Source organism: Emys orbicularis, chromosome 4, assembly GCF_028017835.1.
Source record: "Emys orbicularis isolate rEmyOrb1 chromosome 4, rEmyOrb1.hap1, whole genome shotgun sequence".
Lineage (NCBI taxonomy): Eukaryota > Metazoa > Chordata > Testudines > Emydidae > Emys > Emys orbicularis.
The window spans coordinates 36,303,200-36,375,288 of NC_088686.1; positions in this window are offsets into that span (position 1 = coordinate 36,303,200).

Genomic DNA, 72,089 nt, shown 5'->3' on the forward strand with positions numbered 1-72,089 from the left:
ACTAAAAAACAAATAAACCATGAATTTGTTTAAAGACCACATCATGGTTTTTTGGTCTGTTTTTTGACTTTTAACTTCCCCCTGCAGTCCACATCCCCAGATGTGTGTGTGACTCACACACACACACACACACACACACACAATTAGCATTGCCTATTCTTGCAGATTTATTGGGTACGGTAATTTTGGCCCCTGTTGCATGAGCTTTCACCACCACAATGGCCCGTTTCCATCCCCTTCAGTTCAGCCCCCACCCCCATCAGCTCAGCCCTTCAACCTCTCAGTTCAGCCTCCTTAAGTTCACTCCCCTAGCCCCCAATCCCTCTGTTTTGCACCCCATCAGAACCCCCAGCCTCACCTCTGCTCCTCTTAGAGTTCTCCACCCTCTCTCCTTAGCCTGGAGGGGTTTCCCTTTCCCGGGCTGGGGTGGTAGCTCCAGGGCTCTGCATCCCCTGCCCCACCCCACCCCACCCCTCCCTTTGCTAGGCCAGGTGCTGCAGGGTGGAGGAGGGGAAGAGAGATGAGAAAAAGCATCACCCTTTCCTACTTGCTCACAGGAGAGGGGGCACCCAAAGCTTCTGAGCTCTTTAGTTTTCATCCGTGATAACAGCTTTGGGTTAGGAGAGTAAAGGGGAGAAAGCTCTGCCTGCAACTGCTCTAATTGGTTATTCTGACCCAGGAGGTGGGAGAATGGGATGGGAAGCCAATCAGAGGGCTGAAATTCAATAGCAAGTTGGAGCTTCTTGCATCATGGCCAGACTGGTTCTAGCAGCCCGAGCCACAATTGTGCCACTCAGAAAAATGTCATGAGAGTTGGCAACTCTGTTTCCATAGACTTCAATGGGCACTGGATCTGGCCATGGCTAGGGGGAGAAACAAGAAAAGTTTCATGATGTAAGTTGGAGTAAGTCTTCAGTGAGTTTTTAAGTACACTTCTTTGCTAGTCAGCTTTTGATACATTTTAGTTATTATTTAATATTTATAGTGGTTTAATAGCCAGAAGACCCAATCAGAATAAGTGCCCCCTGGTGCTAGGTGCTGAAGAAACTCTCAGAAAGATATGATCATCCCCAGCCCTGAAGAGTTTACAATCTGAGATATGCACTTGCAGTGTTGTGGGGTACTCATAATACAATAGTTATACTTAAAATTAGTATCTGCCAAGAGTAACCCTGAGTTATCTGGGATATCACAACTTTCTCCTTTACTTACAGCAGGAAATAACTATGGTAACTGTGTAGTTTATCCTTTACATTTTATTGGTTAACACTGCACTTCCACCTAGAATGCACCCTAGAATGAGCTGATGAATGTTCCAAGGACAGGACATCCCAGGAGCACATACTTGCTGTGATTCTGAATATTCTTCAGACTTTCAAATTTCAGGTGGCTTCAAAAGGTTTGACTAAGCACACAAACTTCAGTAAGTTATCAGAAATTGCAGAAACCCTCATCATTCCTTCTCCTTCCCTACTGTCTATCACCCTCATTCATGCTGTTATGTCTAAAACTGCTTTGATCCAGCAAATATGTATGCCTATGCTTAACTGTTAATGTGAGTAGTCCATTGAGTTGAATGGGACTACTGTCTACACTACGAGTTTAGGTCGACTTTAGCGGCGTTAAATCGAATTAAGCCTGGACACGTTCACACGACGAAGCCCTTTCTTTCGACTTAAAGGGCCCTTTAAACCGGTTTCTTTACTCCACCTCCGACGAGGGGATTAGCGATAAAATTGGCCTTAGCGGGTCGGAATTGGGGTCGTGTGGACGGAATTCGACGTTATTGGCCTCCGGGAGCTATCCCACAGTGCTTCATTGTGACCGCTCTGGACAGCACTCTCAACTCAGATGCACTGACCAGGTAGACAGGAAAAGGCCCGCGAACGTTTGAATTTCATTTCCTGTTTGCTCAGCGTGGAGAGCACAGGTGACCACGCAGAGCTCATCAGCACAGGTAACCGTGATGGAGTCCCAGGATCGCAAAAGAGCTCCAGCATGGACAGAACGGGAGGTAGGGGATCTGCTCGCCATATGGGGAGATGAATCAGTGCTAGCTGAACTTCGAAGCAGTAAACGAAATGGCAAAATATTAGAAAAGGTCTCCAAGGCCATGAAGGACAGAGGCCATAACAGGGATGCACAGAAGTGCCGCGTGAAAATTAAGGAGCTACGGCAAGCCTACCACAAAGCCAGAGAAGCAAACGGAAGGTCCGGGGCAGAGCCGCAAACATGCCGCTTCTACGCGGAGCTGCATGCCATTCTAGGGGGTGCAGCCACCACTACCCCAACCGTGTACTATGACTCCCTCACTGGAGAAAAACACAGGGAAGCGGGTTCGGGGTACGAGGAAGATGAGGATGGAGATAATGTAGATAGCTCACAGCAGCAAGGAAGCGGAGAAACCGGTTTCCCCAACAGCCAGGTTATGTTTATCACCCTGGACCTGGAACCAGTAACCCCCGAACTCACCCAAGGCGTGCTCCCAGACCCTGAGGGCACACAGGGGACCTCTGGTGAGTGTACCTTTGTAAATATTGCACATGGTTTAAAAGCAAGCGTGTTTAATGATTAATGATTAATTTGCCCTGGCAATCGCGGCCAGTACAGCTACTGGAAAAGTCTGTTAACGTGTATGGGGATGGAGCGGAAATCCTCCAGGGACATCTCCAGAAAGCTCTCCTTCATGTACTCCCAAAGCCTTTGCAAAAGGTTTCTGGGGAGGGCTGCCTTATCCCGTCTGCCATGGTAGGACACTTTACCATGCCAGGCCAGTAGCACGTAGTCTGGAATCATTGCATAACAAAGCATTGTAGCGTATGGTCCCGGTGTTTGCTGGCATGCAGACAACATCCATTCCTTATCGCTCTTTGTTATCCCCAGGAGAGTGATATCATTCACGGTCACCTGGTTGAAATGGGGCGATTTTATTAAGGGGACATTCAGAGGTGCCCGTTCCTGCTCTGCTGAACAGAAATGTTGCCCGCTGTTAGCCACGCGGTGGGGGGAGGGGTGAAGTGATCATCCCAGAGAATTGGGTGGGAGGGGGAGGGGGGTTAGTTGGGTTTGTGCTGCATGTTAACCCGGAAACTGCAGCCCCTCCTTTTACATTGCAAACCCATTTTAAATGGCCAACCCAATGGGTGCTTGATATGGGAAATGAGGGCGCTGCTGTTTGAAACCATTCCCACATGTTAAGAAGGTTAAAAAAGCCAAAAGACTGTGGCTTACCATGGCTGCCTGCAAGCCGAAATCTGTTGCCTGGCACTGCGTGAGTGATCTCTCACACCAAACCGGCAGGCCCTCAATATAAGAGGAAAAATGCGACCTTGTAACAAAAGCACATGTGCTGTGTAATGTGAACAGCAAAATTTAACGTGAAAGAGTGTACCCATTGTTCTCTAAAATGTGTCTTTTTTAACCACCTCTCCCTTCTCCTCCACCACCAGCTGCAAATGTTTCTCCTTCACAGAGGCTAGTGAAGATTAGAAAGAGAAAACGGAGGACGCGGGACGATATGTTCACAGAGCTCCAGATGTCCTCCCACGCTGACAGAGCACAGCAGAATGCGTGCAGGCAGTCAATGTCAGACTACAGAAAAGCACAATATGAACGAGAGGAGAGGTGGCGGGCTGAATCGCGGGATGAACAGAGCAAGTTGCGGGCTGAAGATGATAGGTGGCGTCAGCTTGCAGACAGAAGGCAAGAGTCGATGCTCCGGCTGCTGGAGCATCAAACTGATATTCTCCAGCGTATGGTTGAGCTGCAGGAAAGGCAGCAGGAGCAGAGACCGCCGCTACAGCCCCTGTGTAACCAACAGCCCTCCTCCCCAAGTTCCATAGCCTCCTCACCCAGACGCCCAAGAACACGGTGGGGGGGCCTCCAGCCACCCAGTCAGTCCACCCCAGATGATTGCCCGAGCATCAGAAGGCTGGCCTTCAATAAGAGTTAAAGTTTTAAACTGCAGTGTGTCCTTTTCCTTCCCTCCTCCCCCACCCATCCCGGGCTACCTTGGCAATTATCCCCCTAGTTGTGTGATGAATTCATAAAGAATGCATGAATGTGAAGTAACAATGACTTTATTGCCTCTGCAAGCGGTGCTCGAAGGGGGGAGGGGAGGGTGGGGTGGTTGGTTTACAGGGAAGTAAAGTGAACCGGGTGGGGAGGGGCGGAGGGTTCATCAAGGAGAAACAAACAGAAGTTTCACACCGTAGCCTGGCCAGTCACAAAACTCGTTTTCAAAGCTTCTCTGATGCGCACCGCGCCCTGCTCTGCTCCTCTAACCGCCCTGGTGTCTGGCTGCGCGTAATCAGCGGCCAGGCGATTTGCCTCAACCTCCCACCCCGCCATAAATGTCTCCTCCTTACTCTCACAGATATTGTGGAGCGCACAGCAAGCAGCAATAACAATGGGGATATTCTTTTTGCTGAGGTCTGAGCGAGTCAGTAAGCTGCGCCAGCGCGCTTTTAAACGTCCAAATGCACATTCCACCACCATTCGGCACTTGCTCAGCCTGTAGTTGAACAGGTCCTGACTCCTGTCCAGGCTGCCTGTGTACGGCTTCATGAGCCATGGCATTAAGGGGTAGGCTGGGTCCCCAAGGATCACAATAGGCATTTCAACATCCCCAACGGTTACTTTCTGGTCCGGGAAGAAAGTCCCTTCCTCCAGCTTTCGAAACAAAGCAGAGTTCCTGAAGACGCGAGCATCTTGTACCTTTCCCGGCCATCCCACGTTTATGTTGGTGAAACGTCCCTTGTGATCCACCAGGGTTTGCAGCAGCATTGAAAAGTACCCCTTGCGGTTTATATACTCGGTGGCTTGGTGCTCCGGTGCCAAGATAGGGATATGGGTTCCGTCTATCGCCCCACCACAGTTTGGGAATCCCATTGCAGCAAAGCCATCCACTATGGCCTGCACGTTTCCCAGAGTCACTACCCTTGATATCACCAGGTCTTTCATTGCCCTGGCAACTTGGATCACAGCAGCCCCCACAGTAGATTTGCCCACTCCAAATTGATTCCCGACTGACCGGTAGCTGTCTGGCGTTGCAAGCTTCCACAGGGCTATCGCCACTTGCTTCTCAACTGTGAGGGCTGCTCTCATCCTGGTATTCTGGCGCTTCAGGGCAGGGGAAAGCAAGTCACAAAGTTCCATGAAAGTGCCCTTACGCATGCGAAAGTTTCGCAGCCACTGGGAATCGTCCCAGACCTGCAACACGATGCGGTCCCACCAGTCTGTGCTTGTTTCCCGGGCCCAGAATCGGCGTTCCACGGCATGAACCTGCCCCAGTAACACCATGATTTCCACATTGCTGGGGCCTGTGCCTTGTGAGAGGTCTATGTCCATGTCAATTTCCTCATCACTCTCGTCGCCGCGCTGCAATCACCTCCTCGGCTGGTCCTGGTTTTGCTTTGGCATGTCCTGGCTCTGCATATACTCCAGGACAATGCGCGTGGTGTTCATAGTGCTCATAATTGCCGCGGTGATCTGAGCGGGCTCCATGATCCCAGTGCTAGCTATGGCGCCTGGTCTGAAAAAAGGCGCGAAACTAGTATCTGACGGACCAGGGGAAGGAGGGAGGGAGGGAGGGAGGGGCGAGTGACGACATGGCGTACAGGTACAGGGAATTAAAATCAACAAAGGTGGCTGTGCATCAGGGAGAAACACAAACAACTGTCACACAGAATGGCTCCCCCCAAAGATTGAACTCAAAACCCTGGGTTTAGCAGGCCGTTGATTTCACAGGGGGAGGGGGAAGCTAATGAATACAGAACAAATCTATTTTTTACATCTTAAGCTGGCAGCCGACGGTGCAGCATGACTGATAGCCACTGCAGTATGATGACGATGGATACCAATCATAATATACCATCTTCTACCAAAAGGCAAGGGGCTGCTGCTGTGTAGCAATGCAGCCCCACGTCTGCCAGCCCCACGTCTGCCAGCACCCAGATTGCCCTCGGCCTCTTCTGGGTGCTTAGCAGAAAATACTGGGCGCTTGGCAGAAAATAGCATACTACGACTGATAGCCATCATCGTCAAGACAGTTCAATAGGACTGAGCATGTCTGCCCAAGTGCCTCTGATCGAACCACAATATGACGATGATGGATACCAGTCGTAATATACCATCTACTGCCAAAAGGCAAAAGGCAAGGGGCTGGTGCAATGCAGCCCTACGGCTGCCAGCCCCACGGCTACCAGTTGACATATGGTGATGGTGAGCTGAGCTGAGCGGGCTCCGTGGTATGTTGTCTGCACAGGTAACCCAGGTAAAAAGGCGCGAATCTATTGTCTGCCGTTGCTCTGACGGAGGGGGAGGGGCCTGACGACATGTACCCAGAACCCCCCGCGACACTGTTTTGCATCATTCAGGCATTGGGATCTCAATCCAGAATTCCAATGGGCGGCGGAGACTGCGGGAACTGTGGGATAGCTACCCATAGTGCAATGCTCTGGAAGTCGACGCTAGCCTCGGTACTGTGGACGCGGTCCGCTGACTAGAGCACTTAGAGCATTTTATGTGGGGACACACACAATCGGCTGTATAAAACCGATTTCTATAAAACCGGCTTCTATAAATTCGACCTAATTTCGTAGTGTAGACATACCCTCATAGGTGTAAAGTTAAGTATGTGAATAAGTCTTTATAGGATTTGGGACTTAGATTAGAAGCTCTTTGGGATAGGAATCATGTACTCTGGTGGGTTCATTATTATAAAACAGATGAGTATCTGAGGGTATAAAGTAAGATTTTCAGCTCTGAAAGCATTTTAGTGCAGTGGGGAATGTTACTGGTGTAACCCACAAAGGAGCATGAATACTAAGAAATGTAGAAAAACTGACATATTTAAAGATAAGCATGGGAGACTCTTCATCCAGTATATGCCTCTGCTGTCATTACAGATGCTGATCGACTATGGCTTCTCTGTCACTGAAAGTGATGAGTGGTTTGCAATGTTCAAGACCTACATGATATTAGTGAAAAGAAATCCTCTGAACATAAATCTCTTGGCACCAGTGCAACACTTAATGCCATGCCTGGCTTTTATTCATCTTTGTCTCAGGAAAGGCAGAGCCCTTAATTTATTGCAAAACTCTTGTGAATATTTTAAATGAAAGTTATTAGTTTCTTATGGCTGGGTTCCCCAAAACAGGCTAAGGTTATAGTCCCAAAATCAAATATGATTAGGTTATTACTCTGATGAGGGGATTTAATAACAATCTCTCTATAGCAGATCATCTTATGGGTCAATTATGCATTGAGAATGGAGAAAAGTGTGCAGTTCTGCAGGAATCTAAGGTAAGATGTTCTAATGTACCAATAACATAATACTTTGTGCTTTTATAAAACATCTTTCCTTTGAGGGTCTAGGAGTAATTTAGCAGCATTACTCAAACAAGCTCATACAATCTGGTAAGGCTTTATTTTATCTATTATTCAGATAAGTAAATGGAGACATTGAGAAGTTAAGTGACTTGCTCAAGGTCACAATGGGAGAATTTAACCCCTGTATAGAGAGTAAGCACACGATCTATGTGTAACGGGATCCCCGGGGTACAAACTGGAACTGGGGTAATGCTGTGCCCCCTTAACTCTCCAGCCTAGGCTGTCTCTCACAATGCTTTGCTAGTGACAAATAGCAAACCTCTCCAGGTGCTGTTATCACTCATCACAACAACATGTGGAACCCCACACCCAGCTAAATTGCATCAATGCTCCCTTAGTCACTCACAAATCGCACAGGGAAAAGTACCACCAAATCTTCCAAGCCCCCAGCCTTGCCTCCCCCTCCCCCAGAATATACCATCTTGCCCGGGTCAGAAAATTTACCAGTATCAGTTTATTATCCAGTGTGCCACTCCCTTGATGTGGAGAGGTCACAAACTAGCTTTTGCAAATTGAGCTGAGATTTCCCAAGCACTTCAATCAAAAACACACAGGTAAAATATAAAACAGATTTCTTAACTACAGAAAGATAGATTTTAAGTGATTATAAATGGTAGGCACAAAAAGTCAGAGATAGTTACCAAAGAAAATAAAAGGTAAGTGCACAGTCAGAATCTTAAACTTTATTAGACTAGGCAGTATTTGGATCAAGCAGTTTTTCTCACCCTACTGGATATTGAAGGTAGGTCACTGTTTTTAATACATAGACTTCCCCTTTAAGTCTGGGACCAGTCTCCTTAGTTCAAGTCTTTGTCTTCCCAGCATTCTTGTGTCCAGCATAGGTGGGGGAGTAGAAAGAGAAAAGCATGATGCCACTGTCCACTATTTTATATCCTCAGTCCATGTGCCTGGAAAACGCTAGCCCAGACATGTCCTGGTGGTCTTTGCTGAGTCACAGAGTTGAGGCAGAGTTGAGCAATTCCCCCATTGTGTGATGCTTGTGCAGTCCTCTTTGAGAATTGTAAATCCCTTGTTGCAACTCTGTTGCTGATTCATGGTTGCTTAACACCCTCCTGGGAGTGGATCACCTCCTTTGTTGTCACTGGGGAACTAGCAGTAGAGACTCTCGCACTTGTATATTTGAGTAACAAACATACAGCAAAATCTCATAACTTCCTACAGACTAAGGATATACATATTGGACATAAGAATGGGTTTCAGCAGATCATGACCTTTCATATGATATCTTTGTATGAAATATATCATAATTATATGATGGGGTGAATATGGGGTTCTAAGGTGCTGCTTTGAGGTACAGAGTGGCACACTATGCACCACCTTGGTGCTTAAAGGGTAAATGGGATTTGAGTAGTACCTAGGCCTTCTGTAAAGGGATGCCTTTTAGCTCTTGGGAGTTAGTAACAGAGTCACAAGTAGATCCCATGATTCCTGAGTTACCAACATACATTTTGATATCACAACAGTAGCAGAAAGAGATGGTAAGGTACAGTTTCCAGGTTCTCATCTGAGTTAACCTGGCCTACCCTAGGACTGACTTCAGGTCCCTTCTTGAGTCTCCTGAGCAAGTTCCATATGATTAATTTCCCCCCCCCCCTCAAATTTATTATGTGCTGTTTATTTTCTTCACCTTGTGTGAATTTGCCATTTGCTTTGATTATGCTGTCCTTACACTCATGAGACTGAAAAATGTGTAGAGCTCTACCAGACACCAATTCCTTTAGCCAGCTGGCTATGGCCTGGACAATACTTGAAGTTAAACTTCTTGAATTTAAAACTTCTTGAAGAAATAATTAAATCAGCATTAGTAGTAGCCCATGTGGAGAGCGTCTGCCTTGTAATTCATTACCACCAGCCCAACTCTAATTTACATGTGTGCATGGCACCCCTACTGTAGTGCCAGAGAGGCAACAGATCATTTATATAAATTAAAATCAACAGGAGCCTGAGTACTGAGCCCAGTGGAATACCCTCTATGCAAGTGGAAATTTTAGAGACTGAGGGATTAATTTTAGCTGCTTGGCTTCTTTCATCAAGGTAAGCTTTAAATCAATTAATTATAATTTGTGAAATATTAAAAGCCACAAAGCTTTTGAGTGAAGATATTATGTTTCTGCACTGTCAAAGTGAAAGCTTCTTCAAGTTTTAAAGTACAGCAGCAAGAGGTCCAGTTTTCTCAGCATTAATAAGCTTTTTGTTTTCAGCCTCATTAAAAACAAGTCCCCCCTCCCCAAATGACAAGGATTAAGGGAAACAGCATTTAGGAGAGAGTCAATTTATTGATTAGAAATATCCTCACTAATACCTTTCCAATGCTTAGAACTGTACTTATTGGCCCCCACATGCAGGAGTGTTTACATAGTCTAATTCTGTTATAGTATTTCTTCATCGTCTCCCTTAGGGGGGATATTGAGGAAGCTCATTCCATCCATGTTTAGGTAGATTTGCACAAGAGGCCTGTTTCTCACAGCTATGATTTACTCCAGCTGAGAATCAGGCCTAAAGCCTTCATAGCTATCAGTGGTGGAAATGTTCTGAGAGTCTTAATGCGTATAATTTGATGGAACCTAGTGAATTCCAAAATCAATTATTACAAATGCCCCATTTTGCTAATGGGTTAAACCCAGGTGGACTAAGTGACTTTTGCAAGGTCATTTGGCAAATCAGCAGCAGAATCCCCAAGCCTCTTACTTTAAGAAGTAGATAACACAAATTCATATTAAAATTGAGGAACAATGAAAAATATATTTTTAATGAATGAACATATAACATAGCACTTATTATTGTCTTTGTAGCTATCAGTATACCTGCATTAGCCTCCTAACTGACCACATTATCCTTTCACTTGTCCTCCCCCTCTTTCATCCCCCTCCCCCCCATGTTTTTGTCCCTTCCTGTTCATTCTCATCTTATTTTGGATTGTAAACTCTGGTGCAGAGAATCTGTCTTTATCAACTTTCTGACATTCTGTGCACATCTTTTGCGCTATATGGGTAATATATAATAAATGTCTTTGTAAATCTAAACTAAATGATGTTCTGAGAACCTTGCTTTGCAGACTGAACATTTTCAATCGCCTGAAGCTATCAAGCAGCATTTATTTAGAGAATAATCAAATCGGTGCGATCAACAGACAACTGCTAAATAGCCACTGACATCTCACGGAGAACTCTTTTGTTTCAAAACATTTCTGCCAATGCAGCTTCCATTTTCTGCACTTTCTGATTCTATGGATATCGGCATGAACACAGATTACTTTCCTCAGGAGCTCATCTGTTCCTGCTGATTATTACTCACTTGAAGTCATAATCCTTTGTGACTGTAATCATCTCCACAGAAACTAATTGTGATGTCACAGACAGAGGATTATGACTTCAGGGGCAGAAGAAACAGCTGGAGCAGGTGACCTCTAAAACACAAGCAAGCTCTTTTTGTGAAACTGTTTCTGCAAATATTTTTTTTAAAGATAAAAAATGAGAGGAGCAGAATCTTCTTAGAGAAGAAAATGTTTAATTTTTACATGAGGTATTAGCATGCCCTTTAAGAAGTAAGTTGAAACAATTTTCTGGGTGATTATATCAAGGGGAGAATATATTCAGTATCAGTGAATTATTAAGATTGGTTTCTAATTTCTCATTTGATTAAATCACAAATAAAACTACTGATGCAATCAGCAATTTCTCTATCTTTTCACATAAAACTGGAATCATGTAACAACTCATTTCCTTTGTAGCTGACTTTTCCACTGAACGCAGTTTGCAAAGTGGGTCAGAGATTTATATGTAAAAACTTCTGTCTTTTCCCTTTCTCTCTGCATATATCAAACTGATCACGGGTCTTACATTTGATAGCTTTATTAGGAATGTTTGAGTGAATGTAGTGCTTGTGAAAGACCTTGGTTTGATAGTCCTAAAGAATCATTCAACTTTTCATCCATAGAATAGTCAAGGCTACTACAATGCACGCCTCCTTAGGTTGCCTGGAATTTTTTCCCCCTTCCCAATTCAATCCTGAGGATGCATTAAGCTTAAATGTTCCTCAGGCTTACCCTATAGTGATGACAGTTTATATAACTCACATCTGATTAGTGGTCTAAAATACAGAGGAAGATTTTCAAAGGCACAAAGAGCAGTAAGGTGCACAATTTCCATTTAAAGTCAATAGATTACAATACCATTACTACTGTGCTTGTGGCATTAATGCAGGGTTTGTTTTCAAAGGACAAGTCATTCCAAATTTGTGGTGCATTCATTTCGAGTATCTCTCCTCAGACTGAAGCTACTCTGGTGGTTTTAGTGATGTGATACCAGTCCGCCAGAAAGCTGAGTGAAACCGCACACTCGCTCCATATAGACCATCTGTGATGGAGGTAACTAACAAGAGATGCTATTCTGTTTTTTGTGTACTGCATCTTTAAATGTGGAGAGGTTCCTGTCTTCTTCCCTATTTTTATAAAAATTAAGTACATAATTGATACCCAGATCCCCAACCTGTGTCCCTTTGGCCAGAGGTTGCTAGCACATAGCTAAATTGGAGTCTTATGTTTACCACAGACTTAGTTTGGTCTCCTCCCAAGGCAGACACACCAGGAGTGACTTATCCCTATCACCAAGTTTAGCAAACTCTCTTTCTCTGGAATCTCCTCCCTCCCTGTGGCATTAGTCTCAGGTTGGTTCTCTGCCTGTGTGTGTTAAAAATTCTAACAAGGCGTCTGAACCAGAAGAAACAGCCCTTTGTAGCAGTCTTAGCTGTTTTCACAGCTGATTCTGCCTTGCCATTACTCTGCAAGTACTCTGCAAGGAGTGGTGGTCAAACTCCCATTTGTATGCAAATTCCTTGAATTCTTCGAAGGCAAATTAGAGTCTGTTATCAGTGAATACAGTGTCCAGAATGGCATCTCTCACAAAGTGGGCCTTCAGCTTGCCAATCAGGCAAGGCATCAACCTCCCAAAATATGAATAGTAACCAAGTACTGCTTTTTCTTGACGGTAAATAAGTCCGCTTCCACTTTTTCCCATGGTCGGATGGACAGCTCATGTGATAACAGTCTCTTTCTGCTGGCGGTTATTACATGACCAGCAGGTATCACATCCTTCTACCAAGGAGTGGAGTTGTGTACTTATCCTCAGCCAGCGAACAGTCTTAAGCCCATCTAAGACAGCTGTCAATACCCAGGTGTAAGGTACATATTTTTCTGAATGACATTCTTATGTAATGAGGCTGGGACAACAGCTCTCTGTCCTCAAAATATGATTCCATTCTGCACACTCAGTTCATCTTTAATTTGAAAATATGGTTCTGCTCATACCAGTATGTGGCTTCTGTCTTCTGGCCATCCTGCTAGTGTCACTCTGTTGACTGCCTGCAGTTGGATGTCCTTCTTTGTAGCCTTTTTATTTCCATCAGCTTCACTATTGAAACTAAGACTGAATCCATTAATGTGTTGCACTATGCTCTGATCCCCTTCCCCCAGCTCACTGATACTGGATATCTATGCCCTGCTCAGGGTGTCAGCTAGCACCAGTAATCATCGTGGACAATATCTGATCTCTAGCTGGTAGTGCTGAAGGTGCATCATCATCCACTGCAATCTCTTTGGAGCACAAAGAAGAGGTTTTGCCATGATTGTCTCCAGGGGTATGTTGGCTGATGGAGCTATTATTGGGTGGCCATAGGTGTACTGATGTACTTTCTCCACTCCAAATATCACAACCAGAAGCTTTTGTCTATTTGGGCATACTCCTATTGAATCTGACAGGGCTCTGCTGGCATAAGTGACTGGCTGCTCCTGCAAAAGAATAGCTACACCCAGCCCTTTCTCTGATGAATCACACTGGAGTCAGTGCCTCTCCTGGCTGGTAGTACTTCTGGAAAATGGCATCCTTTATCATTTGTTTCAGCATGTCAAATGCTTACAGCTGGGGACCCACCCAGTCCCAATCAATGTCCTGCTTCCTGAGCTGATGTATAGGTTTTGCTACTGCAGCCAGGTGTGGACATTTGTCATTCATATGAAGTGTACCCCTTTCACATCCACTGGAGCCAGCATGCCTGAATGCCTTAATCCTGTTGTGATCCACCTTCAGTTTCTTCGCTGTGATCAGGTGTTTAATGAATGACATCTCATCCTGTCTGACACACATTTTATTCTGGTTTGAGTTTTCTGTTCTCATCCCTGCATTGTTGCAAGCTTTTCCTAGCTTGTAGTTTTCTGTCACGGTCTGGCAGCTTCTATAATATTGCTTCCTTTATCGACAATGAGGATTTCATCTGTAATTATTTGTACCCTAGGCAGTCCTTCCAGCACTTGGCTGAGACTTCTCTGAAATACCTCTGGTGTTGGGTTAATGCCCATTGGCATGTGCAGCCATCTGTAGTAACCAAATGGTGTTGCAAAGATTGTCAGCATGCTGGACTCTTTATCCAGGCTCATGTGCCAAAACCCATTCCTCACATCACAGACCATAAAGATTCTGACTTTGGAAAGTTCTTGCAAGATGTCATCAGTTGCGGTCAGTGAATAGTATCTTTTCAATTCCTGATTCAGTGGTGTTGGGTCTATGTAAATGCATTATTTGCCTGATGAATTCTTTATCACCACCATGCTGCCTACCCAAACAGTACAGGTGCTATGATATATCTGCTCTGCAGACTTTCAGGCATCTTGTGTATTGGTTTACATAGTGCCACTGGAATTTTCCTTCGTGGTAAGCACACAGATTCCACTGTGGGGTCAACTTCCAGTCACAGCTTTTCTTCAGGACACCTTTGAAAACATCTCCATATGCTTTTAAAATTCTCTTCATTGCCCATGGGACTCTTCCCTTTGCTTCTTGCACTTCAGCTTCACCCTGATCAGATCCATGGCTTGTATGGCCAGACGCCCCAAGAGGGGTATGTGGTGCTTACCGCCCACCACCACAAACTTCAGTTGGTGCCATCCATTATTTTTCAGGCTAGTTAATCTGAGGTCAGATTTTCCTACAAGCTGCCTTATGCTCTCATGATACGTTATTAGATGTCACCTGCTCTTTGCAATGGGTGTGTTTGAGTCCAGTTCACACTGAGAAATCACACTATAGGAGGTCCCTCTATCCAGCTGAAATTCCACAGGGCATTTCCCTGTTAACATTGTTACGTGCACAGAGGTTGGTATTGTCCCCTGTTGCTTTCCTGTCCTGAGAGCCTGAACCTGACATGGTCTCAGAGAGTCACGATGCCAGTCTTATGTGCTCTCCTTGTCTTGTACAATTCTGACTTAATCTTTTTGGGAACTTCCTCTGCTCTTAAATTCACTGCTAAACTGTTTCAACTTGCCACATTCCTTGCAATGCTGGCCTCGTATGGAACACCTCTCCTTTATCTGGTCATGCTGTCTTCCACAGTAAATGTATCTCACTGTGGGTTTGAAACCTTGGCCACCTGCTCTCCTTTGCTGTTGTCTCCCTGCATGTACTTCTGTGTGTGTGTGCTGTCCCTCCTAGGGCTTTAATCCTCTCTCAAAGTTTACACTGCATGCCCCATGTCTAAGCACATGTGTAATATGAGATTGCCTTCCCAGAGCAACTACTCCAGCAGGTGGTGATCCCACCAACTATCATCCCAAATCAGGGCATTCATCAAGTCCCCAAAATTTCATGGAGAAACCAGTGTGTGTAAGGCAACAACATAGGGGTCTGTTCCCTTCCCTTCAAACTAATCTCTGGTGAAACACCTGTGTTGCTCCATTTCGTTCTGCTTTGGGGAGCAATAGGACCACAGGGCTTCTAGGACTGCTGAGAAGCTTGAGGCAGTGGTGAGCTTCACAGTGGTGCAGCTCTCTCTGCCTTGCTCCCCTGTATGGTCCAGTAATAGTTTTACTCTCCTGTTGTTGTTGGGATCATGGATGACCCCATTTGTATATAGCTCAAACTCCTCCTTCCACTGGGTCCATTACTGGGCTAGGTTTGTGTCTGCAAAAACTGGTGCTCTGGGGAGGGGGGGCTTCTGACTGAGTTCCATTGCTCACCCTACCAGTTGCTGCACTTCAGAAAACTTACAGCTCAGATGCTGCCATCATGTTTCACTTACAGTGAATGAAGCTGAAGGCAGGGTAGATTGAGCAAGTGAAACTATATTAAACCCTGTGGCTGCTCTGTCCATGTAGCTGAGTTCCTTCCAGCCCAACACCTCACGTGCCACTGGCATCCCACGATCCCTCTGGAGAACATTGGCCCTCTGTCCACAGTTCCATTGATCATGATACACTGAGAACACCTAATTCTGAAGGCATCATTATCCAGTGCATAGGACACTGACCTGCGTGTCAAGAGATCAGGATCCACTCCTGGCTTCTCCACTGACCTACTGTGTGACTTTGGGCAAATCACTTCACTTTTCTGTGTCTCAGTTTCCCCATCGATAATATTGGGATAATGAATGACACTTTCCTTCCTTTGTGAAGAGATTTGAGATCTATGGATGAAAAATGAAATAAAAGATAATGATGAGTGTAAAAAGTTACCCAATTTGCATGTGCTATTGCAGTAACAGCTTTTGCAAATGGAATTTGCCATTCAACTGTGCAACTATATACTTTGTGTATGCAATTGCATCACTACCCTTCCAAATTAGGTGTGTAGTTGTACATGTAATTGTGTACTCCTAATTTTGAAAACTGTGTCTGATCTATACACAGATATATATCTAACAAGATGCATTCAGTGCCCAGCAGTATAGGTCTGAACCTGGACATATTACATATATATAGAGCTATAGCTATAGATATATAGGGAGGGGAGGGGTAGATTTTAAATATACATTTTACAATAGACATTACAATTTGGAGAACCTGTATCGGTTTATCAATGTAAGTTTGTTTTCCCTGACTGCACTATAAAATGTGCTAGAGATCAGATTACATATTGGTTTAAAAGCAATTTAAAACCCTGCTCTGTATCTCACAGGCACTGTAAATGGCAGACGACAGAGTTTTCGTCAACAGTACAATAGACACTCATAAAACTTATGTACCTTAATGGCACAAAAATTAAAAACAGCCCTCATACAGCTTAAATGTGTAAATGTATTTTTTGATAAATGTTTTAATTTTTCCTTTAACAATCCTGCACATTGGTGGATAGTAAAACTCTCCCAGCATTTCTCCTGACCTTTACGAGTTCTAACACTACTGCTAACAAAAAATCTGTTTCCATTTTAATCTCACTAATTATGATTATTCCAGGGCAGAACACAGTAGACATAATGCTCACTGATATAATAGCAGAAGAGTTAAATAAGAATGCATTTAACAACGTTATTTGAAGCAAAACTAAATCTCTTTAAAATCCTCATGATATTTTTCCTTGCATATAAAAATAGGGTGGTAAAGCCACTGTTATGTACATAGTAAACTTTTTATGAGAAAGCTAGTTAAACAAATTGAAGAATGCAAGAAGTGAACAGAAAAAATTACAGTTTAGGTCCCAAACCTGCATATGTTAAAGCACGTGCTTAACTTTTCTGATATGAGTAGTGCCATTCAATTCAATGACACTATTCACAGAGTACTTACACATGTTTACATGTAAAACTGGCCACAATCTGCTGAATTTTGCTTATATTTTTCTTAAAATTTTGACCAAAAAGAAGAAAACTTTTGATGCAAACTTTTCTGAGAAAAACTCATGTTTTTTCAACTAGCTATATAACTGCTAAGAATATTGCAAAATTCCAAGTTACAAAATATATATATATATATAGTCAACATTTCAAATTTGACTTAAAAATGTGATGAATTTTCATGAAAGTTTTCATGAAGTTTTTTACCAGACTTTTGACCAGACATATTTAAATATTTGCAGGGTTGGGGCCTTAGTTAGAGTGTATATAATTCCCTCTGGCTCACTTATTGCAAAAATACTCTAAAGTTACATCATATTTAAATAATTAATCAAATGCTTTTCCAAAATGAATATTAGCAGATGTGATATAAAATGTTGCTTCAAAACACATAGGATTCCATAAACAAACTGCTTTAAGTATCTCTCAGCAGAACCTAGTTGGGGAAGAACCACACAAAAACGTCTGTTGTAATGGTTTTGAGGTCTCCTCTTATTAACACTTTATTATTATTATTAAAATTATACTACATATTTACTAGCACATTATGAATTATCATGAATAATTAAGACAGACTGCACTTGTCAAAGTAAATGAAGAAAACACATTCTGTGATGCATTATCCTTGCTTTTCTGGTTTGTTTGCTTACAGGCTAATTCAAAAATTCAGTAATTGGTCTCATAGCCATTAGTGTGATTCAGGGAGGTTCTGCTGTGTTCAGAAGATGCTAGACTCACTTGTAACAGGCTGTAAACATATCTTCTACGTACTTCTTTTTTTCTTGTTTAATTATTTCTAAACTTATTTAAAGTTGTTGGGGATGCCTGCACATGTATACTTTGCTGATCAATGTGCTATGAGATACTTTTTCTTTTTTCCTTTCTTAAGCCAATTAACTGGAAGCCTTTGCACTGGTGATGTTTTCTTCTCTGTTTAATTTTTAGTTTCTAAGTTCCTAGGTGTGTTTTTTGACACTTAACTACGGCTTATTCTTTTACAGTCCAGTCCCAGGTTCATTGATGTCAATGGGAGTCCTTCCTTTCACTTCAATAGGCTTTGGATCAGGCCCTTAATGATCACTACTTTTTAGTGTGCGTTCTAGGTTTGTTCATCAGGAATAAGAGTTTGCTACAGCTGAAGCTCCTAGGACTTCGAAGACTAGAGCATTAATACAGCCCTGGCAATCACACCCTATAATAATATGCACAATGGTGCAATAATTTAAGTGGTGAACACTGGAATTGAAATGAGTACATTGTATTTTAAGTGTATAAAAAGAGAAAAGCTAACGGTTCTGTACTGTTCATGCTACATGATGGTCTCTGGCATTTAAATAATCATCAATTTCATGTGACTTTCCCATCCAGGCTGAAAGTAAGGAATGCATTAATCTAACCTGTTGCTGTAAATTGTCAGACAATATCAACATACATGTTAATTTGAACAAGGGAACGCAATTTTATATCAATACTAGGGAACAGCAATATTTGTCTCAGAGCTGAATCCAATACTTCAGTATCTCTAGGAAGGGTCCTTAAAATGAAGCTGCTTGCTACTCCAGGGATTTGTTGCAGAGTTTTACTGTGAAATGGAACAGTTTTACAATTTTCATAATGCTATATTTCTGTCAACAATATGCACATTTCTCAAATATCTTGAGTTTCGGTGACTTCTGCAAATTTTTACAATATTTCTATTGAGTTAGTTTTGCTTCTGGCTCTCTTGTCCCCACCATCTCCACTCCAGGGGTTGCACCTGCACTCATTAGTGCAGCTCAACCAAACTTCCTCAGACAATTAAGACTACAATTTTAAATACTATCCCCAGCTTGAGTGAACATGGCATCTGGTGAGGACCCTGAGGCTAATGACTCAACTCTTACAAAATATTCCATACCGTAGGACCTTGAGTGACTATGAGCAGTGAAAAAACCTCCATTTGAATGTGACCATCTGCACCATGAACACATGCTGCTGCATTCGAGTCAATGCATACTGACTCAGAATTCCTTTTTCCATACCAGGACCACCTCTGTGATCCCCCACCCATCTAGCCAGGAACTAGTTGTGACCTCCTTCCTCTACTTTGCAATGTGGGAAGGGCAGGGTGGTCACATTCCCTTACACCTATTCATGACCTTTAGGTTGAAGATCTCTGACCAACACTATATCCTGCAACAACTATCTTTACCTTGGAAGTCTTCCATCCTACTGTTTAGGTCCAACCATTCTTAACATACGCTCTGAGGAGCACACAGCCCAAGGTGATACATCTTTCTCTCGTGGGCTTGGCTTTTAAAGACTGCTGTAGAAATCTCAGCTTTTACATTAAAAAAGATTCTACTTTTGTATGTCATGAACACTTTAATTATAGTAAAAATTGAAAAGAGTCTAAAACTGAACAAAGATTTTTTTCTTTAATCCAAGATGGAGATTTTATTTCTTAGTTTATTACTTAGGTACCAAAGAATACCTGAGCTACACTTTCATTTCTTATCTCAGATATCATGGTATGGTGACTGGATAGATGCTAATATTTTAGTTGCAGCAACTATAGTATAGCTATATTTCCAAACATTCAAAACAAGCCAAAAATTAAAAATAAGATTATTGTAACTTTTAAATTTAGAATCCAATAGATTCTTGTCTTGCTTGTAGCGTTTTCCACTTTCATTATTTTTGCTTCTAAGAACCACTGACAAAAGTTTCCCCTAAGAAAGCCAAGAACATAAGAATGGCCAGATCAGGGTCAGCTCACTGGTCCATCTAGCCCAGTATCCTGTCTTCCGACAGTGGCCAATGCCAGGTGCCCCAGAGGTTCTGAACGAAACAAGTAACCAGCAAGTGATCCATCCCCTACCGCCCATTCCCAGCTTCTGGCAAACAGAGGCTAGGGACACTTCGGAGCATGGTTTTCCATCCCTCCCCATCCTGGCTAATAGCCATTGATGAACCTATCATCCATGAACTTGTCTAGTTCTTTTTTTAACCCTGTTATAGTCTTGACCTTCATAACCTCCTCTGGCAAAGAGTTCCACAGGTTGACTGGGCGTTGTGTGAAGAAATACTTCCTTTTGTTTGTTTTAAATCTGCTGTCTTCATTTGGTGACCCGTATGTCTTGTCCTTATTTATTTTCTCCACTCCAGTCATGATTTTATAGACCTCAATCATATCCCCCTTTTTTGTATCTTTTCCAAGCTGAAAAGTCCCAGTCTTATTAATCTCTCCTCATATGGAAGCTGTTCCATACCTCTAATATTTTTTGTCCTTTTCTGTACATTTTCCAATTCCAATATATATATTTTTGAGACGGGCGACCACATCTGCACGCAGTATTCAAGATGTGGGTGTAGGATGGATTTATATAGAGGCAATAGGATACTTTCTGTCTTATTGTCTATTCCTTTCCTAATGATTCCTAACATTCCGTTAGATTTTTTGACTGCTGCTGCACAATGAGTGGATATTTTCAGAGAACTATCCATGGTCCAAGATCTCTTTCTTGAGTGGTAACAGATAATTTAGATCCCATCATTTTATATGTATAGTTAGGATTATGTTTTCCAATGTGCATTACTTTGAATTTATCAACATTGAATTTCATCTGCCATTTTGTTGCCCAGTTATACAGTTTTGTGAGATTTCTTTGTAACTCTTCACAGTCTGCTTTGGAATCAACTATCTTGAGTAGTTTTGTGTGATCTGCAAATGTTGCCACCTCACTGTTTACCTCTTTTTCCAGATCATTTATGCATATGTTGAACAGCACTAGTCTCGGTACAAACCCTTGGGGGACACCACTATTTACCTCTCTGCATTCTGAAAACTGACCATTTATTCCTACCCTTTGTTTCCTATATTTTAACCAGTTACTGATCCAAGGACATGTTCTGTTTTCATTGTCAAAATGTAGAGTCTAGAGGTTTAATTCCTTATACACCAAAATTTCCACTGATATCTGTGGCAGTTTTGTATGAGAGAGAGGAATGCATTATAAACCCCACAGAGATCATTCTAAATTATTTGCCTTGAAAATTAACCTTTAAATAAGGTTGTGTTAAGATTTCCCCCCCCCCTTTACTTGGAACACAAGCCCATTATTCCTTTGCACAGATGCTTTGTGGCTTATAGATCATTAGTTATATTATTAACACCATTACATTGAATGATTTCTTACACCAATAAAAGTATTAAAAAGTGCATTAGGATAAAATTCTTTTTTCCAAAGTTCTCCTACAATTTTGAAACAGTAATAACCCAATGCCTTCTCATCTGTTATATTTCAGACTCCTTGGCTACATACCCTAATTTATGAGTTTTGTGAACAAGAGCACAGTAAATGGAACTAGTGTACACATTCATTTTTCTCTTTTGACATATGAAATACAACCAGGGTCATACTAATTAATCAAATATTTAAGCATACTGGGCAAGTTCTTTTTTTTTTTCTTTTTCTGAATGTTTTCACTTCCTCCTCCTACTGCCTATGCCTGATGTTTATTGCATTGACAACATGATGTGGAATTTACATTTTCAAAGTCACTTTAACCTGATTAGAAAGTCATATTAGTCAGCGTCCACCCTGCATTACCAGGATAAAAGTCAACAAAGAGACTGACTCAGGAACTCTAAGGTCCCTACAAAGTCCAGTCCAATAAAGCTGATGTCTCATTAGTCAACACCTTAGTGATTTCAAGAAAGGGGAGACAGAGGAATATAGTGCATCTTTGTTATTTGTGCTTATCAGTCTGTCTTGCCAAATAAAGCAAGGTGTTGCATGTTATAGTAGTTTGAATGTTTGAATGGCCTCCACAGTCCATGTAAAATATATCACATTTATCTAACCTGATGGTAACTCTTGGGATAACCTCTGAGACCTTACTCACTCAGGAGTACATTGGCTTCTGAGACTTTATCCACTTGGTTCCCAAGAACTCAGCTCAAATCCAAAACTTGTCACTGAGGTTTCTTTATTGGTATACAGTCAAACTACACTTAAATTGCTCAAGCTCAAATATAGAGGGTGGGTACATCATGAATGTACATAATCATACATCCACTGTACGTAATCATGAATCAGCTTATATACACACTTACACTTAATACTATTGGTTAATACATCATATCATGCACTTTATGACTGGTCTAATTTTTGTAGCCAATCCCCATCTAGATCATAAGCTATTCACTACGTGCTAAACTACAGCTGCTTTTCTATTTCTATTTTCCTTTATAACTTTTCTATTAGTTATGTCTTTTACATGTTTACAAAGCTACAATGCTACTATAAATTCATGCTTTGTTCATTGTTTCAAGTCCTTGCTCAAAATGAACCTACAGTAACATAGTATTTTTTGTCAAACCAAAGAGGGAAGAAGGTGATTCTCACCACTGTTGGTATTTATGTGTCAAGGAACAAGCCTAATAGGACAGTCAAGTTATGTGCTATCTTGATAAATGGAGGGTAGAGTCTTCAATAAAGGATAAGGTCAGCATGCTCAGATTGTTTTTCTCTTTCTGCCAGGATCACCTCTGTCATTCCTAGGCTGAACTTGAGCCATCTGCTTTTCATCCATTTCTCACAGGTCCCGTGACATCTGTGCAACAGTATTAATGGCTAAAAGACAAAGCTACTGTCCTCCTCATATTTGTATCATTGGAGCCCATGTCACGTCTTGTAAAGATACCCTCTGTTCTTGATGAGGAATTTGGTACAACTAAAGCGGAGACATGACCTGGGGAATCCACCCTGTTCTATGCAAAATCAGTGCATGCTGGGGCAGAACACTTTGGGAATTCAGTTAATCTCAGGCAGAACTCCAGCAGAGCCAGATATATTCAGTACAGCTGCTTAATTTTTTACCCACTACTATGGGTTATTCAATTTAAATTCCCAATAAAATGGAACACAGCACCTACCACAGCTAAGAAAAAAAATAGGTATTTAGTAAGCCATTCAATATTGCACATTTTCTTAATGTGTAACAATTACAGGAAGACCCATTCCAAATAACAGTGCTAATGTACTGAACATTTACTGTTCAATAGTCCTAGAAGTTTCTCATTTCTCATTTTTCTCTCTCCTCTAGAGGTAAAACTTACCAAAAAAAAGAAAAAGCCACCCTGCTGCTTCAGCAGGTAGTGACACATTTATTTAATATTTAAATCAGTGGAAACATTTAAAATAACTGATCACATACAATGCTTTTTATTTGTTCCAGTTTTACAAAATTCTTTGCTTTCTTCCATTCCCCCCCCCACCAATCTCATTCAAAAGTACAAACAGCTTCTTAACTCCTGATCAAGTGTACATGCACACATTTTCCACTTTGATTTGCACAAAATCCATGCAGATTTCAGAGTATGATTCTCAAAATGAGCAGTCAGGGTTTTCCCCCCTTGAAGTCTTGATCTCCAGCAAGTTATTCATTGTAGCTCCAATCATAAGATATACAAATGTTTATGCTCCAGAAGCATGTGTTAATCCAGAGAAAACTAAATTGTAGGTTTTCATCCACACTTCAGTGTAGAGTCACACCACCTATGGAAAAGCACCACACAGCAGCTGTCAGAGAGGTGTCATCTCTGATGATGATGATGCTCCTTATCCTTGGGGGTAGGGATGAGCAGTCTGCTCCATTTTAATTAGGTTGCCAGTGCTAAAGCATAGCCATTGCCTGCCTACTCACTGCTTCTCCCCAAAATACCCAATAAATGCCTGATAAACCTGTTACAGAATGCTCTATACCTTTTTATATGTAAACATAGTAGGTGGTGCTCAATAATATATACCATAGGCCCTGGATTTTGGAGGAGCAATAGAACTTACTGTTGTGAACTTTTCATCTGTGAAGCTCCTTGCTTCAGCTCTTAACAAAACCAAAATACCCCTTAATTTTGGGAAGGTGCAGGCCTGGGCCTTATTTCTGAATTGGGCTTAACCCAAACTCCAAATCTTTACTTTAGACTTTGAGACTGTTCCTATCCTGGTCCAAGCTGGACTTCATGGCTCAGGTACACTACCAAACAGTGACCATTGTCACATAAATAGCTGTGGTCAATTCATGGCGATAGACAGGTGTAGCATGGTGAAGCCAACTGACATTGCCAGTGTGTCAAAATCCACTCCTGTAGTGTCAAAAGGAGATCAATTATAATGGCGCAAAAGGAAGTTGCTGTAGCATGAGAAGATGAGAGCTGCTCCAGCTGTGAAAAATTCCCTGTAGCTGGAGATAGTGGTTAGGAGTGGGAGTGAAGAGTGCAAGAGTGAAGGTAGATGAAAAGGAGAAAGATGACTGGAACTAGAGGTAGCAGAGAAAATGATGTTGCTGGAAACAAAAAAACAAAAGCCATGATGATGTGATGAGAAGACTATGATACAGGGTGGTGAGAGCTATTCCAGCAGCAAAAGAAAGGAGGGGAATGTTGGAAGCCCAGCAGATGGAGCTAAAAAAGGATCTGCGAAGAGCTACAAAAGGATCTCTCAAAACTAGGTGAGTGGGCAACAAAATGGCAGATGAAATTCAATGTTGAGAAATGCAAAGTAATGCACATTGGAAAACATAATCCCAACTATACATATAAAACGTTGGGTCAAAATTAGCTGTTACCACTCAAGAAAGAGATCTTGGTGTCATTGTGGATAGTTTTCTGAAAACATCCACTCAATGTGCAGCGGCAGTCAAAAAAGTGAACAGAATGTTGGGCATCATTAAGAAAGGGATAGATAATAAGACAGAAAATATCATATTGACTCTATGTAAATCCATGGTATGCCCACATCTTGAATACTGCGTGCAGATGTGGTCGCCCGTCTCAAAAAAGGGGTTGGACTGAGACTATGATATAGCCCACATTATGTATGTTACATTGACCTTGACAGAAACATTTTAATAAAGGCAATTCTTTAGAAAAATCAACTGCTTTGCTTTGTGTGTGCAGGTTTTTCATATCTCTAAGTGCTACTTAATTAAAAAATGTTCAGGGCTCATTTTATATCAAGTGGTCGAGGGAAAAGCAACTTTTCTAATCCACACTGAATAGACATCTGAATTTAAGTGGTAACTTGCTTTCCATAGAACAATTCCTACCAGGTATTAATAGCTTAAAAGCCAGATTGCTTGGAAGATAGCCAATGTGTGCACATATGAACACACACAGCTATATGAACTAAAGTTAGACCTTTTTAAATGAGCTGGTCCAGATAACATGCATCAAAAGAGTTTTAATAGAACTGGCTGAGGTTCTCACTGGACAATTAATGTTGATTTTCCAATAAATCTTGGAGCACTGGGGAAGTTCCAGTAGACTGGAAGAAAACACATTTTGTGCCAATTTTTTTAAAAGGGTAAATGGGATGGTCCATGTAATTGTAGGTCTGGTCAGCCTGACAAGATAATGAAGCAACTGATACAGGAATCCATTAGGAATTAATGCTAATCAACATTGGTTTATGGAAAATAGATCCTGTCAAACTAAACTGATTTTTTAAAAATGAAATTACAAGTTTGGTTGATAAAAGATAAGTGTTAATATAATTCACTTTGACTTGGTACTACATGGCATTTTGATTAAAATGATAGAACGATGTAGAATTAATGTGGCACACATTAAATGGTTTAAAAAACTGGCTAACTGTTAGGACTCAAAATGTAATTGTAAGCAGGGAATCATCATTCAGTGAGTGTTTCTTGGCCCTACTTGCTAAAGTTTTTATCAGTCATCTGGAAGAAAACAAATAATCATTGATAGAGTTTGCAGATGACACAAAATTGGGGGAGTGGTAAACAATGAGAAGGGCAGGTCACTGATTTTGAGTAATCTGGATCACTTGGTAAATGGCAGAAGCAAACAATCAATATTTTAATATGGCCAAATGCAAATGTATATATCTAACAACACATAGCATAAGTCATACTTAACAGCAGTGTTTCCCATATTTGGGACGCCGCTTCTGTAGGAAAAGCCCCTGACGGGCCGGACGGTTTGTTTACCTGCCCCGTCCGCAGGTTCGGCCGATTGCGGCTCCCACTGGCCGCAGTTCATTGTTCCAGGCCAATGGGAGCTGCTGGAAGCGGTGGCCAGTACATCCCTCGGCCCGCACCGCTTCCAGCAGCTCCCACTGGCCTGGAGCAGCGAACCGCGGCCAGTGGGAGCTGCGATCGGCCGAACCTGTGGACGGGGCAGGTAAACAAATCGGCCTGGCCCGCCAGGGGCTTTCCCTACACAAGCGGTGTCCCAAGTTTGGGAAACACTGCTTTACAGGAAGGTGGACTCTATCCTGGGAAGCAGTAACTCAGAAAGATTTAGGGGTAATGGTAGATAATCAGCTGAACATGAGCTCCCACTATGGTCAAAAGAATTAATGCAATCCTGGATGCATAAATAGGAGAACCTTGAGTAGGAGTAGAACGGCAATTTTAATTCTTTATTTGGCACTGGTGCAAACACCGCTGGAATACTGTGTCCAGTTCTGGTGCTCACAATTCAAAAAGGATGTTGATAAATTTGAGAGGGTTCAGAGAACAACCAGGAGAATGACCGAAGGATTAGAAAACATGTATAGTGATTGAGCTCCTTGAGTCTATCTACTTAATGTAACAAAGACAAGGGTAAGAGGTGACTTGATTACAATCTATAATATCTACATGGGGAACAAATGTTTAATAATGGGCTCTTCAATCTAGCAGATAAAAATATAACATGATTCAATGGCTGGAATTTGAATCTAGACAAATTCAGACTGGAAACAAGGTGTACATTTTTAACTGTGAGATTCATTAACTATTGGAACAATTTACCAAGTATCATGGTGGACTATCCATCAGCAATCTTTAAATCAAGATTGGATACTTTTCTAAGTGATCTTCTCTAGGAATTACTTTGGAGAAGTTCTATGGCCTGCGTTATACAGGAGTTCAGACTAGATGCTCACAGTGTTCCCTCCTGGCCTTGGAATCTATGAAAATTATGAACAAGGTTGAGTCTACCATGTTAGAATGAGGGAGATTGTATAGTAAGAAGAACATCCTGCCTTTCACTGCTAGTTTGAAGTATTTGCCTGTCTATTTTAGAATGAAATTTGCTCTCATTGGAGTGACGCTGCCAAGTCCCCAATGATTTCTTGATAACTTTATTTGATGGTGAAAGTGTTATATAGAAACATACCCAGTAAGCAAAGTGCTGCAGTACTGAAAGAACAAACAAACAAACAACCAGCCATGATGAGATAAAGCATATGTAAAACTGGGAACATGGGATAACTGAAGAGAAGTAGCCAACTTTGCTAGGTGATTGTGCAGGAATAGGAGGAGACGAATCTCCCTTCCAAACTTTCATTGTCTTTTGCTTTCTGATGGTTAGTTGTTAGACTGCTTCTAGAATTTATTTAGCAATATAGTTTTGAGGATGTATTCAAGGTTTGCTTCTTGTCATGTCTCTTTACTACGCTGTGTGAGAATATCTAGCATTTTTCCAGTGTTTATAGAGACAAATAAAATCCTCTTCTCACAGGACAGAACCTGTGGTTCTCTTGGATCATCTTTGTCTGCATGAACTGGTGCACTCTGACACCAGCCCTATCTCCAGCAGGGCACAGTCTAAGATATGACTCTCCACAAAGGAGTCCACCCTTCCCATCAGGACCGGCTCCAGGGTTTTGGCCGCCCCAAGCAGCCAAACAAAACAAAAACAAATAAACAAAAAAGCCGCGATCGTGATCTGCGGCGGCAATTCGGCGGGAGGTCCTTCGCTCCGAGCAGGAGTGAGGGACCGTCCGCTGAATTGCTGCCGAACAGCTGGACGTGCCACCCCTCTCCGAAGTGGCCGCCCCAAGCACCTGCTTGGTAAGCTGGTGCCTGGAGCCGGCCCTGCTTCCCATGCCTTTTCATGTGCAAACGGAAAAGTGTTATTATTATTGAACATACCATATTTGGGCCTGGAAATGGAAAACTATGAAGAGAGTTTCGTGGACAATCATAGAAAGGATGAAGAGCTATTAGACCTGGGTTTCTCACCTCAGCAACTCATTGTGACCTGATTCAAGGCAGCACCTATATTTCAGATAGCACTTAACCCCATTGAAGTCAGGGGACTTAAATTTAGAACATTCACTGAAGTGCTGTCCTGAGCAGGGGCCTGAAGTGACTTGGTTCAACTCACTTCTCTACATCTCAGTCTCTCCATCGTTTGGGGTGAGATTAATATTTACTTGCCTAACATGGGGTTGTGAGGTTTAAATCATTAATGTTTGTAAAAACACTGAGAATCTTGGATGAAAGGTGCTGTGTAATTGCAGAGTATTTATTACTGTTAACAGAGATTTGAGTTTAAAATGGTGGCATAAGTGAAAAGTGAGCTGGAAGGGGGAGAGATACTGATGGAGGAAGTTGTTTTGACATCAGTCATTTTAATCAAGAAATAATCTGATAGCAGCTCTATGTTTTGATTGTCTGAGAGCTCCCACTTTTTGTGTAATTAAGAACAATCAATGTGAGTTCCAGATTGTAAGTGCACATTCCATTTGGATTATGTCAGTCATATTGCTATGTCTATTTCTTTACATTTACAGTAATTTGGCTCTTTCAGCCTAGGATTCTCAGCATTTTGACAGTTAAATGGTTCCCAATGATGGGTCAGTCGGTGCTATTTTGAAGCATATCAGTCTTGATTTAGTGAGTTGTGCAAAGTGAATGCAAAACATTACTGTCCTAAAAAAATTTCAGAGCAGCCATTACACATAAAACAAAATGAAGTACTTACATTTCTGAATAGCATTATCAGGAGCTTTAGGGGTTCATTAATATTCAGTGTGCAGAACGCTAGTGTCGAGACATACATTCCAGTTTTCGTTTTACAAATGTGTAAGGTTTCCTAGTTTCTTGAGACCCTGAATTGCACTTCTGCCTCCCAAATAGGCTAGATCCACAAATGAAACTTAAACATTAGTCATTGCAATGTTGAATCTAGGAGCCTTGCTGCTCAGTGGAATCCAATGACCCGAGTTAGGTGCCCAAGGTCCCTATGCAATGCATGGTGAGAGTTAGGGGTCTAAGAATGGGATCTACAAGAGTCAGCACACTGAGTGTGGAACAATCACACCAATAGGAAATGCTGCGGAGAGGCATGTCACCTAACCCTACCCCTCAGAAGGACTTCAGCCCTTAAATCCAAGGCAGAGATCGACATCTCCCTCTAATTGGGATCTGAGAACCCTCTCCTAGAGTTAGATGCCTAAGTGCTTTCTCACAAAAAACTAAGGAGTTGGTTACATCCCTTTCACCTAGTGGTTAGAGCACTCAGTATGTGGGCCATGCAAGTTCAAATCCTCTCCCTCTCCTGAGGGAGCAAGAATTAGAACTTAGGTCTCCAACATGAGTGCCTTAATCACTGGGCTATGAGATATTCTGTATTGTGTCTTTTTCAATTTCCCATTAAAGCTAGAAATATGAAGTATTTGTATGAAGTATTTTAATCATTGGATCAGAGAGAGAGAGAGTGACTATAGTCCAGTGGCTATAGAGCATACACCCGAGGTGGTAGACCCAAGTTTGAGTCTTCGGTCTTATGACTAGAGTGAAACAGCTTCAACAGATATTGAGACACACATCTCCTAGCCCACTGGCTAGGGCAGTTACATAGAACACCTGGGTTCAAGTCTCTGCTCCACATCAGGCAGAGGGGGTTTTTGAACGTGGGTTTCCCACATCCTGGCTGAGTGCTGTAACTGCTAGGCTAAAGTAGGCATGGTGGGAAGCATAACTGTAACCCACACACCTTCTGGGTGTGGTGTTCTGTCCCATCTAGTGGCACCGAGACCGCTTAGCGAGAGAGATAAAATGAGTCTGCTCTACAGCCTTAGCCAACAGCCCGTTGGCTTTTAGCTCATGTGGTAGAGCAGGGATCGGCAACCTTTGGCACGCGGCCCGCCAGGGTAAGCCCCCTGGCGGGCCGGGCCAGTTTGTTTACCTGCTGCATCCGCAGGTTCGGCCAATCGCAGCTTCCACTGGCCGTGCTTCGCTGCTCCAAGCCAATGGGGGCTGCGGGAAGCGGCGCAGGCCAAGGGATGTGCTGGCTGCTGCTTCCCGCCGCCCCCATTGGCCTGGAGCAGCGAACCGTGGCCAGTGGAAGCTGCGATCGGCCGAACCTGCGGACGCGGCAGGTAAACAAACCGGACCGGCTTGCCAGGGGGCTTACCCTGGCGGGCCACATACTAAAGGTTGCCGATCCCTGAGGTAGACGCTCATGCACTAAGCTCCAGAGGTCCCAGGTTTGATCCCTCCCACTGATGACTGGGGTCTGTCAGTGTTACATAACCACATTCTCCTCTGGCTCTGTTTTGTGCAAGGCCCAACCTATCAGCATGCTTAGTAGATCACTACTCAAATGGGCCCCTCAGGTGAGATAGGTGTAATGATGCCTAGCCTGCTGAGGCTTAGGCGTGAACTGGGCATGTCCAGACTCAGAAATATATGTGCCTAGGGAATTTAGGTCCTTAAATTGTTAGGTGGCAGCTGAGCAGGGATTTTGACAAGCTAAATTATTGCACTTCAGTATCTAAATCCCTTTGTGGCTCTAGCCCAAAAAGCTTTGGATGAGATACCTCCCATCCTGTATGAACACTCTCTGTCACTGGTATGTAGCAAAGGATTTTTATTCTAAGCAGTTCCCCAGCCAGAAATGGTATGTGAGTATAACATTAATATCAGGAATGGTGAGCCAGTTAATTTAAAAAGAAAAAAAAAAGTTCCTGCACAAAACCCTTCCCTATTTGAGATACAGAGAATTCAGGCTGAATGTCAGAAAGAACTTCCAGATTGTGACAGCTATTATGTTATGAGATTATTCCATAATGGAAGTGATGAAAGCTCTACCACTTGAGAGATTTAAAACTACAGTGAACAACACACTAAGGAATATACTGGAAGGAGCAGTCCTATACTGGCAGGTAAATTGATTAAATGACATCTTTTCTATTTCTGACTTCAAAACTTATTTTTTAGAATTGAACACAAACTAAATCTTTTTGAAGATTCTGATATATTCCCCAATATTGTTGTTTTAGTTTAGCAACTTCTGCACTTCCAAGTTCCATGTGATACACTAGAATTTATGGTTCCAGTATCAGGGAAGGCCAATGCTGTGATGTTTCCAGCTTGACTGAAAACACGAAGTAGCAAATAACTTGCAAAGAAGCCTTTTTTCCTCATGAAACTGGCAGCCCAATTTGGTAGGCTGTAAAGGTCAGAATCCTTCATATAAGCATCCAGACTTTCATGGCACAGCAATTAATGATCACTGAATCTAAATATGCTGCTATCTAAGAGAAGCAAAACTTAACTAGGACTTGGATATAGATGTAGAAAAACACTGAACATGGTTGCCATATTCTAGGCTTTGGCAACCAATAACTAATGAGACATGTTCTCATAATGAAAGCTTGTGTCACAGTCTTCAATAACTAAGGCTCCTGGGCAAAGGGTTCCCTGTTATTTGCAAAGAATTCTCATCTCATACCTGAAAAATTCATTACACCAAACACATATTACACTTATTCATAAAGTATCCTGTAACATGTAAGGTTTCTATAGGAAGCTCGTAACTTGTCAAGATTCATAGTCATTGTGAGATGTATGTATGGGTAATATGTAAGGATTAATGAAATTATACTGAAATTATGCTTTATGGACTTGGATAAAAGTTAGTCACCTGGAGGTTATCTGTCTCGGTGATGACCTAATCACGCAAGAGGGAGTTGTCAACTCTCCCTAGTCATCGACAATAGAACCTTGCATTACCTTGCTGGCTAAGAATGTAAGAATGGCCATACTGGGTCAGAACAATGGTCCATCTAGCCCAGTATCCTGTCTCCCGACAGTGGCCAATGCCAGATGCTTTAGAGAGAATAAAGAGAATAGGCAATCATCAAGTGATCCATCCCGTCTTCCACTCTGAGCTCCTGGCAAACAAAGATTAGGGACACTCAGAGCATGATGTTGCATCCCTGACCATACTAGCTAATAGCCATCGATGGACTGATCCTCCATGAATTTACCTAGTTCTTTTTGAATCCTGTAATAGTTTTGGCCTTCAGAACACCCCCATCAATGAGTTCTACCGGTTGTCTGTGCATTGTTTGAAGTACTTCCTTTTGTTATTTTAAACCTGCTGCCTATTAATTTCATTGGGTGATCCCTAAATCTTGTGTTATGTGAAAGAGTAAAGAACACTTCCTTTTTCACTTTCTCTGCATTAGTCAAGATTTTATAGATCTCTATCATATCCCCTCATCTCTTTTCCAAGCTGAAAAGTCCCAGTCTTATTATTCTCTCCTCATACTGAAGCTGTTCCATACCCCTAATCATTTTTGTTGCCCTTCTCTGTACCGTTTCAAATTTTAATCTATCTTTTTTGAGATGGGGTGACGAGATCCGCATGCAGTATTCAAGATGCAGTCGTACCATGGATTTATATAGCGGCATTATAATATTTTCTGACTTATTATCTATCACTTTCCTAATGGTTCCCAATATTGTTAGCTTTTTTGACTGCAGCTGCACAATGAGTGGATGTTTTTAAAGAACTATCTAAAATGACTCCAAGATCTCTTTCATGAGTGGTAATAGCTAATTTAGACCCCATCATTTTGTATGTATAGTTGAGATTATGTTTTCCAGTGTGCATTACTTTCAATTTATCAACATTGAATTTCATCTGTCATTTTGTCACCCAGTTCTGTGAGATCCCTTTGTTACTCTTCATAGTCTGCTTTGGACTTAACTGTCTTGAGTAGTTTTGTATTGTCTGCAAATTTTACCACTTCACTGTTTACCCCTTTTTCCAGATCATTTGTGAATATGTTTAATAGCACTGATCCCAGTACAGACCTCTGGGGGACCCCTCTATTTTACCTCTCTCCATTCTGAAAACTAACCATTTATTCCTATTCTTTGTTTCCTCTCTTTTAACCAATTACTGATCCATGAGAGGACCTTCCCTCTTATCCCATCACTGCTTTTTTTGCTTAAGAGCCTTTGGTGAGGGACCTGGTCAAAGGCTTTCTGAATTCCAAGTACACTATATCCACTGGATCACTATTGCCCACATATTTATTAGAATTATTTGACGGAGTCAACAGATTGGTAAAGCATGATTTACCTTTACAAAAGCCATGTTGACTCTTCCCCAGTAAATATTGTTCATCTACATGTCTGATAATTCTGTTCTTTACTATAGTTTCAACCAATTTGCCTGGTACTGAAGTTAGGCTTACCAGCCCGTAATTACCAGGATACCTCTGGAGCTCATTTTAAAAACTGGCATCATATTAGTTATCCTCCAGTCATCTGGTACAGAAACTGATTTAAATGATACATACCACACTCCTACAAGACAGGGCCAACAAAGAAAATAACAGAACGCCACTAGCCGTCACCTTCAGCCCCCAACTAAAACCTCTCCAGCGCATCATCAGAGATCTACAACCTATCCTGAAAGATGATCCTTTACTCTCACAGATCTTGGGAGACAGACCTGTCCTCGCTTACAGACAACCCCCCAACCTAAAGCAAATACTCACCAGCAACCACACATCACTGAACAAAAACACTGACCCAGGAACCTATCCTTGTAACAAAGCCCGATGCCAACTCTGTCCACATATCTATTCAAGTGACACCATCATAGGGCCTAATCACATCAGCCATACCATCGGTGGCTCGTTCACCTGCACATCTACCAATGTGATATATGCCATCATGTGCCAGCAATGCCCCTCTGCCATGTACATTGGCCAAACTGGACAGTCTCTACGCAAAAGAATTAATGGACACAAATCTGACATCAGGAATCATAATACTCAAAAACCAGTGGGAGAACACTTTAACCTGTCTGGCCATTCTTTGGCAGACCTGCGGGTGGCTATCTTAAAACAGAAAAACTTCAAAAACAGACTCCAACGAGAGACTGCTGAGCTGGAATTGATATGCAAACTAGACACAATCAACTCAGGGCTAAATAGGGATTGGGAATGGCTGAGCCATTACAAACATTGAATCTATCTCCCCTTGTAAGTATTTTCACACTTGCTTCTTATCAAACTGTCTGTACTGAGCCATCTTGATTATCACTTCAAAAGTTTTTTTTCTCTTACTTAATTGGCCTCTCAGAGTTGGTAAGACAACTCCCACCTGTTCATGCTCTCTGTATGTGTGTGTATATATATCTCCTCAATATATGGTTCACTCTATATGCATCCGAAGAAGTGGGTTGTAGCCCACGAAAGCTTATGCTCTAATAAATTTGTTAGTCTCTAAGGTGCCACAAGTACTCCTGTTATTTATACCACACTTAGTAGTTCTGCAATTTCATATCTGAGTTCCTTCAGAACTCTTGGGTAAATACCATTTGGTCCTGGTGACTTATTACTTTTTAATTTATCAATTTGTTCCCAAACCTCCTCTAATGACACCTCAATCTGGGACAGTTCCTCAGATTTGTCACCTAAAAATAACGGCTCATGTGTGGGATCCTACCTCACATCCTCTGCAGTGAAAACTGATGCAAAGAATTCATTTAGTGTCTCCTTAATGGCCTTATCTTCCTTGAGTGCTCCTTTAACACCTCAGTCATCCAGTAGCCCCACTGATTGTTTAGCATGCTTCTTGGTTCTGATGTACTTAATTTTTTTGCTGTTATTTTTTGAATGTTTGGCTAGTTGCTCTTCACATTATTTTTTGAGCTGCCTAATCATACCTCTATACTTGACTTGCAAGAGTTTATGCTCCTTTCTATTTTCCTCAGTAGGATTTAAGTGCCAATTTTTAAAGGGTTCCCTTTTGATTCTAATAACTTCTTTTACTTTGTTTTGCCATGGTGGCACTTTTTTGGTCCTCTTACCATGTTTTTTTTAATTTGGGGTATACATTTAATTTGAGCCTCTATTATGGTGTTTTTAAAAAGTTTCCATGCAGCTTGCCTTTCTTCTACCCCTGCCACAACCCAGAACAGTAAATGGAAACCATCGAAGACAGTTGCAAACAATTAAAGTCACTTGGAGGTGAAAAAGAACATTGTAGCCGGCAAGAGATTGCCCTGGCAGTGAATACAGACAAAAAAGACAATTTCAGTATAACAGAGTAGGGAAAAGCACTCTGCATCCAGTCACTGAGGAAACCTGTGAAGGAGCAGGGGAATTTTCATGAAACTTTGTTGTAGAGATGGCTGGTTTTCCAGGAATCAGAATCCAGACTTAATGTTGTGTGCGTGGAGGGGAAACCTATTTTATTATATAGGAAAGGTAACTATTAATAAGTTTAGACCTCGGTCAGTTTGTGTTGTAACCATTTGTTTCCACCACTTTCACTTCTAGTTAGGTCTTCATTATTTCTTAAATAACCCCACTTTTATTGTAAATGCTCACACGTGCTGCGTGGTTTACAGGAACAGTAGTTTAAGGTAAAATTAGGGTATGCTGCACATCTGGAGGTGTAGAAATTCCTGATGCTCTGAGTAGCCAGGGTCTAGGGCTGGGGATCACTGGGCAATGTTTCAAGGGACTTGGTGACTGGGGTTCACCTACTGTTCACCTGCAAGGTGAAGTTAGGGCTGGCATAGCCCTGAGGAGAGCGCTGGAGTGGCTGAAAGGCTAGTGGTGACAGGGAGATGGCATCCAGCTACCACAAGAAGTCCTCTGTGCTCTGTGAACTGTCAGGGACATACTACAGAAATACACGGACAGATTCTGCCCCCTCTCTCCCCACCACACAAACACACTCACACACTTTATTCATGTGGAATAGTACCTTACAATGGGAGCAGCCCCTTTTGTTTCAATGCACTGAAAAAAAATTGAATGCTCCCAGAAGGTGGTATACAATTATCACTTCCCTCCCCACAACCCCCAGGGATTCTATCACTAGAAGAAAGCATTAAAATCCACTGGAGATCTGACAATAGAGTCTGCTTAGCAGAGGATCTGAATCACAGAAATGTAGGCATGGAAGGTACCTCAAGAGGTCATCTAGCCAAGCCCCCTGCACTGAGGCAGGACCACATATACCTAGACCATCCCTGACAGGTGTTTGTCCAACCTGTTCTTAAAAACCTCCAATGATGGGGATTCCACAACCTCCCTTGGAAGCCTATTCCCAAGCTTAAACTACCCTTATAGTTAACAGTCTCCCCACCCCCACAGCGTAGCTAACCTAAACCTCCTTTCCTGAAGATGTAGTCAATCCCTGGGCTGCAGGTGGTGTGTGTTAGGGGGGCAGGGTGGGTAGATCCATGGCTGTAGCAGGGGCCAGGGCAGAGAGGAGGCCCTGTGCCTCACTGAGACTGCCCTCCCTGGCTTCCCTACTTTTTCCCTCCCAGCTTCCTGAAGCAGGGAAGAAGGCTGGGGAAGTGGAGAGTGGGGGAAGACAGGCCCAGTGAGGCAAAGCGGGGTCTGGGTACAGTCAGCTACCCATCTACCAGGGGTAGCTTCCCTTTGCTTCTCACGAGAAATTTCAACTGGCTGTGGACCCTGTTTCCCTTTCCCCTGCAATCTTCCTCCTGCACAAATACCTCTAAGCCTGTCCTCCTTCTCCCTCCCTGTGTCCTCAGAGGGCAAGGAATTTAATGGAGATGCATGCACAGAACTTTGTAGCCCATGGAATCAATGCATCTCCTTACTAGCCTGGCTCTGTCCTCTCAGTTCAGTCAAATTTACTGCTATGATGGGCCAGTAATCTACTTTAAACCGGCCCTCAGGCTGTAAGAATGTGTCTAACTCCATGCTTGTGAAAAACAATTTTGTAATTTTCTCTCTCTATTTATCTGGCATCTAAAATATAGTTATTGAGGAAGCCACGATGTGAAGAACTGCCTTACATTTGGTTCAGAAGGTTGCAAGATCCATGGCATTTCCAGTGCCTAATGGGCAGTACTGATGATGCAGTATGACTTAGGGCACGGCTACACTAGAGTTTACAGCAGTGCAGCTGCATTGGTGCAACTGCGCCACTGTAAGCGCTCTAATGTAGCTACTCTAAACTCATGGGCGAGAGGTCTCCTGTCAGCTTCATTACCCCAGCCCTTGTGAGCGGCAGTAGCAGTGATCTTCTCCCACCAACATAGTGCTGTCCACATCGGTGCTTATGTTGGTGTAACTTATGTCGCTCCGGAGGGTGGCTTATTCACCCCCTCCCAAGTGACATAAGCTATGCCGACATAAGCTGTAGTGTAGACATAGCCGTAGAGCATTCACTTTCCTTACTCCCCTCTCTCTGAGGTGCACAAAAGCTGACTGACCACCAAATTAATACTTGGCCTAAAGCCCAGTTTGCCCAAATGTAAAATCCATTCTTTCAAAAAATATTAAACATCATTTTATACCGAAAAGCTGTAGCGATTAATCTTGCTTGTCCAGGAAAAGTTGACTCCTAGGTTTGCATATGTGTTGCAGTTTTGGGGCAATAACTGGTGAACTGTGAAATACCGTTCCTGGTGTTTGGTGATACTTCTGCCTAAATGACATAACTAAGCCTTTCATAAAAATAAGTCTGTTCAACACAACTGATTTATAATAGGAAATATTAACATTTTCAAGGGAAGGGAAACTAGAGGATTATAACATTACCATTATTCTGATCGGATACATCCCAGAGAAGAGAGATGAACCTTTAGTGCAGAGAGCTACGAATGAACAGGATGGTAGGAGAATAGGGGAGGGGTTCCAAAGAAAAAATGGAAATTCTGCCTATAGGAGAGGGAGGATTCTTCCAGACAATAATCAAAGATTTGGGCTAAGAAAGGGCTTGAAAAGAGAGATATCAGGAGATAAGCAAGCAGATTTATTACAGTAATGATGTAAAGGCTGTGGCAATAATATCACACTTGGGTAGTTGCACTTGCCACACAGGACCAGCTACAGGGTTTTGCCGCCCCAAGCGGCGGAAAAAAAAAAAAAAAAAGCCACGATCGCAATTGCGATCGGCGGCACTCCAGCGGCAGCTCCACCGCGCCGCTTTCTTCTTCAGCGGGAATTCGGCAGCAGGTGCTTCCCTCCGAGAGGGACCCGCCGCCAAATTGCTGTGGAACAGCCCCTTCCCCTTGGCCGCCCCAAGCACCTGCTTGCTGGGCTGGTGCCTGGAGCCGGCCCTGTTGCCACACTTTTTAAAAGAATCATTGTTCCCCTATCCAAGTTTTGCTGGCTCTGCACCATCCAGACATTTCCCCTACAGCATTGCTGGACAACATTCCCACCCACATGTTCCCCATTATTCTCCATCCAGATTACAGATATCTCTTGTGAGAGTCCTTTTCAAGATGGGAAGAAATGCCTCCTTTCACCTGTCCTCTGCTTTCCCCACCTGCAGAGGGCCACCCTGTAACAGCAAATATGCAACAGCGTGGATATTGCCAAGAATGCAAGGATCATGTATTTAATGGAGGACCATGGAAAGACTGTGCCCAGGAGAGCACATATTCCACGCACTTCCTTGCTCCAGTACTCTATATTTACACAATGACTTTAGGATCCTAGGATCCCACATTCATGAGGCTTGCAGCCGTGAACTGGCCCTGTAGAAAAGTGTTCCCTTTGTACTCAAACATATTTCCTCTCTTTGTACTAATTTTAACCAGTTGTTATTGCTGTTATCCCTGCAGGCCCAATACAGCTATGGAAGAATGAGCAGGAGACTAGTCTGCCTCATGCATCATTAATTAGATAATGTTTGTACAATACTTTGATTTAAAGTGCTGTATGTGCTAAATATTTTTGCCACTACAATTACCAGCTAGATGTCAACTGAAGAATATTTATGGTTGGTGATGACATAAGAGGCAGAAAGAAAACAGATTTTTCAGATTGCAGGCTGAGATTGTGACACTCACAAAGAGTTTAACTGATCTGGAAATTACTGAAAAAGAAATAAATATAGAAACTCATAACGATATTTTCACAGCCTCTTTTCTGACGATAATTGCAACTTTCAGAGAATCCAAGCAGAGCAGCTAAAATTTAAAATACATTCTCAGATTTCATATTGTGATCATATACAGTGAGTAAATATGCCATGATTTTTGTTATAGCTTCTTCTTGTACTGCAGTGGCTTTCCCCGCATATCTTTCACACCATAGCTATTATTGCTAATTCCACTAGAGCCAAAGGCAAGAGACGTTCAAGCATTAGTTATTGCACAAAGCTGTCTCCTAAGCCTACATATTTTGGCAGATAGCCTTATACAGTCAGGCCCTCATTAAAGGGTCATTTATTTGCCATGGATTTTTAAGCCTTTAAGTAGATGATTCCTTTAGCAAACTTGAATTTGGAACTGTGTCTCAATGGGATGAAGTTATAATGAAATAAGCTAAAAATTCCAACCGTTAAAAAATATATTGGGCTTTGAATTCTGTTGCTAAACACCTGATTTTTAAGGAAAAAACAAAGATTGCTGTGATAATCCAGTTAGTTTTTAGTGCCTAATTATCACTTCAGAATGGAGACTGGGCTAAGCAGTTGAGACTTGTAATGCTTAAAAAGCTCAAAGAGGATTTTTTTTTTGAGGCAGATGAATAATAAGTTTCTTTATCTGGTATATGCTAAACATAGGATATAAGTGGGTGAGGGATTTAGAAAAAAGTTAAAATAGAGGTAACTGTACCTGTAAAATAGCTTTTAGCTATGAGGAACCCCTTTATGCTGGGTAAAAGGGTTGGGGCAGCATAAAAGGGTCCTAAGAATACCCTCTCTTGTTTTGGGGAGAATTTCTTGGCACAGGTATTGTGAAAATCAGCTGTAAGGCTGACTTCAGAAAGCCAGTTAAGGAGCCTTGATGGAAATGGGGTTGGAGGCAGCAGGCAGGCAGTGTATTTTGGGGGTAAGACTTCAGCACTATGGGGTTTCTGGTCAGCCTTGCTGCCCATGGGGCATGTGAAGACAGGCTGCTATGCCTTTCCAGCCCCTATAGTAGCCCAAGATTGTGAGGGCACCAAAGTGACTTTGAGCTACCATAGCCTCTCCTGTTCCTGGGCAGAGGTCTGGGTTGTGCCTCTTAGAGGCATGGCACAGAGTCTCACCCCTAATATTTGGCAATAAGATAATGAACAACGGGCAAAGCTAGAAATGGAACGAGAGTCCTTACCCCTTTTCAAACCAATAGGCAACACTCCCTCCCTAGTTGTTTCACTCACAAGCTAGTTTTAGATATTTTTCATTCCTAAAAGATGTGTATAATTTGGTCAGAAGAAACTGCTTAAAAATATGACCCAGACTAACATAAATCAGACCTGTATAAAACATTCATTGCCAGATTATGTTAGTAATTTGTTTGTTTTAATCCAAAGCACAGTAATAAATAAGGCACTAAAGCAAAAGAGCAGAACTTTGGATCTCTCTCCTATCTGGACAAATTGAAATCAGAACAGAATGCAAAGTTAAAGACAGCAGACAAGAACAAAGCCAGTGGAATTTGAGTAAAGCCATTTTCAAATCCTGCTGATTGCCAGCATGCTCTAATTACTGAAGCAGGACGTCTGAAGAGCAATCAATAGGATCAGAATAATCAAATAATTGCTCAGATATTCATGCTCCCTGCTGCAAAGACAAAATATAAGTAACCGTGTTGCTATGTTTTGCTTTTTGTTGCTTGATCTTTTTGGGATAAATCCTGAGGTCATTATCCAGCTTTTTACTGAGCAGAGTAATTGTTAAATCTTCCATTTATATAATGGTTTTATTCCAAAGCACTTTATATATTATGAATAATGGCACCCGAATTATTCAAAGGTATCTGGGGACACTCAAAAGCACTGGATAATTTGGGAAGTCAGCCCAGCAGGCTTTGAAGGGTGAATATGATCCTTTGCCAATGTTACTGGAGAGTGTATTTGAATCCACTGGCTCAGCAAAGGATGGGAAGGACGAGACACCAGGTTCTTAGGAGTGGAACTTCAGTGAGATTGAGGGGAAATTCAAGGTTAGATTTAGGATAAGAGTAATAATTTCATCTGCTTATCCAATTTTGTGGACACTGTCTCCAGTGGCCGCTTCTGCAGCCTCACATCCCTAAGTATGAGTTCCTAGATAGGTATCAAGTATCAGGGGGTAGCCGTGTTAGTCTGTATCTACAAAAACAACAAGGAGTCTGGTGGCACCTTAAAGACTAACAGATTTATTCAGGTGCTTCTGAAGAAGTGAGGTTTTTACCCATGAAAGCTTATGCCCAAATAAATCTGTTAGTCTTTAAGGTGCCACCAGACTCCTTGTTGTTTTTGTAGATAGGTATGAAGTTCTGGTGGCAATCCTGAACTATAGGCCAGCCCAGAACGCACTGAGAGCAAAAGTGGTCATTGATTTTAGCTGCCTCTGTTTGAGTGTCCAGCTTGAGAAAACTTGGGCAGGACTTTCAGATCAGCCATAGCTCTTACTGACACCAGGGACCCAAACCGTACCTCCACCACTAGACCCCTCACTTGAGGAGTTCCACAAGGATCAAGACTCTCTCTGGACTTTTTCCAACATCTACATGTGACTACTAGGTGAACTGGTCAGCTGACATGGACTCAAGTGCCAGCAATAGCAGATGATACATAGCTCTACCTATCCTTCCACCACATATGAACACACCACTACCACCAGAATGGCCCAATGCTTGGCTGAGATCATCTGTTAGATGAAGAGCAGCTGGCTAAAGCTGGACTCAATCAAGACAAAAGTAATGCTGTTAAGTTGAGGAAAATGTTTTGAAAAAACTTGCAACCCCGGTGTAGTCTCCATTGGCTAAAGATTCACACCCACTATTGGTCAATTCAGTCCTTTGTCTAGGAGTACTCTTGGATTCCTCGCAGATACTGAACTCTCACATAGTAGCGAGCATTACTTGTAGATGCTGCTATCTCTGCTTGCCTAGGAAACTGTCTTATTCTGTCAGGGAAGACCTGGCCTCAATTATTCATGCCTTTTTCACCTCTCAACTGGATTACAGAAGTGCTGAAGGCTTCATGGCCAGGTGCACTTAGTAAGCTCCCACTAGTTCAGAATGCTGCAACATATCTCCTCAACAACACAGGCTACCACAAATATTTCAGACCTTTCCTCCACTATCTACACTGGCTTCCCATAGAATTTCAAGTCAAGTTCAAAGTCTCAGTCCCTATCTCCAAAGAGCTCCATGGCCTGGGACCAGAATTCTAAAAGATAGTCTAAAACTCCAGGAAGACGACCATGGTCGACAACTGTGCTCCTCTGGCACAATGGAAGTTTCAACAATAAGAGTAAAGGACATCTCTGCAGGAGACAGATCTTTCTTTGGGGGTGGTCTGAGACTGTGGAATCAGCTCCCACCAGAATTAAGAACCATCAAAAACTTCACCACTTTCTGCTCCAAGTGCAAGGCACACTTCTTTGACCTTGCCTTCTCTAACAAGCACATAGCAACAGGTATATATAAATAAAAGCGACAGTACCAAGACAAGACACTCCACTGCACACGCTTCTCCCTCTGGGGAGAGGATGAGAGAACAGATGTGTAGTCATGTTGCTTAATGCACCACTGGAAGGCACTCAGATACTATGGTGATGAGTGTGGTATAAAAACCCCTATATAGAATAGAATTTAAATTGTAGGCGCTCAGCATCTTCAAAAGTCAAGTTCTTGGTGTTTCAGGAAACCATAGAGAGTTCATTAGCTTCTATAAAACTAGATTCGCAGAGGGAATCATACCTCTTATCCTAAGCCTAACCTTGACTTTGCCCCATACAGAATTCTACAGGAACCATTTAGACACAGACAGACGGACAGACACACACACCTTCCTCTGAGAAGTGGTGGAAGCCTCATTGTGTGGGGCTCCTAACCACCCCCCTCACCTTCCACACCAACTCACCCAAACAAATCAGCAGCTATATATTTGCAGGGAACAAGCTTCCACTGGCAGGGACCAGACAAGAGGACTCATTAGTTCTTTTCCACCTCTATTTTCTGTGATGGAATGAATGGAAAGACAGTGATTAAAATGGTTAATTTGAGGGGAAGGAGAACAGTTGTCTTTTAAAGCCTCTTCCCTTCAAGTCTGTTTATCACTAGAGCCCTGAAAATCCGCAGGTATCGGCTTTATATCCATTGACCATTTCGGCAGATACCAGCGCAGATGCGGATACAAATTTTGTATCCGCGCAGGGTTCTGACAGTAAGAGCAGGCGGACAACTGTGAGGAACTGCAGCACGGATCCTCCACCTGCCCTGGGCGGAGGGCCTGGGGGGCAGGGACAGGGGATGGGGGCTGCTCAGGTCCCATGCCTAGGGCAGGTGGAGGGTCCACCGCAGTTCCCCATGGCTGTCCTCCTGGCTCTTACCACAGCCGGCCTGCGTCTCCAAGTCACTTCCCTCCCTGGCCAGAGCCCGGTTGGAGAGAGCCGCGCTGGCAGCAGTGGGGAGCCTGGGTCCCTCCACCTGCCCTGGGCGGGGGGCTGGGACATGGCCGGGGGCTGCTTGGGTCCCCCCCAAGGCAGGTGGAGAGACCCCGTGGCTCCCCACAGCTGCCAGCACGGCTCTCCCTGTCCGGGCTCCGGGTGTGGGTGGGAGGGGGGTACCTCAGAGCCTCAGTCCGGCCCCCGGTCTAGAGCCCTGAAAATCCATGGATATCTGTGGAAATCCACATCAGCAGATGCGGCTATCCACAGGTAATTTTTGCGGATCGCGGATCGGATGCAGATACACATTTGCCTATCCGCGCAGAGCTCTTATTATCACCACACGTAACAGACCATAGCTGCATAGGGTATTTTAAAACAAAAATATAACCTGCCCAGCTAAGAGCATTAGCAATTTGTTTCTTTGCAAGATGTCCATAGGCTATTGAAGGTGAAGGTGCCCCTCTCCTCCCTCCCCCCTTCCCCCCCCCCGCCCCGTGTGGGGAGATTTTGGCAAAGCAGTAAAGTGCCTGAAGCCACTTTTGCTTATTGCTGCTAAAAGCAGCCAAGTCAGCAGGCCGTAAAGTGGCCATGCAGCAGGCTTAGCTTAACCAAGGCAGGAGGGGAGGGGGTTTTGGGTGCCACAGAAAGGGCAGCGTGACCCCACATCCTTCCTGATAAGAATTGTGTTGAAGTTTCGGATACATGCATTTTAGGGGCCTCAAGACTGCAGACTCTGGAGAAAACAAACTATACCTGGTTAATCAATAATCAGAAGGAAACTTCTTGCTTGACCGTTGAAACTGCTTGCTAACAAGGTTTCTTTAAGTGACATGTCATTGTATTACTAATGTATAAATAAGGGGGGAAAGATTGGGGACTCTCCCTCTGGATGCATCTTGTGTTCCCCACTGGCAGACAGACAGGCTGCCGCTGTGCCATTCGAGAGCCACACTCAGCTTCAGTAATTATCAAGGGTTGGGGGTGTTTACTAATCTGTTGCGGACGTGTGTAAGTGCTTGAGATTAAGTCAAGTTTAGCTTTAAGTGAAAGCACTCTTGTGATGTCCTGTTTGTGCCAGCCATCTATCGGTTGTGTCTCCCCTGATTTATTTCCTCGCACAGAGTAAAAGTTACCAAGAACTTTGGGTTGAAAGAACCCCGGGTAACACCCCCAACTCTTCACTAGAGGTGCCTATACTATTGGAATAGGCTAGGAAATCGTACAGCACAGTACCTTTTTATATCACTGCTATATCCACTCTGTTTCTGAGACTCAGTATATACTGACAGATGACTACATGATCATCTATGTCAGTGGTTCTCAAACTTTTGTACTGGTGACCCCTTTCACATAGCAAGCCTCTGAGTGTGCCCCTCCCCCCTTATAAATTAAAAACACTTTTTTATATATTTAACACCATTATAAATGCTGGAGGCAAGCGGGGTTCGGGGTGGAGGCTGACAGCTTGCGACCCCCCCATGTAATAACCTTGCGACCCCCTGAGGGGTCACGACCCCCAGTTGGAGAACCCCTGGTCTATGTCCATGTGAAAAGCAGCTTTGAAGTCACTTGTGTCGACAGTATGCAGTGTTCCTGTCTAATGAGTAATCTGGTGCATTCAACATTTTAGTCAGTCAGTTTTGGTGGAAGTTAAAGTAGAAGTTAGTGGAGTATAATATCCTCTTTCTTTTTTAGTGCAGGATATGGTCTAATAATTAGAGCAAGGGGCCAGGAGTCAGAACTTCTAGATGCTATTTCCAGCTCTGATTTACTGTGTAATATCGTGCAAGTCAGTGAATTTCAAAGAGCATTGGTCTTCCTATCTGTAAAGTGATGAGTATAATAGTACAGGGCAGTTCTGAGGATTAATTAATGAGCGGTACTAGAAGGTGTAAAGTATAACCCCTCAAAACAAATTATGCCACGTTATACTTTGTTTTTCAAAGCATGTTCACACTTTGATAGGTTGACATCTTGAGGTATTTCTGGAATGCTCCCTTCTCTGGCATTTCTAAGTATTAATGGTGCCTCATTTTACTTTCTTCATCTCTGGAAGAAGTGAAATTTCAACGTTTAAAAGGTTACAGTCTTTCCCTGATGCTGCTGACAGTTATCCATGCCTTTGAAAGCCCCAGGTTCCTCCTCCACGAGGAACTCCCATGAACAACCACTCAGAAATTCATGCTCGTTTCAAGTCCATTGTCCCAGCTTCTTAATGAAGTAGTCCAGTAGTAACATAATGAATATGTTACATCTGTGATCAATGAACTGTATAATTCTAAGTGTCCTTTCTAATCTACAGTTTCCATCCTCATGTCATTTGTGAGATGGTTACCTTAGGGTATGTCTAAACTGCAATTACACCTCTGATTGCAGCACTGGTAGATATACCTCAGCCTGCCTTCACTCATGCTAACACAAATAAAAATAGCAGCATAGACAAGATAGTACAGCCCGCACAAGCACATCGGGGCTCAAGGCCCGCTAGCATGAGTCTGTCTACCTGGGCTCACTTTAGCAGGGCTTGAGCTAGCATGCTAAAGATAGCAGCGTGGATGTTGTGACACTAGCGGAGGCTCAGGCTAGCCAAGCCACCTGAGGTTGAATCCAGGAGGTTACGTTGGTCCAAGCTTGGGAGGCTAGCTCAAGCCTCCACCCTCTGCCACAACATTCACTCTGCCATTTTTAGCACCCTAACTCAAGCCCCACTGCAGCAAGTCTGCCTATCTGGGCTGGGAGGCTTGCTCCCAGCTGTAGTGTAGACAAGCCCTGAGTATGTACTGGGATTGTTAGCTCATGCTGCCACATCTACACTGCTATTTTTAGCTATGCTGGCTTGTGTATGTCTACACAGATTGCAGTGTAGACTTACGCTTATAGACTGTATCTCTCCCTGTACACCACTACAATGGCAGAAGTAAGACAAAGCCCATTTAATAGCAATCCTTACCAGTTTGATTTTTACAAGCGGTGAGCAATTGCAAACCCTATTTGACTTCAACAGAGCCGAGGGTTCCCGTGACCTGTGAAAAGCAGGACAACAGATATGTGTGTAGGATGTTTTTAATGGATAGTCAAAATCATGGAACTTACTCCCCTACAGTGGCAAGTCACAGCCAGCATTTACTGACTTTCAGAGTGCACAGTGAACACATTTGTTCTGGCACAGCATGTGTGTGAGCATGAGCCATCACTAAGTTATCTTTATGTTTCACAAAGGTAACATGGAGGGTGGGAGAAGAGGCCAGTTTTTACTGTCTATCTTGTGGGAGGTTTAAGCTAAACTCATGTTTATGTCACACTTCAAGATGCCACCGTAAATAATATTTTGGTGGATTTTTGCTTACCAATATTTTGCTGAGACTTACTAAAGAGTTGATGTATGTGGCTTCAGGAGATTCAGGTTTTTCCTTTTATTACTTGGGTTCTAGTAGCACCTCAATGCGCTAACTGAGACCAGGGCCTTGTTGCACTGGGCACACAGACACACAGTAAGAGACAGTTTTGTAGTCTAAACAGACAAAAGAAAAAGGGGGATAAAAACAGAGGGACAGAGAAGTGAGGTGAGTTTTCTAAGGTTGGATAGACACAGGCTAGTTGCAAACCCAGAATAGGACTCAGGTCTCCTAACTCCTCGTCCCAAGCTCTATGCATTAGGCCATGCTGCCTCTCCACAAATTCTACTACAGTGCAGCCTGTGGACTAAAATGTCTTTCAATCATAGTACTGGTGTCAGTGATTAAGTGAGACATAGTGCAGGCAGCTGTAATGCAAGATCACACAGCTTTGCCAATGCCTCTGGAACCCACCCTGCAATATGCTTTTTTATTCCAATACCATGCTTCTTTAAGCAGACTGCAAACAGCAGCTCTGAATTATCTCACAATGATTGGCAGTTTCATCAGGTAGAGAGACATGGCCATTATATGCTGAGATCACTAAACTCATTTCCACTTGTGACCCATAGCCTTTCACCTCCTGAGATCTAGGTATTTTATTAACTCACTGTACCACTGAGCCCCTTTCTTAAGTTGCAGAGCAGGTAAAATTGGCATACAGATACCAGAGCAGCCAGGAATTTAGGAGCAAATGGTAACATTTAGCAACTAGCCTGAGTGGTTGTGAGTGGGGTACCATACAGAATTGCCACAGTATATTCACAATCTCTTCTCAAGTGGCCTGGAACACACAAGGACTGCACAGATTGCATCAGTCTGCCCTCTCCCAATGGGGCATCTGTGGGCTAGTGTGGAGCCAGAGGTACCCCAAGGGAGCAGTCCCTGGAGTTTAGGGATTGCTATTATGATAGGCTGCTGCATGGACTAAAAAGAAGTATTTTATTACACTCTACTCCCTGAACACACACACACACACAAAGGTTGATCATAATCCAGCCCTAAAACTAAGTAGTCAACATTTTCAAACTTAGGTGCCTAAAATTAGACACCAAAATACAATAATAATTATCATCATCCAGATTTTCAAGAGTGGTCCTTAATTCTGGATAGTTACACCAAAGTATGTCATCTTTGCTATAGCTCTCTTTCAAAATGTATGTCACAAGGCCACCCCTCTGAGGCGAAGGCAGTATCTCATTTACCTCAGACATTCTGTAGACAATGGCAGTCCTGTGGTATGGGGTATAGCCCTCCAGCTATACCCCTTAGCATGTTCACTCTCTTCCAGGTGGAAGGGTATAAATGGTATGACACAGGCCAACACAAACAAAATAATTCTACAAGGGACCAGGCCTTTCAGTCTTTCAGACTCCACAGGAAGTCTCAGCTCCCACCCTTCTGCACAGCTAAAGGCCAAGACTTTCAAGAAAAGAAACAAACCAGCCCATCTTCTTTTCTCAGCGTACTCAGGCTAGCAGTGCCCTCAAGCCATTCTTTAGCCCATGACCCACTACCACATTCTACTAATGCTGAATTCTAACTCTGTTTCAGAGCACCACAACTGACCTGAGTTCCTCCCTTTTTAGGGCCTGCCTCAAGCTGATAAGACACAGGTTGAGGCTGATTGTGACCACGGAAGTTCTTTAACCCTTTCTTGACATACGTGTGTGTTTGTAGGATGGAAAGAATGCATGAATATGTGTGTGTGAGTGTGAGTGTGAGAGAGAAGGAAAAAAGGAAGGAATGGGGGGTATCTGCCCCACCATACCCTCAGAAACTGCTCAAACTTCAATGTTAGTTATAAAATAAAGGTAGTTACAAATTATCCATAATAGTTGACTCCAGAGATTGGTACCCTGATGAGCATACAGTTAAAAGAATGGCTTTTTAAAAAACATGTTTTCACCTCACAAGTGTGCAGTGTCCTTTGAAATCCGTGTGGGGTCTTCCCAACAACTGAGTTTAACTTGAGACTCTAATGGTATAACTGTAAACCAAACCTCTTTGTGTTTTCAGCTCTTTACTCGACTGCAAAAATGTTCATGGAAAAAGATGTTAACATTTTTCTTAGGGAGAAGGGTCTGATTTCCAGAGATACTGGATACCCACATTTTCAGGTGAAGTCAATAGGAACTGTAGGGGGGGAACTCTCTCTCTCTCGTCAACACCTCTAGAAATAGAATCTTAGGGGAGAAACCCCCGCTGACTTCAATGGGACCAGGATTTCACCTCAAGTCTCAGAAGATGCGCAGCTAAAAGGTAAAGCACCTAAAATTGCAGACTACTTTTGAAAATCTGGCCACAAATGACTTGCTCGAGTAGAGTATGTCTTACAGAGTATGTCTACATTGCAGGCGGGAGATTGCTTCCAAGCATAGGTAGACAGACACATGCTAGATCTGATGGAGCCAGTGAACTAAAACTATCAGCTGCCTGAATACAAACCTGTCCTACCCCCGGATATGTACTCAGGTGACTAGCCCAAGCCATTGCCAAAGCTGCTGAAGCCACACTGTTATTTTTAGAACACTAGCTCAAACAGAGTTAGCATGTGTTTGTCTACCAATATGGGAAGCAATCTCTGACCTGCAATGTAGTCACACCCACAGTGAGTCATTGGCAGAGCTGAGATGAACTCCTGATTCCTTTGCTCTCATTGATTGATATTACACTGTAGAACTGGTTCACATGACAGTAAAAGCAAATTTCTAATTGCAAATGTTTCTGGTTCCATGGTGGCCTTTATAATGTATGTTCCTTATAGATTAAATTAATGCACTATACATAAAGACGGGTATTCACACTTTATACAGCTGTGCTTACGAGGGGCTTAGGAAGGATGAAATCCGCCCCCAACAGGCTGTGGTGTGGCTGCATCTCAAGGCACTGTGGGTTCCATTCCAGCATAAATGATGGAATAGTAAGTCCTTGTTGCACCTCTATACCACCTATGAAGGTAATGCAAGGTAACTAGATCTGCATAAAGCAACAAAGAGTCCTGTGGCACCTTAAAGACTAACAGATGTATTGGAGCATAAGCTTTCGTGCGTGAATGCCCACTTCATCAGACACATGTAATGGAAATTTCCAGAGGCAGGTATAAATATGCAGGCAAGAATCAGTCTGGGGATAATGAGGTTAGTTCAATCAGGGAGGGCGAGGCCCTCTTCTAGCAGTTGAGGTGTGAACACCAAGGGAGAAGAAACTGCTTTTGTAGTTGGCTAGCCATTCACAGTCTTTGTTTAATCCTGATCTGATGGTGTCAAATTTGCAAATGAACTGAAGCTCAGCAGTTTCTTTTTGAAGTCTGGTCCTGAAGTTTCTTTGCTGTAAGATGGCTACCTTTACATCTGCTATTGTGTGGCCAGGGCGGTTGAAGTGTTCTCCTACAGGTTTTTGTATATTGCCATTCCTAATATCTGACTTGTGTCCAGGGCCGGCTCCAGGGTTTTTGCCGCCCCAAGCGGCGCAAAAAAAAAAAAAAAGCCGCGATCGTGATCTGCGGCGGCAATTCGGCGGGAGGTCCTTCGCTCCGAGCGGGAGTGAGGGACCGTCCGCCGAATTGCCGCCGAATAGTTGGACCTGCCGCCCCTCTCCGGAGTGGCCACCCCAAGCACCTGCTTAGCAAGCTGGTGCCTGGAGCCGGCCCTGCTTGTGTCCATTTATCCTTTTACGTAGGGACTGTCCAGTTTGGTCGACGTACATAGCAGAGGGGCATTGCTGGCACATGATGGAGAACACTTCAACCTCCCTGGCCACACAATAGCAGATGTAAAGGTAGCCATTCACCCATGAAAGCTTATGCTCCAATATATCTGTTAGTCTTTAAGGTGCCACAGGACTCTTTGTTGCTTTTTACAGATCCAGACTAACACGGCTACCCCTCTGAGGCCTGGTCTACACTAGGAGTTTATATCGAATTTAGCGCCGTTACATCGAATTAACCCTGCACCCGTCCACACCACGAAGCTATTTAGTTCGACATAGAGCTCTTTTAAATTCGACTTCTGTACTCCTCGAAAACGAGAGGAGTAGCGCTAAATTTGAAATGGCAATATCGAATTAGGCTAGGTGTGGATGGAAATCGACGGTAATAGCTCCGGGAGCTATCCCACAGTGCACCACTCTGTTGACGCTCTGGACAGCACTTCGAGCTCGGATGCTCTGACCAGCCACACAGGAAAAGCCCCGGGAAAATTTGAATTCCTTTTCCTGTCTGGGCAGTTTGAATCTCATTTTCTGTTTGGACAGCGTGGAGAGCTCAGCAGCACTGGCAACGATGCAGAGCTCTCCAGCAGAGATGGCCGTGCAATCTAATAGAAAGAGGGCCCCAGCATGGACTGATCGGGAAGTCTTGGATCTCATCGCTGTGTGGGGCGATGAGTCCGTGCTTTCAGAGCTGCGCTCCAAAAGAAGGAATGCAAAGATCTACGAGAAGATCTCTAAAGCCATGGCAGAGAGAGGATACAGCCGGGATGCAACGCAGTGCCGTGTGAAAATCAAGGAGCTGAGACAAGGCTACCAAAAAACCAAAGAGGCAAACCGACGCTCTGGATCCCAGCCCCACACATCACGTTTCTACGAGGCACTGCATTCCATCCTAGGTGCGGCCGCCACCACTACCCCACCAGTGACCGTGGACTCCGAGGATGGGATATTGTCCACGGCCGGTTCCTCGTCGGAAATGTTAGCTGACGGGGAAGATGAGGAAGGAGATGAGGAGGACGAGGCAGTCGACAGCGCTTGCACCGCTGATTTCCCCGACAGCCAGGAGCTCTTCATCACCCTTACCGAGATCCCCTACCAACCGTCCACAGCCCTTACCCCGGACACCGAATCAGGGGAAGGATCAAGCAGTGAGTGCTTTAAACATCTAAACATTTAATTTTAACATAACTGGAATATTTATATTGTTAAAAATGGGCTTTTCATTCACTCATTTAAACATAGAAACTTTTATTTATAACAAAACAGGAATATTAACTATATTAGCAATTTGGTGTTCATGATTTAGTTGGCTTAGTCAACTATTTAGTCCTAACTATGTATAAAAAATCAAATAATGTCCGGATATTCATGATTAGGCCACCACAGGACGCTCCACTCTGTAGTCCCTTATGCTGCACTTAAAGGAAAAGACGGTCAATGTGCCCGGGAATGGACAGAGAGTCCTCCTGGGATAGCTCGGCATAGCTCTCCTGGAGGTAGCGCTCAAGCATGCGCATCAGGTTCCGCGGCAGGGTGATCTTGTTTGGTCCACCGTGGTAACACACGTTCCCATGCCATGAGTCCATTAGGTAGTCCGGGATCATGGCACGGCACAGCATGGCGGCATACGGCCCTGGCCTCTGCATGGTCTCCCGAAGCATCCTTCCCCTCTCGGTCTCCGAGATCCTCATCAGAGTAATATCACACATGACGCCCTGCTTTAAATTAGGGAGGGGAATGTTAGTATTGGGACTGCTTTGCAGCCACGCGGTGGAGGCGGCAGAGGGGCAGCATACAGGGAGCTTTCCCGGGGACAGCCGCGAGGTGGTGGGACAGGGGCAGAGCTCATGCTTCCCTGATTGCTGCCAGCAGAGAGTGGCCTTGCATTCAGTGCGAAAGGAGCCCAGTGCTACTATTACATTTTTAAGCTGCCACAAGTCTACGGCTTACCATGTTTTCCTGCAACAGAAGTAGAGGTGTCCTGCCACGCTTCTCTGATCGCAACTGCAGGACCCCAGGCACTGAAGGCGAGGGCCGAAAATTCGACCTTGTCCTGAGAGCGCATGTGAAAGGTCCAGTGCATGGTGTTGTTCACAGAGAAAGACTATGTTCTTTGTTAGCAACTTCATTTATCTGTCTCAGGAATTCACTCCCTTTCTCCCATTCCCACAGACACATCTGCGACTGTCTCCCAACCCAGCCTGGCATCACACTCCCAGAGGCTAGCGCAGATTAGGAGAAGGAAGAGGAAGACGCGTGAAGACATGTTTTATGAACTTATGGACTGCTCACGAGAGCAGGCAGCCCAGACGACACAGTGGAGGGAGAACTTGTCACAAATGCACAGAGCAGTCATGGAACGGGAGGAGAGGTGGCGCCAGGAGGACCAGCAGGCTACTCAAACCCTGTTTGGACTAATGAGGGAGCAAACGGAGACGCTCCGGCGCCTAGTGGATGTTCTGCAAGACCGGAGGCAGGAGGACAGAGCCCTGCTGCTGTCTATCTCTAACCGCCCTCCCCTGCCACCAAGTCCCACACCCCCCTCACCAAAAGTCCAAAGAAGGAGGGGCGGCAAGGGCCGTTAAAACTTTCAGTCGGCCCCTGCACACTGCTGCAGCACTGGAAGGCTCTCGTTCCACACAGTTTGAAAAGTCCTTTCCTACCCATCTCACACTAGCCCACGTCCAAGTTTCCTCCCCCCCCTTTTCATGTGCGGTTCATAATAAAACATCTGTTTCTGTTAAGTACTGTTTCCGAGAGTGTCTTTTAGAGGGGATTCTGTCTGAAGGGGGGGAAGGGGTTTGTTACTTGGACAGGACAGTCACCTGTAGCAGGCTACAGAGGCGGGGGCAGGTCCAGCATCAGGACACATACACAGTGCAGTCACCAGTTACCCTGGTCAGTCTGGGAGGCGGTTTTCATGTTCTGGGGTGCGAGGGGGTTGATCTGTGACTTTGTGGCGGGGGAGGGCAGTTAGAGATCTTATGCCGCGGTCCTTATCCTGGATCACAGAGCCACGCAGCAGGGGGTCTGTTACCCTCCGCCCCCTGCCAGAAAGTCACTTGGCCGACACATACACGCAGTCCTGCCCAGGACTGCTGGCAGGCTGCCTTGAAACAACCAATCCAGCACTGCGGAGCCTGTCATTCCCGGAGTTTAGAAGCATCATTTGCATCAGAACACTAAACCCGCCCCCCGCCACAGTCTGCGTCCCCGGTTTAAAACATTCCCGCGAAAACAGTAAGAAAGAGAACCTTGTTCATTAACAAAACAGAACAGATTTTATTTGTTGGGAAGGTGGGGAAGGGGGTATGTAACTTGGAAGGATAGTCAACAGTAACTGGGTAAAGAAACGGGGGCAGGTTCAGCATCTGTGTCCACAAAGTAAACAGTCACTGGAGACCCTGCTCAGTCAGGAACCTGGCTTTCAAAGCCTCCCTGATGCACAGCGCATCCCGCTGGGATCTTCTAATCGCCCGGCTGTCTGGCTGGGCGTAATCAGAAGCCAGGCTATTTGCCTCAACCTCCCACCCCGCCATAAAGGTCTCCCCCTTGCTCTCACACAAATTGTGGAGCACACAGCAAGCAGCTATCACAATGGGGATATTGGTCTTGCTGAGATCACAGCGAGTGAGTAGGCTTCTCCATCTCCCCTTGAGACGGCCAAAAGCACACTCCACCACCATTCTGCACTTGCTGAGCCGGTAGTTGAATAGTTCTTTCCCTGAGTCCAGTGCGCCAGTGTAGGGCTTCATGAGCCAGGGCATTAGCGGGTATGCAGGGTCCCCGAGGATGACTGTAGGCATCTCCACATCCCCAACAGTTACTTTGTGGTCCGGGAAGTAAAGACCTTCCTGCAGCCGTCTAAACAGACCAGAGTTCCTGAAAACCCGAGCGTCATGAACCTTGCCAGGCCATCCAACGTTGATATTAGTAAAACGTCCCCGATGGTCCACCAGTGCTTGCAGCACCATGGAAAAGTATCCCTTTCGGTTGATGTACTGGCTGGCCTGGTGGTCCGGTCCCAGGATAGGGATGTGAGTCCCATCTATAGCCCCACCGCAGTTTGGGAATCCCATCTCGGCAAAGCCATCTATGATGAGCTCCACGTTTCCCAGGGTCACTACCTTAGATAGCAGTAGCTTGACTATTGCCTTGGCTACTTGCATGACAGCAACCCCCACGGTAGACTTGCCCACACCAAAGTGGTTAGCGACGGACCGGTAGCTGTCTGGCGTTGCGAGCTTCCAGAGGGCTATGGCCACTCGCTTCTGGACAGTCAGGGCTGCCCGCATCCGGGTGTCCTTTCGCTTCAGGGCAGGGGACAGCAACTCACACAGTTCGAGGAAAGTCCCCTTCCGCATGCGAAAGTTGCGCAGCCACTGGGATTCATCCCAGACCTGCAGCACTATGCGGTCCCACCAGTCCGTGCTTGTTTCACGGGCCCAGAATCGCCGTTCAACAGTATCCACAAGACCCAGTGACAGCGAGATGTCCTGGGCGCTGGGTCTCATGTTCTCTGAGAGGTCGGAGATAGTGTCCGACTTCATGCCGTCACGGTGGTGCCGTAGCCTCCTCTCATGATTTATCTGCAGCTGCCTCTGGTACAGGTGGATGAGAAGCTGTGATGCGTTGAGAACTGCCACAACTGCAGCGATGGTCGCAGCGGGATCCATGCTCGCACTGCTGTGGCGTCCGCGCTGTCAGTAATCAGAAAAGCGCGCAAACTGATTTCCCGCCGGCGCTTTCAGGGAGGGAGGAAGGGAGGGCGGGAGTGACGGACGGATGACGACAGGCGCCCAAAAGCACCCTCGACACATATTTTTACCCAGAAGGCATTTGGGGCTCGACCCAGAATTCCAATGGGCAGCGGGGACTGCGGGAACTGTGGGATAGCTGCCCACAGTGCACCGCTTCCAATGTCGACGCTTGCCCCGTTAGTGTGGACTCACAAAGTCTCACAAAGTCGAATTACTGTCCTTAGTGTGGACACACACGTTCGACTTTGTAATATCGATTCCACATAGTCGAATTAACTAAAATCGAAGTACTCTCGTAGTGTAGACAAGGATACTAGATCTGCATAGTCATTTATTCAGTGGCTGTTCTCCTAGTTTATCCCTAGCTGCTTGGCACCAGTCTATTCAGTTCCAGTGTGGGACTCTCTTTCATGGTGTGCAGGAGGTGCAGAGATCCCTATATTCATGACTGCTTTACCTTCAGCTCCTCTCTATGGCCCTGCATAGGGCTTAAATGGGGCAGCAGAGGGCCTGTGCAGGGTCTCTGCATCCCATTTCAGGCCAGGAGAATATTGTCTCTGCCATGTTTTACTTCTTTTGCCCATCCTACAAATCCTCCAGAGACTGAGAATACCGTTTTATATTAAGAAAAGTTGCAGCCTGATGTCCCATGACATACTAACTCCAGCAGTGTTGGAGCTGGACCAGTGCTTATTTGTGTTCTCCATCATCAGTTTCAAAGATATTGTCTTCAAAATACTCCAGTCCCAAATATGAATAAGAGTTGGTGGGTGAGATACAATAGGTGAGAGATATTAGGTAAAGGGGATTGAGAGGTGTAAAGGAGCCATAAAGGCCCAGGTTCCAGCTGAGGGATAATTTTTCTGATGCAGGCATTATGGAAGTCAGCTGCAAGGCTGCTTCTCAAGTACCACCTCACAAGCTTCTGTATAAGGGGGCATGCCAAGGCAAGCCTGGAGGTAGAAGGGGAATGTTGGGGGTGAGCTGCAATACTGCAGAGATTCTGGGAAGCCCTGTGGTCCATAGGGCAGCCCAGGGATGCTGCCATAACTTAGAGAGACTACTCATGTCTGTCCAAGTTGCACTAGGGGGCCTGAGGAGCCCAAGTTTGGGAGAGTGTAATAAAGTCACCATAGCCTGCCCTGTCTCTGGGCTATGAGTTCTGTGCTGAGCATCTAGACTTAGATGTCCACATTGCAGCTGGGAGCAAGCCTTCCAGGTTGGGTAGACAGACGTGTGCTAGCTCTGCTCAAGTTAATGCACTAAAAATAGCAGTGTGGACACTGAGGCACAGCTGATGTTGGCACAGGCCAGCCTCATCAGAACAGGCCCAGGGGATCGAGTGGATTTGTACTTGGGTGGCTAGTCTGTGCTGTCCCCTGTCCCACCATGTCTACAGTGCTAGTTTAGCATGTTATCTTGAGCAGAGCTAGCGCACAGATGTCTATCGGGGCTGGGAAGTTTGCTCCCAGCAGCAGTGTAGACATCCCCTTTGAGTCACAGCACAGATTCTCACTCTCAGTCTTTAACAAAATTGGATTTTTGTATTGTTCATTTATGCCTTTTGCTGAATATGTTAAAGAAAATAAAAAAAGCACCCTTGTGGGCAAAGTGAGAAGAGAAGGGAACTGGAGGGAAATGAGAACTGATACTCCCTTCTCCTTCCCAGAGATGCTCTCCCTCCAGGACAGCATTCAGTCATGCTTGTCATGGAAGTCTTATGGGGGAAAATTGCATCATTGCTGCCCATGCGTACCATTCTGCAGCTCTACTCTATGGAGGTGTAATAAGCCACCTTTCATTAATGCTATATTCACAAACTCAATGCACAAAGATAAACAATAAATCACAATAAAGCTGATTCTCAGTTTTTGCTGTTGCATTTTATTAATTACTATTTATTTGTTGAAACGCTCCAGTTATGCACAAACTACAGAGGAAGATACAAACCTTCTCCTCAGGAATTTGTATTCCAAGGGCCAAATCCTGCAGACTTTACTTCATCAAAACTCCTCCTGAAATCAATAGGTGTTTTGACTGAGAAAGGAGTATGAAAGAACTGCAGAGTTTGGCCTTTAAAGTAAAAGGTAAGGGCAGATTTTTAGTTAGGTGTGCACAGTTAAATGCCCAGTGCAAGCATAAATCATGTATCTGTAATAGTAATCCCAAAGTAGGGCAGTCCTTTTATTTGTGGGTCAAACTCTATTACCCTCATGCACTTTGAGTAGTACCTTTCTCCATAGATTGTAATGGGACTCCTTATGGAGTAAGGTACAGAGGGTGTCAGAATCTGGTCTTTTTTTAAGATTGACATCAAAAAATGTGTTTAAAGGAAAGAGGTGAATAAAAAGAGAGTGGTTGGGTAGTGGACGGAGAGGGAGGTAGTCCCAACTTCAGCTCCAATCAACAGGTATATAACACGTTATGGGTAATTTTCTTAAGAAGGTTTTGTGATTTTACTCTGTGTAAAATGTTTAGCTATTCTCAAGAAGAAAGCAGGCTTAGTCTGTTTCTACAGAGAAGTATGCTACACTTTCTTGTTTTCACACTTGGAAACTTCTCAGGTGGGCGCCTAAAGACATCAAAGTTAATTATAAATATCCTCTCTAAAGCATGTAACATGGCTCCAAAGATGGTACCCTAATGAGGATACAGTTAGAAAAATTGGCTTTAAAAAACACATTTAGAGCTCACAAATAAATAGTTTCTTTTGAAATCCCTGTGGGATTTTCCCACCTACTGGGTTTAACATTAGACTCCAATGGCATTGTTGAAAATAAAAACTGTTTGTGCTTTCATCTATTTTTTATATTGGCAAAAACAAAACAAAAAACCTTCCTCAAAAAAAGAGAAATTGCTAACATTTTCTGAGGAGAATGCATTCTTGCCACACAATGATCACCTAGAATTTCTCATCATTGGTCACTCTTTCTACTCCCCTATTCAACATATGAAATGTGCAAAAATCTTTCAATTATTATAATTATTGTTGTTGTTTTGGTTGTTACTCTCTCTAATTTTAAATCAAAGTTGAAGTTTTACCTCTTTGTCATGGGGATTAATTTGGCTTTTCTAAGGCAATTCTGATGAGTCAGTTTTAACTGTAAATGACAATGGTGGAGTGGAATGGCCCCCTGTACAGTAATAAAAGCAAAATAATGAGTTTTTTTTATTTCTAGGTCACCTTTTTAAATCAAGGTGAATCTGGTAGTGGCTGGCAAAATGGTGGCTATTAAATGGCCCAAGAGAAATGAGCTGGTGGTTGCAGACCAGTTCTTAGCTCTACAACAACAACAAAATCCACACTACAACCCAGTTCCCAAAACAAGTAAACATCAAAACTAGGATCCTTTTTAGCAGTCTTATCATCATCCATCTAGACATTAATACTTCACTAATAGGCACCGACTCCGTGGGTGCTCCAGGGCTCAAGCACCCATGGAAAAAAGTGAGTGCTCAGCACCCACCAGGCATAGCGGTTTGGCAGGGCCACTGATCAACTGTTCAGCGGCTGGTGGGAGGTGCTCAGGGAAGAGCAGAGAGCAGTGAGTGGCAGGAGGGTGGGGGGCCTTGGGGAGGAGGCAGAGCAGAGGCAGGAAGAGGCAGAGTGAGGACTGGGCCTCAGGGGAAGGGGCGGGGTAGGGCCTGGGGCGGGGGGGGGGAGGGGATGGAGCGCCAACAGGCAAAATAAAAGTCAGCGCCTGTGCCTTCACTTATCACTGTGGTGCCTGACCTTACAGGGCAAAGATTTAGTGGACCATGTGAGTCATACCCCTCTCATTTTTAGAAGCCATTTCCCGTGCTCATGGTTGCGGCACACAGGTGAGATGGATTGAGAAGTCTTCACTGACATCCTTTGCACCTTTTGGTGAACATAAGAACATAAGAATTGCCATACTGGGTCAGACCAAAGGTCCATCTAGCCCATTATCCTGTCTTCCAACAGTGGCCAATGCCAGGTGCCCCAGAGGGAATGAACAGAACAGGTAATCATCAAGTGATTCATCCCCTGTCGCCCATTCCCAGCTTCTGGCAAACAGAGGCTAGGGACACTATCCCTGTCCATCCTGGCGAATAGCCATTGATGGACCTATCTTCCAGGAACTTATCTAGTTCATTTCTTGAATCCTGTTATAGTCTTGGCCTTCACAACATCCTCTGGTAAGGAGTTACACAGGTTGACTGTGTGTTGTGTGAAAAAAAATACTTCCTTTTGTTTGTTTTAAATCCACTGCCTATTAATTTCATTTGGTGACCTCTAGTTCTTGTGTTATGAGAAGGAGTAAATAATACTTCCTTATTTACTTTCTCCACACCAGTCATGATTTTATAGACCTCTATCATAGCCCCCCTTCCTTGTCTCTATCATATCTCCTCTTAGTCATCTCTTATCTGGTGGATAAAGGGAGGACTGTAATCTCCACGGCTTTCAGTCTATCACCTTCCACCAATGCTAAATTCATTTAAATAACAAGTTAGTTAATAATTCTTACTACATCAAATAAAATCTCTTGTTATGATACTAAGCCCTGGCTAGAATATAATAAAGTATATATAATTATTTTACTTATTTATTTACTTGAAATTCTGACTTAGCTATCTGTATTTAAGATATGAAAGGAAATGCATCAATCAGATTAGTTCTTCACAAAATTATTTTTCTCCCTGTTAGTAAGAGTACAGTAGACTAATTTCAGAAGGCTCTGGGATAATACTGATACACTGCTTCCTATTAGACACCAAATAAAGACCTCACTGAGGCTTTAATGTCATGAAGGTAATTTTGAACTCTCCTGTCTCTCCGCAGAACAGATTAAATGGTGCCTTTCATGGTGGAAAATATACAATGCTTCATAATTTCTGAAATATTTTCAAGTATCACTATGTAATTGTGCAAAACTTTTTTTTTCATGAAAATATAAACATTTAAAAAGATTATAATGAGGTTTACTAACTGTGGGTCTCCATGACACAGTGGTTATCAAGACCTTGTGATACATGTTCTCTGTGAAACAGCCAATGCTACAGTTGTAACAACAATAAGAAAAATCAAAGGCCCAAGACTGGTTCTACTTAAAGGTGGGATGAGGACATTTTTTAATGGAGCTATGGGGCAATGTAAGGTTTAGAAAAATCTACCACCCAGAGTTCCATGATTTCTCAGTAATTTATTTCTTCTGCAATGTGTAGCAAGACAGAACACTGAAGGGATAGCTGTAACAGATTGTGGTGGACCAGTCTATGGCTGCCCCAATGTAGCTGGGACCTTGATCCCCTATCACACCAATGAAGGATGGAGTTATAATGTAAGGGAATATAGCAGCAGTGAAGATTCCAAGGGAGTGGGCTACATCTTCAGCTGGCATAAATCAGAAAAGTTCCATTCAAATTTACACCAGCTGAGGATTTGGTCCAATGAAGCCATGTGGGACAAGGCATATGACACCCTTTTCACAGCTGTTACACAGTCAATGGAGATATCATGCCTTATGCGGATATTGTTGGCTCCTTCCAACAATACCTGTATAGTAGGGATAGCAAAATCTCAAAAGATTTGCCTCTTCCCACCCCCCTTACTATGACATAGTTACTGCCTGTCCTCTACTGGCACTAAGTTCCATAAGAACTGAAGGCACTCGGAACCTGCAGGAGGTGCTCATAATCTCACTGGATGGGGCCCTTGGTTACTCTGTATGTTAAAAAATTCAGATGGTTCTCAGAACCTTGGCCCTCATCCTTCCAAGTACTAAGCATCCTCAAGCCCTGCTTACATAAATGGGAGTTGAGAGTGCACAGAACCTGGCAGGATCAGGCCCCATAAATTGGTTGAGTCTGCAAAATACAGATGGCAGTCTCATAAGAAAAGCTTTTTCTCATTGTATCTTGGCTCCTCCAGTTCCAGATAGATTCCCAACATACCAAGTTATGCAATAATAGAAGTAACAGAAAAAAGTCATTGAACATTTTCCCACCACAAAAAAAAAGGCTTTTTTTTTAGTTTTGGGTGAAGACTTCATCATGTTCTTAATGTAACTTAACAAATTAATCCAGTATCTTGTTATACTTTCTGTGTTAGGGGACAGATCCTAAGAATTGATGGTGCTCACACTGTTATTGACTTCAATTGGAGTTTTGGGTGCTTAGAGAAAGGGCAAAAGTCAACAGAAGCATTGTTAGGATTTTCCATTAGTTTGATTGTATCTTAACTGCTGGTCTGGATAACTTCAGGTGAGCAGGATGGATCTACCTTTCTTCTTCTCAATCACTGTCAGCACTGGCTAAAGTGTTTATTTCTCTTATTGAAATGGAGTGATTGACCCTTAGAGTTTATTGTTAGGATTAACATTTTTCAATCCGTCAGCAAGTTTCTGAAATATTTCAAGTAATCTCATTTTTTTAGAACAGATGATAAAGCACCCAGGAGCCAAGTCATGGGGAGAGGACAATGGTGGATTATTATTATTCATATCTATCTTTGAGAGAACTGACTTTCTATTTTAGAGTGAGTCTCAGTGATTCATCTTCTACCTTGTTTTTTTCTGTGCACCCTGGAAAGAAGTGTGTATATATATAATATAGAAATATAGATGTGACTCAACTCACTGAAAGGAAACAATAGCAAATACATGCATGCTTAAAACTCTATTCTTTTCTTTTCTCCACATGGGGAGGGCAGCTTCTTTTTTAGGGGCTGATATACTATGTGACCTTCCTGGATCTCACATGTTGTCAATTACCTATTGAATGCACACAGATCTTTGTAAATGAGGAATGATTGAGCTGGACATTTCTGACATGCAAAGGATTAAGGTTAAGGTGCACTGTAGCAACCCAAGTACAAACATTTTACTTATGGAGTAGCATTAGCAGAATGCATTAAAAAAATTGCATGAGACTGGGGGAGAGGAAACAATGTATCTAATGGCTTTGTAGTTCTATTTATTTTTTACTGTATTGATTTTCTTGTCATCGACCATGAAACAACCCCTGTAGCTCTGACCTCCTTTCAAGTGACACCTTTAGCAAGATAGGAGCACTTTCATTCAAATAGGTATTTGCAATAAGGGGAGCACTCATAACATACTCTAATTCTATTAAACTTGTTTGGGGAGATGATTGCTGCCAGGCTAGTGAAAAGTAGAAATGTGGATTCTATTTTTCCCTGACAGTGAAATCTGGCTAAAGATGATAGCACAAGGTCACAAATAGATGCAGAACAGAAAAGCTGTTTTCTTTGTATCACAGAATCCTAGAAGTTGGAGACAGAAAAGACTCAGGCTACATCTACACTACGGGGGGGGGGGTCGATTTAAGATACGCAAATTCAGCTACGCGAATAGCGTAGCTGAATTCGACGTATCAGATCCGACTTACCATGTTGTGAGGACGGCGGCAAAATCGACTGCCGCGGCTCCCAGTCGACGGCGCTTACTCCCACCTCCGCTGGTGGAGTAAGCGCGTCGATTCGGGGATCGATTGTCGCGTCCTGACGAGACGCGATAAGTCGATCCCCAAGAGATCGATTTCTACCCGCCGATTCAGGCGGGTAGTGTAGACCTAGCCTCAGTAGTGTGTATTGGTAAGTGACAGGGGTCCAGTCCTGTTTTCACGGGCAGGAGGAATGGCCTGTAATGACCAGATTTTTAGAATATTGCCTAGAATTTTGTGGTCACTATCAACTGTGAGCATAATTTTGTGAGTGCAAATGGTATTTCTTTTCCTTCAACCATTTTTTGTCTTGTCTACTTAGGCCCCCACCCCATAATGTGGAACATAGTAACTGAACCCTGCATGCAACATGAAACCCCATGGAAGTCAGTGGGGCTCCAAATGGGTATGGAGTCTGTCCATGTGCAACACAATGCAGAACTGGGTCCATAGATTGTAAAGTCTTCTGGGCAAAGACTGTCTCTTACTGTGTGTTTGCACAGTGCCTAGCACAATGGGGCCGTGATCCTAGCTGGGGACTCTAGGTGCCAATATTATTTTTAATCTCAATCAGTGGTTCTCAACCAGGGGTACATGTACCCCTGGGGGTACACAGAGGTCTTCCAGGGGGTACATCAACTCATGAAGATATTTGCCTAGTTTTACAACAGGCTACATAAAAAGCACTAGCGAAGTCAGTACAAACTAAAATTTCATACAATGACTTGTTTAGACTCTTCTATATACTATATCAATGGTTCTCGAACTGTGATTTTGTTTTAATGGGGTCACCAGCACCAGCATCAGACTTGCCGGGGCCCAGGGCAGAAAGCTGAAGCCCTAGCCCTGCCATGCATGGCTGGGCCAAAGCCTGAGTTTTTAAGTGAGGTGAAACTTGGGGTACACAAGTCAAATCAGACTCCTGAAAGGGGTACAGTAGTCTGGAAAGGTTGAGAACCACTGATCTAAATATGTGATCATTACTGCAAATCAGGTAAATAGGTACCTAAGGGTCAGCATTTGTAACTCACAATACCACCGTTGAGTCAAAGAGATTCTTCTTCAGCTGCATTGACAGAGGCATGTGTTTCTGGGCCAAAAATCCTGATTTTCTACCTTGCTGATGGCCATGATGCTGTACATACATTCAGTACAGTATAATCTAGTCCATTTTCTTTCTAATGTACCCATCCATCTTATGTCTTGGGTGTTTCTATGGCATCTACCACTGTGGTCTGTAATGTCCCAATATGGCACACAGATCCAGGGCTGGCCTTACCATGAGGCGAACTGAGGCGGCCGCCTCAGGTGCCAGACTGTGTGTGTGTGTGTGTGGGGGGGGGGGCGCCACTAGGACCCAGAGTGTAGAAAATTGTGTCTGCTGCTGGTGCATATGTATTCTCTCTGCTCTAGATGCACAGAGATGGTGGAGTGCTGTGCTGGAGGAAGGAGGGCACAAGAGACATAACAGCCAGGCAGGAGAAAAGGTCAGAGGGAATAACAGAAAACAGCAGGAGCTGCAGGGAGAGAGAGAGAGGAGGAGGAGCCTCTTATGTACCTCTCTAGCACCCCCAGGAGCCTGGACTGATTAACACCAGCTTCTCAGGGAGCTTCCTGTTTCCTACTGCTTCCCTGAACCCACTTGAGGAGAACAGGCAGTCAACTGAAGTAGTAGGAGCCAGTTAGGCCCTTAAGACGCTGATATCTTCCCTCACTCAGGTCCTGCTACCAGCCTGCTTATTTGTCCCCTTCAATTGAGTGTTGAGAGCCACTATAGCTGGCACAGAACAGCAGTCATGAGTGAAAGAAGAAAACGCCCCTCTGGGGCAGCATTCAGAAAAAGAAAGAAAGCAAAGGAAGCTTTTCTATCTAAGCAGGAAGGAGCTCTCCTGAGATAGACACAAATGTTCATGGTGAGCCTTCCGGCCCCAGTGAGGATGTGAGTGGTGAGGAGATGCCTGATCTTCCAGTTAGTCAGAGTGTTGGTGACCTGGCAGCTACTGCAGCATCCATATCTCCATCTCAAATGGATGTAACCATGCACATTCCTGAAGAAAAGTGTAGATCAGAGAAGAGTGTGGTGGAGGCGCAAGAAACAGCTGCTGCTGAGTTTAGTTCCTTAAGTCTAGACGATCCAGGACTGTGGACCCACTTGAGCAGTAGCCTGAGCCTTGTACTGCATGGGCCACAGCAAGTGAAAAACATCATGTTCCCCAAAGACAATGAAAATAGGAGTTTCCATCCAACACATTACTGGCATGAAATCCCCAATGGTGACAAAGTGGAGAGGCCATGGCTTATGTACTCAAAAACCCAGAATGCTGCATACTGTTTTTGTTGCAAACTCTTCCAGTCTAAGGTTCCAGCCACATTGGGTTCTACAGGAACAAAGGACTGGTAAAATCTGGCTAGAAATCTGGCATGCCAGGAGAAGGCAGCAAATCACCAGAGAGCATTCCATAAGTGGAAAGAGCTTGAGATGAGACTAAGGTTAAAGGCCACCATAGATGATCACCATCAAGAGAAGATTGCATCAGAGTCTCTTTACTGGCAAAATATTCTGAATAGGCTTATTACCATTGTGAGAATGCTTGCTACCCAAAACCTAGCACTGTGTGGCACTTCAGATCAGCTGTATGTACCAAACAGTGAAAACTTCCTCAAAATTGTGGAGCTGATGGCTGAGTTTGATGCTGTACTCCTGGATCATCTAAGAAGAGTGACCACCCAAGAAATGTACACACCCCTCTACCTTGGAAAAACAATTCAAAATGAGATCAGACAGTTACTGGCAACAAAAGTCAAACAGAAGGATTGTGGCAGATCTGAAGTCAGCAAGATATTACTCTGTTATTCTGGACTGCACACCTGACATCAGCCATATGGAACAAATTACTTTAATGGTGTGTTTTATAACACAAACAGAACCTAGTGAAAATGTCCCTGCAATGGTGACTGTCAGGAGCTGGTGTGACAAACGTGCTTCTTAAAAAGCTGGAAGATACGGGAATTGCGATAGCTGACATGAGAGGTCAGGGCTACGATAATGGTGCCAACATGAGAGGAAAGAACAGAGGAGTGCAGACATGGATCCGAGAGTTAAACCCTTGAGCTTTTTTTGTCCCATGCAGTTCTCATTCATTGAACTTGGTGGTCAGTGATGGAGCATCAGCATCTTAACATGAGCCATTACACACATTGAATCTATTTCTAAGTATTCTCACACCACTTGTCAAACTGTCTGTAATGGGCTATCTTGATTATCACTACAAAAGTTTTTTCTCTTAATTAATTAGCCTCTTAGAGTTGGTAGGACAACTCCCAACTTTTCATGTTCTCTGTATGTGTATATATATCTCCTTCCTATATGTTCCATTCTATGCATCCGATGAAGTGGGCCCACGAAAGCTTATGCTCAAATAAATTTGTTAGTCTCAAAGGTGCCACAAGTACTCCTGTTCTTTTAACTTAATGGAGTGATCATTGTTTATACCAGCTGAGGATAGGGTGACCAGATGTCCCGATTTTATAGGGACAGTCCCAATTTTTGAGTCTTTTTCTTATATAGGCTCCTATTATACCCCACCCCCATACCGAGTTTTCACATTTGCTGTCTGGTCACCTTAGCTGAGGATCTGGCCCATAAAGCCTCACATGCATTTAATGGGCACACATTTGGATATGTGGACAGAGATTTAAAACTGTCATCACTTGCCTTGTAAATGGTACCAATATGGATTATACCCAGTTCTTAAAAATAATTTGAAAACATTGTTAGATAAGGGAAGAGTAGGTGAAATTCACTCCTATACAGATGAGCAGCACAAGGCCTATGTGCCAATTAAGTCCTCAAAATAGGATTCAGGTAAGAATTAAATAGTGCCTGTCTGCTGCACAGAAATTAATTTCACCCTGTGTGGGTAACTTGTGGTTAGATCCTACATATGGGTGCTCAGATATCTTCAGAAGTTGCAGGAGCAATATGGACTTTGTGAGAAATTAGTACTGGATACACTTACAGCTGTACCCAGTGTGACCAAACACACCTCTTTATTCACACCCTACACACTATTGTAATTTTTGTACAAAATATACCTTATGAGGTATCATTCAAAAACTAATGAACTTGCTGCTCAATAATATCACGGTGAAATGTGTGTGGCAACATTATATGTGAAGTTATGAACATAAGGTGACATTATAACTGAAATGTGTTTACCAGACAAGTCTGGGGAGGGGGTAAACCTGTTCCTCAAAGTTAAAGGTCAAGCTAATGCCTCTAGCCAGGTGTCATCAAAGTTGATTGGCAATCACCTGTCAAGTGGTCATTCTTGGGCAACAAAGAGGGGCAGGAACAGATTGATCTGTATTTTAGCAAGCAACAGCATGGAACCTTTCACTACAAGACTCCATGTTTCTGTCCTCACAGCAGGAAGGAATTTTATCTAGGGGTAACACTCAGGAAAATGCATTTCAAGGGTCATTGGAGTGTCTCTCCTTCTTTCTCTGCCTAGCTGTCTCTTTCACCTAACAAGACAAAGGAACCAGTTTTTGACTTTGAGAGGGATCCTGACATGAAAATTTGGTGAACAATGCTGCTGGGAGCATGTGGTAAGATTTTTGCCTTGCACCAAGTCTAATTTGTTAACTTTTAGCTAATAAGAAGCTTTTTATCTTTATTTCTCTTGTAACCATTTCTGACTGTAACACCTTGTATTTACTTAAAATCTATCTTTTTGTAGTGAAATAAACTTGCTTTATTTATTTTTTTTGTCAAAACTAATCCAGTGTTGTGTTTAAACTGAACTGTTTGGTAACTCCAGTTAAAGTAGCAAATTGTTGTACATTGACCCCTTACAATGGACCTCTAATCTGAACTCCCCAGGAGAGGGCTGGACAGTGAAGAATACATGGTTTTGGTGAAAATTCAGGACTGGGTTGGAGTAATCCTGTAGGTAGTAAAAGTAAGCAAGGCTGCTGGAAGCCAGAGTGTGGCTAGTGTGTTGCTGACAAGCTGCTGGGGTCGGAGTTGCTGGACCAAGGCTGTGGCTATATAGAGATACTTAGGGTGTGACCTGAATGTTGTTTGGCTGTTTGTGAGTGGTCCGGTTGGATCAACAACAAAGCATTGTGAGGCACCCAAGGTTGCAGGGCAGGGTGTTGCAGGGTGACACAGCCCGCCACTGATCTGGATTGCACCCTAGAAAGTGTCACTCAAGCCTTACACAAGAGTTCTGTTAAAAGAAGATGCCAACAATTGAAAAAGATTTACAGAATGGAGGTTTATGATACAGCATGCTGTGGCGTTTCATTACAGACTGTTGATCACAGCAGCCAGTCAGAAACATATACTGTCAGAGGAAGAATGGGAACGTGAGATGAAAAGAGAGAGGGTGCAACATACACACACGGTGAATAAGGAGCATGGGAGAGCAGAGTCAGGTTATTATTATACAGGGACGTTACCTCTGGTGTGTTGCACTAAATCTAGTATGGGTAATTATATTCTGCCAGTCTCTGCCACTTGAGTTAAAGAAGAATAAACAGCCAAGTGACATACTCCTGTGGTTTCAGTGGCACCACAGTATTCTTCTTTACCTCCTGTTGTACAGTGTTTGGTGTGTGTTTTTAGAAAATCTTCTGCTCTATCCCAGGGACAGACCCATTTCAGGGATGGTTGATGAGATTCCATCTTTCATAGCCTGCTATCTATCTAGGGCAGTAACCCCTCTCCAACAATGCTTCACAGAAAGGTGGAGAGCCTCCTATAATTCACAGTTATGGCCTAACCTGCCCACAATGGGAGTTTCTTCTTGCTCCTGTCAATCAGTGATTACCTTACGTGCTGAAGCATGAGGGTTGAACCCCTTATACATATGTGGTTATTTGTATCTTCCTCTGAAATGGAACCATCTCTGGAATTTGATCAGGACACGAGAGCTAACAACGCTATATAATAATATACATGTTATATTATCCAGTTCTTTTTACTGTTTTTGTTACAATAGTGCCTAAAGGCCCAACCAGGGTTGATTCTCCAGCATATAGGAGGTTATAATTTAAAACAAAAGACAGATACATAGATAGAAACACCCCAGCTTGCCTTGAACCAAATGTTCATATAGCCAAGCCCCACATCACTAATTATTACATCACCTGTTTCTTCCCTTTCTATTTGTCAGGGATATAGGTATATTTTACATAGGAGAACCAGAATGGAACACAATATTCCAAGTCAGGATGGGTTACCATTGCGTTATATATTATTATAACATTCCCTGAATTATTGTCTTGCTCATATTTTATATAACATAATGTTTTGTTTTCGACCAGCTTTGGGCCCATTTTGTACAGGTGGTGGGGTGCAAAGGGGCAGTAGCACAGTCCAGAAATTTGAGCCATATTATAGGGGGATTGATGCAGAATAGATGTGACTGCCTCCTCCCACCTCAAAACTGGGCTCTTTGGTTGTGTATTCTGAGGGGATCCATCCTGTGAAAGGCCCTTCCCTACCTGAATCTAGGCAGAATCACAGGAATATAAGAATTGCCCTAGGGAATCAGACCAGTGGGCCATCTAGTCCAGTAACCACAACTATATTTGAGGGAAAGAAAACCCACAGTAGGCAAATGTGGAATATTGTGCTCCCAATAAAGTCTCATCCTAGCCCCTTTTAGAGACTTGTTTAAGATCTGAAATAAGACATTTGATCTTTCTTCTAAAACTATTTTTAGCAATAACTATTATAACTTTGGATATTCTTGTTATCCACAAAAATGGCCAAACTCTTTTTAACCTTGCTACATTCTTGACTCAAATGGTATATTGTGGCAATGTGTTCCACAGTCTAATTATGTGTTGTGCCAATAAAAATGATTTATTTTTATCAATTTTGAATTTACCACCTTTCAATTTAATTGACTGTCCCCTTGTTTTTCTAATATGACAGGGAGAACAGAATTTCCGGATCAACTTCTTAGTACCATTAATTATTTTACATACTTTTATCATATCCCCTCTTAGTCTACTCCTCAATAAAATAAAGAATCCCAGTATTTTCAATATCTCTTCATATGGCAAATTTTCTATGCCTCTTTTCATGTTAAACTCTGAACTGCCTACGGTCAAAGGGGTGATATAACAGTGTTGGCTGCCACCCAAGAGCCCTCTCCTGGCCAGTGGTCACTCTGCTGTGCCCTATCTCTGTTTTTCCCTTCTTTGGGGCTCCTTAAACAAGCCCCCCACAGTCTCTCACACATCCATAAATCTTCCACCCAGCCTTAAGCAGCACAGCCCCTCCTCCATGTGGTACTGTTTCAGCTGGGTCATCTTCCCCAGTCCATGCTCCACACAGTCTCCTGAGCTTCTCCAGATTACTGCTAGGCTTCCTGTCTTTGGTAGTCTCAGCCACACTCTCAGCTACCCATTCCCTGCAGCTTCTTGCTGCCTTTTGTATTGGAATCACCTGATTCCTGTCACATAGGGCTCAACTTGTAATCAGGGCTGGTTTAGCCCCAGGTTCTCCGGCCTATGGGCAAGCCAACCTATTACAGGTGCCTATCCTGCTCCTATTTCAGGGTCTCTAAGGGTATGCTTACACTGCACTTAAACACCCCTGGCTGGCCCAGGTCAGCTGACATGGGCTTGCAGGGTTCACGTTATGGGGCTGTTTAATTGCAGTGTAGAAGTTCAGGCTCAGGCTGAAGTCCAGGCTTTGGTACCCCATAAGGGGGGAGGGTGCTAGAGCCCAGGCTGCAGCCCAAGCCTAAACATCTGCACTGCAATTAAACAGCCCTGTAGCCTGAGTCCCTTAAGCCTGAGTCAGCTGACATGGGTCAGCCACGGGTGTTTGATTGCAAGTGCAGATCTATACCCTTTGGCTCAGAGAGCTTCGTGATTCACCCAAGGCTAAAAGTAACTCGGCCAGTGCAAGGTAATATAAACAAAGAGAAATGATTCCAATCCTTTTGCTCTCTCTGTTACACCACACTCTACTCCCCACCCACACATTTGCAGCCACGAATCCAAGGAGACCAAAAAGTTGGATTTCAAATAATGGACTCATGACCTGTATACGAAGTAATATTCAGACCCATATTAAAATCCTGAACACAATCGAAAACTGTCAGCAAAGGCAATTGGATTCTCAGTACTTTACTTCTTAGAATGGAAAGAGAACCAAAACAATTGGCAGATCACACTCAAACTAATGCCTAGTGTGAAGGGTGTTTGCTTTCTTATCAAAACTGTTAATTCAGTTTCAAGCAGAAATGAGGTGGTCTTCTAATTGAGTCTCCAGGACACAACTGACCTGACATATTTCTTTTTAACCTTTGTAGTAATGGGAAAAAACATTCAGCAATAATTTACCTCGGGACAGGTATGGATCTAGATAATTGTTTGCTCATATGTGTTAATAAGATGCAAAGCAACATTGATTGACTAATAATAAATCATTAATAGCCATGCCAAGTGCTAAATAAACTCATACAGAAAAGAACAAGATTATTCAAAAGGATGATATTATAGATCTAGTCATCACTAAAATGTGCAAATCAATTTAAATTAAATACAAGTTTGACTACATTTTACAATATGTTATTTCATGCATTATTTTTAATATTTATGTGCCAGATTCTCAGCTGCTGCAAACTGGTATAGTTCTACTGAAGCCAATGGAGCTGTGCAGATTTACACCAACAGAGGATCTGGCCTATAAACTGCAATTAATTATAACTCTATTAATTATTATTATTTGTCTAGCACCATCCATGCTGAATCTTCTAAAGATGAATATTTATCTAGGTATTTATATCAAGCAAATCATCATGATTTCTGAATGTCAGTGGATAAAAATAACCTAAAAGACTAGATAGATTAGATTAGAGATGATTAGGTACATGTGTGTGCATGCATGCACATGCAAATAGTCCTCCAGCAGGGAAGGAAAAGCTGTCAGTAATAATGTTTATACAATTTAAAAAATAAATGTGAAATTTTACCTTAGGGAAACAGTATGTTGGAATATGTCACCGAGTGAGCCACCTATTTACTTACATATATTTTTGCCTCAGATCATTCCCTGTGATGTTTCAATAAACAATGCATCATTTAGATGAATCATATCACTCAAAAGAGAACCAGGTTTCTCTTCATTATCATGTATTTTTATCTTTCAGAAGGACTACTTTCTATATGGAAAAACAAATCAGTTTATTTGAAAAAAAAATATGCAGCAGGAGTAAAGAAACAAAGTAGGGAATAGCTGGCTGATAATGAATTCAAGATCACTCACACACAAATGGATTAATTTTACAGCAGTTAATTTTACTGCTCTGAAAACATGTCATATTATTTTACAGATTATGCAATTACCAGTATTGGATTG